We start from the raw sequence: 72,089 nt of genomic DNA on the forward strand, positions 1-72,089 counted from the left end.
ATGGGGCAAGCACAGAAGGAGTGTGGGAAAAGTAGCCAGTGCTGTCATCGTTATTTTTTCCCCGTTTGGCTGGGGTAGGGTGGGCGCCAGACCGGGTCCGGGATGTCCTCTGGCTGGCCTGTCCAGAGGCAGATGTTGTGGCCTCTGGACTAGGCACAGGGATAGGCACATTTGGATGAATGGCTGTTGTTGTGCCAGAGGTGGAGGATCCTGATGTTCCGGCAGGAAGGGAGGTCGGCTCCACCATGTTCTGGCGAATGAGCTGCTCCAGGGCATTGGCTATTCTGATGTTGGCCCTGGTATTTTCAGCCAGGGCCTGACCAATGGTCACGTTGGCTGCAGCATTTTGCTCCAGGGCTTCAGCCACCCGTAGCAGACTGGCGTCCATCCTCTGCAGAATCTCCGTATGGTAATCTGATTTAAAATTGAGTTCTGTGAGGAGTGCCACTGCCTGTGAGGGGGATTGCCCTGGACTGGCTTCTGCAGGGTCCTCAGCCGGATGTACTGGTTCCTCCCCTGCAGAGCCAGCAGAAATTCTGCGGCCAAGGCTCCCCTCTGGAGCAGACTCATCCGCCTGTGTCTCTGTGAGAAAAAAGAGAAAAGAGGAACATTAGAATCTACATATTGTCACAAAAACATTTCAGAGTTGGTTACATCACAACATTTACCTGGGACAACATGAGGAGCCGCAAAGTCTGGCATGTCTGTATCCATGTTGGACACGCCAAACACCTCCACATCCTGCACACACCCCTGTGCCAGCTCTTCCAAATCAGTCAGCTCCAATGACACAGGGGTGGGACCCCCATCTGTCCCCCTTGCATGCCTAGCCCTGTCAGCCAGTTTTTGCTTCAGCCGATATTTGAAGTCTTGCCATCTGTGGGTGAAAAAGTTGGCATTATTCCTGCATTATTTGGCCCTGTATCCACTTTTTCTTTAAATCTTTTTTTAACTTACCGGCGTTTGACATCCCGGGCTAGACAGACCACCTCACCCACCCTATTGACAGCACTGGCTATCTCCTCCCACATTCTCCACTTCTGGCTTACACCCATATTCCTGTCTGCCTGTGGCAGGATGTCCACACACTTCTGAATCAAAACCTCCATCTCCTTTCTTGTGAATTGTGGCTGCCTTTTCTTTTTGCCAGCTTTGGCCGGAATACTGGGCCCAGCAGCCTCTTCCATGTCATCCTCAACACTTATTTACATGAAATTAATTAAAATTTAGATGTCAATCTTTCACTATATTCTGGTTCTAAATAATCCTTGAATAGAAAAGAGAGAAATACTTACCGGCCGCCTCTTGGCCATTGTTTGGCTGGTCTGTAGCCATTTTGCTTGTAAAAACTTGAACTACACCAGACCGTTTGTGTTTTTCCGTGACGTATTTATACATGCGTCCTTATTATTCGACTGCATCATTGATTGTGCGTTCCTTTGATCCGTCCTTAATTTGAGCGGGAAACTAAACACTATTTATGGCTTTTTGTGACTCGAGTCGAGGTGGCGGGTGTTGTTTGTTGGAGGTTTCGTGGTTAGGAGTGTATTGTTGGAGGGAGTAGTGTTTGGAGGCAGTTTTTTGGAGTTGGTTCGAGGCGCTTTATTTTTCACAATTTCCGTTCGCATTTTTTTGTGTGGTTATTTTAGTGGTGGTTTATTTTTGGAGTAAGTTTTTTCCCGTCATCCTTGTTTAAATTATGGATCTACAAAATAGATGTTTTTTTTCTTAAAATATTATGTATGTTTTTTTGTAGGTTTTTTTTGGCTGGGCCCCAACAAAGTTTTTGGACTGTGACTTATTTATCGTGTATTGGTAAGTTTTGATTATAACTGGATTTTAAAATGTTCATGTATTGTTCTTCGCATATTTTGGACTTTTGGTGTTTTTGTGATCTTAAAAATTCGAAATATTTAGCGCACTATTGTTTCCTTCTTCCCCCTTGTAAAAATGTGAACTATTTAGCGCACTATTGTTTCCTTCTTCCCCCTTGTAAAAATGCGAAATATTTCGCGTTCAAATTTTTTGGGGGTATTTTTATTTGCAAATTTTGTAAGTCCTCTCAATGTAGGTTTACAATTTTTAGAAATGTGTGCTCCCCCTATATTTTTGCCCATTTTCTAAATTCTGAAGATTACAAAATGACCACCCAAAATTCTAAACTAATTTTTTTATGTTGAAATGTAGGTTGTTGCAATCATGACAATACCCCGGCATGTAAGCATCTTTGGATTTTAACGGAAAGATAAGTTTTTTTTTTTTAATTTTAATTTCAACATACATTAACTACATTACTTACCCTTTCAGGTTGATGTTGGTCGTATTATTTTGGCCATGCTGCCGGAAGCCGACCAACCTCAATCTCGTCCCAGGCGTAGGCATCGTAGGCGTTCAAGGCCCCAGATATATAGAACACGTGTCACCCTTTTTGGAATGCCAGATGATGAGGTGTTAAGGCGCTACCGTCTTCCGCCACAAATCATATACACTCTCTCATTAATAGAGAGTGATCTTGAGCGGCAAATTGACAGTCCTACAGCAATACCACCACTTACGCAATTAATGTCGGTGTTACATTTCTGTGCCTCAGGATCCTTTCGAACCATGGTGGGAATAGTTGCGGGAATCTCCCAATCCTCCTTTTCAAGGATCCTGAGGGCAGTGATGGAGGCCCTTTTCAAGCACCTCCATCATTTTATTAAAATGCCTTTGGATATGGCTTCCCTTAGTGTGGCAAAGGCCAATTTTTACCAAATAGCTGGCTTCCCACACATCATAGGGGTTGTGGATGGTACTCACATACCACTTCAGCCTCCAGCACGGCTGGAGGCAATTTTTAGGAACCGAAAACACTATCACTCACTGAATGTAATGGTGGTGTGATGCCTCCCTCCAGATCCTGTCCCTGAATGCAAAATTACCCGGGAGTGCACATGACTCATTCGTCATCCGGCAATCAGGGATTTGGCATAAATTAAACAACCTACAAGCTGGTGATGCGTGGCTTCTGGGTAAGTGGAGACCTTTATTAGATACCAATGCAAAGCTTGATACACAGTGATCCTGATTTTGTAACTTCTTTTTCACAGGAGGCAGTGGCTACCCTTGCAGGCCCTGGCTGCTCACTCCTTATTTGGCTCCCACACCAGGCCCACAAAGTGATTTTAATTCCGCACTTACAGCCACCAGGCAAGTGGTGGAGCGCTGTATCGGCCTTTTAAAAGGCCGATTCAGATGCCTCCACCGCTCTGGTGGCGAGCTCATGTATTTGCCGGATATGGTTTTGAAAATTGTGGTCCTGTGTGGGATATTTCACAACATCGCCATAAGGAGTGGTGTCCCAATGCAGCCAGAGGATGCCTTGCCTGAGGATGGCCCCCCCGAGGTTGGTCGGAGGTCAGTATGTGGGGGGGCCATACGCGATGATGTGGTGGCCAGATTGTTTAGGTAATTATTGTCCCAAATGAAGTTATTTGACACAATGTAGACATGTAATAATTTAATTATAAATTTCAACATTTTTTTTATCTTTTTGTGTTTTATTCCATAATATTTTTCAGAAAAACGACGACTACTACCTGATCCTAAAAATTGACTTCATGTGGACACATTGGATATAACTTCTGGAACAAATTTGTCGTCGCCTCATTTGTGGAATCATGTTGGCATGCTACTTCGTAAAACAGTTCTTGATTGTTGTTTTAATTTTATTTTTTGGGTGTAGGCTGTATTTTTGAGAGTGTTTTCACTGTGTGTATTGATTGTGAAAAATCACTTTGTGTTTCTTATTTGTGAATAATAAATTTTTTGTTAAGTTTAAACAAACATTTCATTTCTAAATTACATGCAAGTGTAACCTGGTTCAAAAAAGGAAAACTTGCTTACTGGCTAATCCTGTAATGAATAAAATTGTTCAGTATTTTACCATGCTTTGTGGCTAAAAACAAGCACCAAAAGGTATTATGGTGAATCAGTATTTTTTCTAATCTCGGCCTAAGCAGGTTTAATTTAATATTTACCTTACCCACCAAATAATTTTAACAACAAATGCTGGTAATTCTACAAACCTATTGGTATTGTTAGGTGTTTAATGTGCCATCTTACATAATTCAGCTTTCTACAATCTAAGTTACATTACTTTAAAAAACTTGCTGCAATAGTCGACTTATGTAAGGTTAAACAATCTAATATTTACAGAGAAGGAATGAGACTTTAAACCAAATTCTTTTATTTTATTTTTTAAAACATGTAAAATTCTGGGTAAAATTAAAAAATTAGTGGCGCAGGATACCCGACATCTGATCGAGGACCACCAGCAGGCCTATAACATGGCCCCTCAGCCTCTGCACACAAGCTGCTAACTTGGTCAGCCGCCTCTGGTCCTCTGTGGGTTAAAAAATTGTGGTGCTTAATAAAATGAAACCTTAATTTTTGTTTTCAAACAACTTCAAAAGCAAATTGGACTTTACAAAAAGTGACAATTTTATTAAAAATTACAAATCAAAACCAAAATTCTTTGCCAAAGTAAATTTAAAAAAATGACTCATAAAAATAAAATAAAAAAAATGGAGAAGTACGCCCAAAAACTACATTTGTTGGTACCATAAACAAGAGATACAAGTATTAGTGTTTGGACATGTGTGATATGTGTAAGGGGAAAACATCATAGACATTTTTAAACAAAGATATATATAACAAATATTAGAAATACCTAAAAATTGCAAAATGCACAGGCAAAGGATAACATCCCCCAAAATCCAAAAAAAAACAAAAAACCCATAGTTTAAATGGTAAATATACCGTTCACAATGACGCCTGGACCTGTAGCCCCACCATCATCCTCCTCGGAGGTAGGCCAATGCAGGTCGGATGTAGGAGGGGTTATTTCGGAAGGTGGTGAGGGGGTGTAAAAGAGAGGGGTGGATGGAGGGGAGGGTGATGAAAAGAGAGAGGGGGTTGAGGGGAGGGGGAATTTTGAGGGATGGGAATTATCCGAGAGGGAGGGGCGTCTGGGTCTGGCCAGGCTGGGGTGGAGGGTGAATTAGGGGAAGGTTGGGGAGAGGAGGATTGGCTGGGAGTTGGGGATAGGGGACGAGGCCAACGTCATCGCTGGCGATGATGGCGTAGTCTGCGCTCTGCCCCTAAATGATGGATAACAATTTAACTTTTGTTTAATTTTTTTCCTTTAGAAAATCCTAAGAAAAAAAAAAACGTGAAACGGAAAACATGCACACGCAGATATGTACTAAAGAAAGAAACAGGGCAATAATGAAAACATGCACACGCAGATATGTACTAAATAAAGAAACAGGCCAAGAATGAAAACATGCACACGCAGATATGTACTAAATAAAGAAACAGGGCAAGATTGAAAACATGCACACGCAGATAAGTACTAAATAAAGAAACAGGGCAAGAATGAAAACATGCACACGCAGATAGGGCCGCAAAAAAAATCAGGAAACAAACAAAAAATAGATTTACTTTCAGCTGTATGCTGTCTAAAACATGCCAGCAAGTGTGGCGTGCGGCGTTGCAGATCGGACCACCTGCGCTCGAGCTGGCCGATCTGTCGGCGTGAGCCAAAGGAGCGCAGGCGGCGGCGAACCTCCGCATAGGCGGAACGCTTCTCTCTATTGCTGATGGGGGGAGGCTGGCTGGTTATCCGCCGGTCCATAACCTCCGTAAGTTCCAGAAGCTCCCGCCTGGTGAACGCAGAGACTCTCATGATGGCAATGGTGTATTTTTAAAAAATCAGTTTTAATAAAGACCAGATAATAATTTTGATTGGCTAATGTAGTTGGAAAATTAACAGGAACCATTCTATTGGTTAGTGTATGAGTCATGTGTTCTACAGGCTAAAAAATCTAATGTGAGTTATGATAGGCTTAATGCAGTGACATGCGTTAGCTAATTTAAATAAAGAAATTAAACAAGTAAAATATGCGTAAGACAAAACACGGAAAACAATAGGATAATTGGATAAAACATGTATTTTGGATAAAGTAAACCATTGTTTAAACCGTACGTATTCTGCGAGAAAAAAAAAACACGGACAAGAGTAAAGTTTTTTGAAAATGAAAAAAAGATTTACAAACATGTGAAGAGCAATTAAGCTAATTGATATATTGATTGGCATGATACGATTGAAGTAGGTATGCAGAATGAACGAGCAGGTAATCGAAATCTGACAGGCCCACTTCCGGTTTGTACTTGTGCGAGCGTTCCCTGCAAGCAAAATTGGAGATGTACGGTCGCAATTTGGCTCGCTCGTTAGCTAGAGGAGGGGTTGGGAGACTATGGGGTGGAAGATTAGCTGCGTACGAAATTATGAACGAGCGCTTGAATTTCCATTTTTCGGCACGTACGCCGAACGTGCGAACGGCCACTTGCGTCTGGGTCTGAATCAGGGCCTATATGTGAACTGGATATATCTGGTGGCTCATTTCAATGAAGGGCTAGTAGCACTGAGGTCTATCTATATAGAGGGAGAGTGTGCACATATATCAGGTTTCTCTTTGTATTAACCTGGTTTATAGTACACATTCATTTTAGCATCGATTCTCCAGCTAATCAATTGTTTTTAAGTGGATTCTAATTTTTACAGGTGTTATTGGGGAAATAATATTGGAGCCTGATCAACTCCTTTTATTGTCCCTTTTTGGTGAATTTATGTTTGATATTATTGTTTTTATATTTTTTCATGTTTCATTTTACTTATTTTTATAACCAATAATCATTGAAGCGCATTGTCATATCGAGTTATTCATATTCTTATTGCTATTGTGTTTATTACAGTTCTTCAATGAAACTTTGAACACTCACGTGATTTGTGTTTTCCCTGTGTCTCTGCAACATTATTGGAGCGCAGTAAACTCTTTTTCCTATATATATTTTTTAGTGAGGTTGGCAATCACCTCCTTATTTACTGCTGCACTGATATTTAACATCTCAGTCTCTGACTGACTAGCGCTTAGGTTTTTTTGTGTGTGGGTGTGGCTAACGTCTATCCGCCTGTAACATTTGCTGATAGGCGGCAGATATTTGAGCCATATTCTGAACTGAGTGGGCATAAACATCCATCTGAGGAGGATGCATAGGGGGTACTGACATAGTAGGCTGTAATAGCTGTGCGTACCCCATGGTGGAAGGCAGCGTGGGGGCTGATAAGTGATCCAATAGCTGTGTCATAACCTGGGATAAGGAGGACACCCAAGGTGGTTCCTGGACATGGGCTAGTACAGTAAACTGGAGAGGTGGTACATAACAAATAGCACACAGACCATCCTGCATGAAATCCTGAGGGGACAAGCCCGCTGAACAGGATCTGCAAGTAACTACCACAGGGGCCTCAGGCAGCTGTGCAATGCGATCCTTGCAATCATGCAATGCAGCAGGGAGTGAATGACACCCCCTGCTGCATTTGCAATCACAGCACTGCGACAGAGGTCGCAGTGGTGGGATCACCATCACGACCATCGGTGGTTGATGGTCGTGATAGTTGACGGTGCTGGGCGGCCGGCCAGCTGAGTAAGCCTCAGCTTACTCAGGCTAGCCAGCTTGCGAGCCCAGCAGACTGCATAATTCCACACAGTCTCTGGGCAGACACGCCCCGTTTCCGGCCACCCCCGCATCACCTCTTAAATGCCTCTGGCTGTCGATCAGGCAGAGGCATTCTTGGGCTAACGTGCGTGTTAGCAGGACCCATTCTGCACACTCGCAAAATGGTTCCTGAGCATGCGCAGATTTCCGATAATCAGGAATCTGCATTCAGCAGTGCACTTGTGTGCACTGCTGAATTAGCCCAATAGTAATATCCAGCCAGCAGCACATAATCAGTGTATGGCAACTAATGCAGAGTGAAACCCTTAACAAAAACAAGTAAAGGGTTTAGAAAGAGCAGCTAGGATAGATATAACTGACTGTCAGAAAGTTTAAGACAGTATATCACAACAGCAGAGCTAGCACAAGTCACATACAATGCATATAAATATACTTATAGTAGAATCAACTACTCAAGTCTCAAAGGGCTGGTAGGATCTGTGTGCTGTAAAACTTGGCCCCAGGGAGAGGTATACAGGGAGACTGAAGCCAAATCCTCTGAGCAGGGGAGTAGCGTGTAGCCAGGGTGCCCGGAGCACATGCATGGTATGGTGCCCCCCTCAAGTGTTCCACGGAGGAGGCGGGTCCATATGGGATTAAAGTAAAGAGAAGAAAAAATAAAGATTAGAGGCAGCATCAAAGTGGGACATGGAGGGCTAAATACTGTATATTCCACATTCTTCCCCCTGTCTCTCCATCCTCCTACCCCAGCTTTCCAGCCTCCTTCAGTATCACTCCTGTAGTAGTACCCCTTATGCAGGGCCCCCTGTAGTAGTGCCCATATGCAATGCCCCCTGTAGCTGTGCCCATATGCAGTGTCCCCTGTATAGGTGCCCATATGCAGTGCCCCCAGTAGTTGTGCCCCCTAAAGTAGTGCCCCTGTAGTTCTGCCCCCTAAAAAAGTGCCCCTGTAGTTGTTCCCCTAAAAGTAGTGCCCCTGTAGTTGTACCCCAAAAATAGTGCCCCCCGTAGTTCTCTCCCTTAAAGTAGTGCCCCCTGTAGTTCTATCCCTTAAAGTAGTGTACCTCCCCTGTAGTTCTGTCCCTTAAAGTAGTGCACCCCCCCATAGTTCTGTCCCTTAAAGTAGTGAACCCCCTGTAGTTCTGTCCCTTAAAGTGGTGCACCCCCCAAAGTTCTGTCCCTTAAAGTAGTGCCCCTGTAGTTGTGCCCCTAAAGTACTGCTCCCTCCCGTAGTTCTGTCCCTTAAAGTAGTGCACCCCCCTGTAGTTCTGTCCCTTAAAGTAGTGCACCCCCCTGTAGTTCTGTCCCTTAAAGTAGTGCACCTCCTGTAGTTCTGTCCCTTAAAGTAGTGCACCCCCCCATAGTTCTGCTTCTTAAAGTAGTGCACTCCCCCATAGTTCTGTCCCTAAAAGTAGTGCACCCCCCCTAGTTCTGTCCCTTAAAGTAGTGCACCCCCATAGTTCTGCTTCTAAAGTAGTGCACTCCCCATAGTCCTGTCCCTTAAAGTAGTGCACCCCCCTAGTTCTATCCCTTAAAGTAGTGCATCCCCCTGTAGTTCTGTCCCTTAAAGTAGTGCTCCCCCCTGTAGTTCTGTCCCTTAAAGTAGTGCACCCCCCCGTAGTTCTGTCCCTTAAAGTAGTGCACCCCCCCCGTAGTTCTGTCCCTTAAAGTATTGCACTATCCCCGCAGTTATGTCCCTTAAAGTAGTGCACCCCTCCTAGTTCTGTCCCTTAATGTAGTGCACTCCCCCACGGTTCTGTCCATTAAAGTAGTGCCACTGTCCCTTAAAGTGGTGCACCCCCCCTAGTTCTGTCCCTTAAAGTAGTGCACCCCCCCATAGTTCTGTCCCTTAAAGTAGTGCACCCCCACTGTGGTTCTGGCCCTCAAAGTAGTGCACTCCCCCGTAGCTCTGTCCCTTAAAGTAGAGCCCCTGTAGTTCTGTCCCTTAAAGCAGTGCACCCCCCTAGTTCTGTCCCTTAAAGTAGTGCACCCCCCCATAGTTCTGTCCCTTAAAGTAGTGCCCCTGTAGTTCTGCCCCTTAAAGCAGTGCACCCCCATAGTTCTGTCCCTTAAAGTAGTGCACCCCCATAGTTCTGCTTCTAAAGTAGTGCACTCCCCATAGTCCTGTCCCTTAAAGTAGTGCACCCCCCTGTAGTTCTGTCCCTTAAAGTAGTGCTCCCCCCTGTAGTTCTGTCCCTTAAAGTAGTGCACCCCCCCGTAGTTCTGTCCCTTAAAGTAGTGCACCCCCCCGTAGTTCTGTCCCTTAAAGTATTGCACTATCCCTGCAGTTATGTCCCTTAAAGTAGTGCACCCCTCCTAGTTCTGTCCCTTAATGTAGTGCACTCCCCCACGGTTCTGTCCATTAAAGTAGTGCCACTGTCCCTTAAAGTGGTGCACCCCCCCTAGTTCTGTCCCTTAAAGTAGTGCACCCCCCCATAGTTCTGTCCCTTAAAGTAGTGCACCCCCACTGTGGTTCTGGCCCTCAAAGGAGTGCACTCCCCCGTAGCTCTGTCCCTTAAAATAGTGCCCCTGTAGTTCTGTCCCTTAAAGCAGTGCACCCCCTAGTTCTGTCCCTTAAAGTAGTGCACCCCCCCATAGTTCTGTCCCTTAAAGTAGTGCCCCTGTAGCTCTGCCCCTTAAAGCAGTGCACCCCCATAGTTCTGTCCCTTAAAGTAGTGCACCCCCCTGTAGCTCTGTCCCTTAAAGTAGTGCACCCCCCAGGTTTTCTGTCCCTTAAAGTAGTGCAACCCCCGTGGTTCTGTCCCTTAATGTAGTACACCCCCCCTTGTTCTGTCCCTTAAAGTAGTCCCCCTGTAGTTCTTTCCCTTAAAGTATTGCACCCCCCACAGTTCTGTCCATTAAAGTAATGCACCCCCCCGTAGTTCTGTTCCTTAAAGTAGTGCACACCCACACCCATAGTCCTGTCCCTTAAAGTAGTGCACCCCCCTGTAGTTCTGTCCCTTAAAGTAGTGCACCCCCCCTTGTACTTACCTTGTTCATTGCGGCCGTCATCCGGGCTGCCATTCCAGCTGCCGCGCTGACTGTATCTAACTTGATCCAACAGGCATGGCCGCGTAGGTTCCTCAGTGCTGCATCACTGGGAACGCTGGCCTCTGAAGCGATCAGAGGCTTCTTTAGCCTCTGATCACTTCAGAGGCCGGCGTGCTCAGTCATGCAGTAGTGGTGAAGCAATGGCCCCCTGCGGCTGTCAGCTTAGACAGCTGCTGGGTAGAAGCCAGTAGGCACAGCATGTGGTGCCTCTGGACACCTTCGGTGCCTGGAGCTTGCGCTCCACTGGAACCGCCCTCCCTACGTCCCTGTCTCTGAGACCTGCAGCTTCAGAAAAGCCCTGATTAATGGCTGCTGAGCGTCTCATATAGGGAGAAGGGTGAGGAGGAGAAGCAGCTCAGAGGCGGGAAACCTCTTGTGAGGGGGTAGATGAAGCAGTAGCGCAGGAGCCTATCAGGATGTCTCACTGCTTGCTCTGAAAAAAGAAAATAAACATACTCATAAAAATAAAGCTTAGGGCTGCCGAAGCAGTCCCGTCTAAAGGTGCGACCGGTCCTGTCAGCACCAACTGTAAAACTGTCTGCTTGCGGCTGGGGGCGGAGCATATGTGGAAGAGGACTGGTGTATCAAAGGTTTGACTGTTTGGTGCCCGGATCTCTCCAACCACACACACAACCCATGGTATCCCTGTGGTACCCCTATGGACCCTAAAGAAGAAAATATGCTAATGCTTTCCAAAATACATCCAAGCATAGGGATGCCCACTGCTGCCTTCTCATATCCATACGATGACGTGCAACAGCGTAAACATCTGTACCATCGATGCACAGCAGGCAGCCATGCTTCATCTGCGGCAGGTCTGACCTCTTGTTCTTTTCACAGTTCCTTGGTTGTTGTAGGTAACCAGACCTACATTGTGGGAGTAGCTATGTTAGGGGTGTATGTACTAAGCCTTGGAGAGAGATAAAGTGGACGGAGATAAAGTACCAACTAATCAGTGGCAGTTAGGAGTTGATTGACTGGTACTTTATCTCTGTCCACTTTATCTCTCTCCAAAGCTTAGTACTAGACCCCTCAGTCTGCTATTCTGTATTGAAATAGACCTAATCCATATATTTTACAAATACTCTAGCACCCACATTTTTAGCATATGCCAAATACAACAATATATTTATATAGTGGAACTGGTAATTTTGCTGATAAACACGAAGAGGGCGTACAACATTATGGTGTACCTGGGCACACCTTAGCTTAGATCCTATGTGCCCACACCTAAGTCAGTGGTCAATTATTACTGATTATTAATATAGTGCCACCACATTGTACTGCGATGTACAGATAATATTTAGCAATTAGTCCCTAGGAGCTTACTGCCGAGCATTAGTAGAATGTAAACCCCACTCCCCCTTCCGGGGAATAATCCAATGTATCCCATCCGGACTCACCACGAGGCCATCAGAGTGATGTACTTCTGGTGTGCCCCTGACGGACATCAAGATCACCAATATGAATGATAGCTATGGCCATCTGAGTGATGTGCTTCCGGTGTGCCTCCGATGGACACATAAGATCACCACTTGACCATCAGAGTGATGTACTTCTGGTGTGCCTCTGCTGACCATTATATGCATTCCAAGAGTGGAACGCATGCAGACAAAATTATGCTTTTACACAAGCAGCAGAGTAGTGGGCACTTCAGGACTTAGGTGTCGACCATTCAGATATATGAGGACGTAGATCAGAGGTGAGACCACTTCCCAACATGAGGCTAGTTTAGGTTTTAGACTCATTTATTTTGATTACAGACCCACCCCCCAGGGAAACAGAGAAGCGGTGGAGCCGCATAAGGCACATTATAAGAAGCCCCATGGGGGACTTCCACCTTACACCTTGACAAAGACCAAACCGGTCGAAATGCGTTGGTGGAGGGGGATGACTGTCAACCCATTGGACCTATAGAAGGACACATCCACAAGGAGAAGGAGATCACCGGGGCTTAACATTCTTCCCTTCATGCCTTCAAGTGTGCCTTTCTCAAAAGGTCTCAGGGTATGCAGAAACCCCATAATCATTTGGTGGTTTCATTTTTATTTATTTATATGTGGATTATGTTTTAATAAATGGTATTGATATTACACTATGAGAAACATCGGTTTATATTTTTGAGGTACTACAACTACCACTTGTAAAGTATCCTAGTGGGACAATATAAGAAAGAGGGAGCATCTACTGGATGATTAGTCGCAACATCTTGGAGTATCCTTTAAAGTTAAGAGGTTTCATCCCTTGGATTAACAAGGAGTGCTCTGAAACCCATAATTTTTATTTTTCCGATTGGATTTATGCACAGCGCGAGAGACGTCGACCGCTAGCTGGGACAGACACTGGAGAGGTAAAAAGGTAATTTTTAGGGTCCAGAGCATGACAGTAGTTTACTTGGACAACTTTTTAATTTTTTTCTCAAGATCTCAAGTCTCATCCGTCTCATGTATCTAAAGTTCTGAGTCTTCTGAGGGAGCATCATCTACATTGTAAATTGTAAAAATCTCCCTTCAGAAAACTAGCCTGCAGATGGACCTTGAGCAGATTCAAGCCATTTTAGACCGACCACAACCCCAAGATCTTAAAGCTGTCCAAAAGTTCTTGGGTTCTCCAACTATTATACTTTGGCTTGGCTGTGACCAAGAAACAAGCCAAGCCAAAGGAGTGGTCTACAGCAGCGGTGGCTGCTTTCAAACTCTGAAGAATACAGCCTTTTCTACAGCTCTAGTTTTTCAACCAGTCATCCATTCTTTTAGAGGTATGTCTCTTCCGAGGGAGTAGGAGCTGTGTTATCTTAAAATTCTGCTGATCGCAAACTCCATTCCTACAGGTTCTTTTAAAAAGAGTTCTCTCCAACTGAAAGAACCTACACTATAGGAGGGAGATAAAGAATTACTGCCAATACAACTGGCTTTGGGTCGATTGAAGTTATCTTTTTGAAGGGGCCAAGTTTCCGTTAACCATCTTCACAGGCCACAAAAACTTTCATAACCCTCGAGAGATATGCTGGTCACTTTTTTCTCCTGTTTTAATATCATTGCAATATTCCGACCAGGAGTTAAGAGCCACAGAGCCATCACCCTGTCTAGGGCTTTCCTTCCAGTAGGTTAAAATCGACTACACCTTAACCCATTGAAAATCCAGAACATTTTATACCATCTGGATCATAGTAGACCAGTTTTCCAAAATGGTTCACTTCGTTCCTCTGGCCGGCCTCCAGATAGCTCCTACTTTGACAACATTGTTCTAAGAGAGCTCTTTTGGCTTCATGGCTGCCCCAAGGAGTTTGTCTAAGTGGTATGGTTAAATTTGTAGCCAACTGAGGTGATGTGCATGATACATGGTGATTAGGTTCTGAAGGGAATGGAAACTGTCGAAGCCGGATGGTTGGCTGAGACCTAATTGTAAAATTAAAATCTGCACAACGCCATTTTGCGAATGGCTACACAACACCATTTTGCGTATGGCTACACAGCGTTATTTTGTGTTCCCCACACAGTATCAGTAATATACGGCGCTATGTTGTTATTTAGCTTAGTGCATTTGCTACGTAATAGAACACTGATAAAAGTCCTGACAAAAACAATACGTACATTTATTACTACATAATATGAACAACCCAGCAAAGCTCGTACCATGGTGTACTTCACAAACACGTAGACGCACAATGCATACTAGCGTCTTTTCTTAATATCCCCACACTGACACATTGCATACTTACACAAAAAGGTTCCCTAGCATTAAGGTTAATATTAAAGGTTTTATACATTATCAAGTCTATTGTGAAATACATATATTTGGTATATGAGGTTTAGTACATGATTAGCAGACCATGTTTGGTGCCATTCTAAACCACTGTTTATTTGCAGATTTCCGGTTCCATCGGCAAAGAAATCACAACATGTGTCTGCGAATTATGGATCATAGAGAGATAGGCATTGAATAGGCATTGAATGTACTTTGTAATGTAATGGTTATTAGCCAGTTTAGACTTGTTCTTCGGCGGGAAAATGCACACAAAGAGCTGTTGGAGGGCTGAACTATTACAATACAAACTGACCTATGAACTGTATCGTAACAGAAGAACCAGGAGGAAGAACCAATGGGATTATGCCAACTCGTACTATTGTATTGCCTATCTCTGCAAGGGTACATATGCAAGCACTCTAGATCTGGTAGTTAGTCATCTTTCTTTTTCTGTTGGCGGAGGTTTCATAGTTGATGCCGGGAAATCTGGATCCAGAGCGCATGCGTATGTATCGACTGTACCTTGTATTTTGTATAACCTTTGCGCTAATTGTGTTATAGATCAAGGCGTGTAACTATATGCTTTTATGTGAATATCTTTTTTATGCTTTGGAACCACAATCAAAATATGGAAAGCAATTATTTCTTATGTGTACGCAATGCTAAATAGCGACTTTAGGGTATAGAGGTTAATAGGAATTCATAAAAAAATATTTAAAAAGGGTGGCTTATCTCTAGATGGCAGCCTAGACCATGATAAATGAAGGGTTTTGGAGAAATCACACAAGAAATTTGTGATGAATAAAGGTCTGGAATCCCAGTTGAGCCAGTGGCTAGAAACAGCAGAGGAGTTAAGTGGGAGGCGGAAATGGATGAGTTTGAGACCAAAATTGAGACTATGCATTTGACAGATGCCACAGATGTGGTGAACAATTAGCAGCAAACTCAGGCCCCTAAGTGAGGTCTAACAGAGTATACTATTCAGATTGGAGTGTGGGACATGTAATCCCCCAGTAGACACTATTTGCCAAGAAAGCCCCTCACCCTGGTCACCACAATGCTCCCCTTGTAAGGGAGGGAATACAAGTTCCCCCAAACCAACAAAATACCTTCTAGAAATTGTAAACACATTAAAAAGGAAAGATAATTGACCTAGAACCAGAAGATGTAGATGCAATGGGGCTCTACATTTTTGGACAACTAAAAGTTGTAACCAGTGTCATTCAAAAAAGACCCGGCATTGGCTTTGTGAACACCAGTCTTGTGGGGTTGGTAGAGGCCACAGCACCCCCACCGTCCTACAGGGAACTGCGCAAACCCAGACTGTATCTGGTCTAGACTGTATCTGGACCCATGTAAGTGGTGCACAAGGTGCCCAGGAAGCAGACCAAAGACTTAACTCATGGTTTAATTCTTGGAGTAAGACAGAAATAATGGCAATAGTTAAGGATGTGCCAGACATCGAAAACCATCCTACATAAATTATACATACAGAAATCTGAGCAGGCTCAAAAAATTTATACTGCCTGTTGGGTAGATTTGGAAGAGGTCATAAGATCAGCAGCAGGGGACTCAGTAGCTGCAGCAGTTGATACACAGCTAACAGGGAACCCATTACGCCAAGAACCTGTTCCTGTCGACCAGAAGACCGCAGGCTCAGGAGAATTGTTTCTGGCTAAACTGGAAGTATATTGCACCAACCTGATAGCACAAGCCCCAGCAGCAATGGAACACCAACAAGGAAAGGGAGATACTGTGCAGGTTTATTATGATCTGATCCTTACGAGACATGAAGACCAAGGCTTTGGCCTGGACCTCCCTAGAGAGGCCAAGGTATATATAAATGTACAAAACCCTAAATACAGGGAAGAACTATATAAGAGTAGTCCAGAATCAGCATCCTTTGACCACGCAGTCCTCCTAACCATCTAAAGAGCCATTGAGCAAAATGGCAATGACAAGATGGAAATGAAAGCCAAGGTGGTGGCTCAGCTGGTATACGTGGTATAATCAGGACTCCCTAGGCAAAGAGGGGGTTATCAAAAGAGGGCGGGAGGAAGGCAGGGTCAATGGAGACCCACCTTAGATGAAACAAAAAGAAAGGGTATTTGCTTTTATTTCCATAAACAGGAACACATGAAGAGAGACTGCCCAGAGCTTAATGCACAGGAATTTCCACCCCCACAGGCAGAAGAATCCACTTCAAGTTAGAAAAGGGGCCTCCGGTTGCTTACCCTACCCATTAAAACTATTGATGGAGTAGGTCCCCAATATAATATACCCATTATCTTGTCAGATGGCTCAGCCATCTCATGCTTGGTAGACACCGAGCTGCCATATCAAATACTAATATCATCAGAAGTTGTCCCAGCCACAGGCCTGGATGGAGTGACCAGACCACTAAAGAAAACCAAACCAATTCACGTCTAATTCCCCAGTGGGAAGACTGTAGCAACACAATTGTTAGTATCAGAAACATGTCTAATGAACCTCCTAGGGGCAGACTTACTGTCAGTTTTGGAGGCTTCAGTGACATACAAAGATGTTCTGGTGATGCTATCCTTGGCTGTAGGCAGGGATAAACTAATTGCATATGACACCTACGCATTTTTAGAGACCTTGTGTGTGGCAAGCAGGTTGGGATAGATGAACTCCTATCCCAGATGCCTGACAGCCTGTGGACCACCAAAAATAGTGGATGTGGGATTGCTATCCGATATCCCAGTGGCTATTAAATTGAAGCCAAATGTTCAACCAGTAAAAATTAAACATTACCCCCCAAATCAGGAACAAACGTAGGCCATAGTTAAACAAGTAGGACGAGCTGGAGTCCTCAGGGACTGCAAATAACCCTGTTCCCGGTCAAAAAGAAACGCAAGCCAGGTGAACCAGTAAGTTATAGAATGGTTCACGACCTGAGAGAAGTAAACATGAGGATGATAATAGACAGTCCCATTGTACCCAATCCTCATACGCTTCTAGACCAGATACTAGTAACATCAAAATAATATTCTGTAATTGATTTAGCTAATGCCTTGTTCTCAGTACCACTTACTGAAGATAGTGAGCTAAGTTTGGCATTGACACACAGAGACAAACAGTACTGTTGGACTAAGTTGTCCTATGGAGGGGCCACCTCACCTTCACCGTTTTATGAAGCATTGTCATTAATCCTAAAAGAGTGGCATGCAATGTGTGGTAATACAGTCCTAATACAGTATGTAGATGACCTATTGATTTGTGTGGACAACCGATAGCAATGTGTTAAAGATACAGTGTCCCTATTATGGTTTTTGCCTAACTTCAAGGTATCCAAGGACAAGTTACAAGTGGCTATGACACAGGTGCAATTTTTGGGAAAAATCCAAACACATAATCACAGAAAGAGGAAGGGCAATTTACAAAGTACCATTCCCAGAAAACATGTTGAGAGCATTTTCAGGCCTAGTCACATATTGTAGGCAAAGGATTCCAACTGCATAAAGAAACTGCAGGCTTTACATGATGCCCTGAAAGGTTTAAATAAGGTCCAGTGCACCTCACAGAGGAACAAAAACAGACATTTTAACAGCTAAATAGAGATTCTTAATGCCCCAGCACTGGCACTGCCAAACTATAACAAGGAATGTAATCTATTTTGTCATGAGACTCAAGGACATGCACAGGGTGTACTTACACAAGAACATGGGGGCAAACAGAAGCCTCTAGGCTACTACTCCACTCAGCTAAATGCAGTGAACAGAGGCGCCCCATCATGTATACATGATGTGGCAGCCACAGCACTACTACGGGATAAGGTAACAGATATTGTCTTAGGACACCCACTTGTCATAAAAGTACTACATGCAGCTGCTAAAATACTGAACCAGGCAAAACCAGACACATTTCTGCTGAAAGACTTACAGGGGTATATTTACTAAAGTGAGAGTTTTCACAAGTGGAGATGTTGCCCATAGCATCCAATCAGATTCTAGCTAGTATCATCTAGAAGGTGCAAATTAAATATTAAGTAGTATCTGATTGGTTGCTATGGGCAACATCTCTACTTTTAAAAGCTCTAATTTTAGTAAAGATACCCCGCAAAGTTTGAAGTTGCTCTCTTGACACCATCCAACATTACACTTAAAAGGTGTACAGTTTTGAACCCAGCTACATTGTTGCTGCTGGGTCCAAAAGAGAGGAAAAGTGACAGAAGAGAAGGGAGTGGTATAGGAAATGGTGATGATGAGAAAAAGGAAGAAAAATACACAACTTTAAATTTTTCACATGACCATGACGGTCTGGAACTCATGTAGCTAAAGACAGCAGACATACCCAACATGTCAGATATACCAGATCAAAATGCTGACCATCTTTTTGCAATTGGTTAGAGATACTATGTAAATGAGGAACCCCACACAGGATATGCAGCTGCACAGACACAAAGGTAGTGATCCAGGAACCACTCCCACCAGGAGTTCAGCACAAGAAGCTGAGCTAAAAGCCCTAGCAGCAGCATGCATTTACACAGAAGGTCAGACAGTAAGGAGTTTAATTACTAAAGTGAGAGTTTTTAGAAGTGGAGATGTTGCCCATAGCAACCAATCAGATTCCAGCTATTATCTTTGAGAAGGTGCTAGTTAAACGTTAAATAGAATCTGATTGGTTTGCTATGGGCAACATCTCCACTTCTAAAAACTCTCACTTTAGTAAATATTAACCTAATATTTACACATATTCCAGATACGCATTCGGTATTGCATATAATTATGGAGCCATATAGAAGAGTAGGGACTTTCTAGGATCCTCAGACAAACCCAATAACATGCAGAACTAATTAGATCTTTCTTTGCTGCTTTTCAGTTGCCAGAAAAGGTAGCAGTGATCAAGGTATGCGCACACATTAGAGAGGATACCACAGAGGCAATAGGCAATGACATTGCAGAACTCTAAGGTAAGAATGCTGCAGTAAAACCTGTTTTTGTGGGTATAGTGCTTGCAGAGAACTCTCATGGGCCTTTTGACCTCACGCTCCTAAAGCAGCTACAGAAACAAGTTACAATACAGAGATAGAAAGCTGGCAAAAGCTGGGGGCGAGGTAGACTCACAATGGATGGATGCTAGAAAACAGGCACTGCCTACCACAGTACTTGCACCCAGCAATTACCCAAATACTGCATGGTAAAACACATCAATCCAGGGATGCAATGAACAGGACAGTAAAGAAGTACTGGGTGACACCTTGATCCACACAGGAAGCCCAGGCACTGGCTGCTGGTTGCACCATATTCACCCTTTACAACCCAGAAAAAAGGGTCAGAATCCCTCCTAAGAGTGCTTTGCAGACACTGTATCCATTCCAGAGGTTACAGATTGACTTTATACAGTTATCTAAGGTTTCAGGATATGAGTATGTCCTTGTGTGCGTGGACCTTTTCAGCGGCTGGCGTTAAGCTTGCCCCTGAAAATCAGCAAACACTAAGACAGTTGCAAAAAAACTAATGTCAGAAGTTGAAAAAATATAATGTCAGAAGTCTGTAGGTTTGTGGTACCAGAGGTCATAAAAAGTGAAGGACGCACACATTTTACAGGAGAAATTTTACAGCACATTTTGATGGACTTAGGTATCACCCAAGCATTCCATACCCCTTATCACCCACAAACCGATGGGAGGGTAGAATGTCTCAATGGGACCCTCGTGCTGAATCTTAAGGAGTCTATTTACTAAGAAGTTTTAGGAGACAGAGTGAAAAGTGATAAGAAAGTGATAAGGTGCCAGTCAATCAGCTCTCAACTGTCATTTTTCAAACACAGCCTGTGAGATGACAGTTGGGAGCTGATTGGCTGGCACCTTATCACTTTCTTATCACTTTTCACTCTGTCTCCTAACACTGCTTAGTAAATAGACCCCTAAGAAATGTACAGCAGATTCATGAAAAAACTGGGTAGAGTGTCTACCAATAGCATTGTTCACAATAAGAAACACACCTAGTAAAAAGCATAGATTAATACCATATGAGGTACTGTTTGGGAGCACAGCCAGAACAAGGTGTTATTTTCCATAGCAATTGCAACATCAGCATAGTGATTTGTTGCAATATGTTATAAACTTGCACAATAAACTTACCAAAATACACCACCAGGTGTTTGCCTCTATTCCAGATCCCAATTCCCTTGAAGATACCCACAAGTTGGTCCCAGGAGACTGGGTAGTGATAAAGAAACACATGAGGAAAGGACTGGATCCCAGATTCGAAGGTCCATACCAAGTCCTACTGGCCACAGCCACCTCTGTCAAGGTTGCAGGCTGTGACACCTGGATCCATGCTTCTCATTGCAAAAATAGGGGGAATACTAGTGTCCAAACTCATGAATAGATATAATCTCATAGGCCTCAAGCCAGACAAGGGCCGGTGGGGATGTATTGCATGTTCTTCATTATTATGTGTTTCAACCATACTACTGGTATGGTTACTATTTGTAGATCCGCAGATACCAATAACTTTTCTTAATCACACCAGTATCCTTAAGAGTGATTGCAGATCCATATAGACTGCACAGGTAGAGCCATGCAAAAACTTAACAGCCATGGCTAGGTGTATCTGTGAACATTGCAGCAGGACATCAGATGAGAAATGCACTACAGCATGTCAAACTCTGCCCTATGAGGAGACTAACCCACTTTTACATATACAGACCTCTATAGGTGCCAAATTAAGGGGTGAATTGAATAATTGCTGTGTCAGGTCTAGACTATTTTTTGAACCCGGGGTGGATGCAGGAGTAAATACAGGAACGGGTTTGCAGTATTGAAATGCAGCAGGTTTAATTGGATTATTAATATTCATAAAATGGTAGTAAATAAGTAACCGGCAGTATATAAACAAGTCTGAGTGATGTGAGGCAGAAACAAATGTCTTGGCAGAAATAACAAAATCCAAATAGTGAGGCTGAGAATCAATGACAGGCAGAGAAGCAGAAAGTCCAATGAAGGGTTAACTGAGGAACAGAAATCTGTATACTGGAGTGGGCTCTGAATCCGGAGAGCTGACAAAGTCACAACAGTGAGGTAAGTATCTGGGTATGGCAGGGTATATGCAGGTATCCAGGAACAGCCTGAGGTGGAAACAGAGCAGGTAATGAGTCAAAGCTGGAACTGCAAAACAAACGAGCTAAGGAGCACAGAGAACTCTCACACAGCTATGCTGTTTATACATTGCACTAGCAACTAGAGGATGTGCTGAACACCCTTAAGTACCATGGAAAGGTGCATGATTGGTTGCTGAGAGTTCACACCAGATGCTCTGACCTAATTGGCCCATTTAGGTCATATGCCCAAAACCAAGATGGTGGCGCCCAGCAATCCCCAGTGCTACAGCGCTGCCAGTCTCACCTGTCTCCATATGGCCTGTACCTTTAGGACAGGGGTGGGGAACCTTTTTTCTACCGAGGGCCATTTTGATATATATAATATTATTTGCAGGCCTGGTGCAGGTCACGCCCCCTCCGTGTGATGTCACAGTGGGACGGGGCAACAATCGCCGGTGATTACAGCAATGCCTGGAGCATCCTGAGGATGCTTCAGGGAGCTGTAAGGGCAGCAGTGTGACAGTCTGATGCATACTAATGATGCTCCAGGCAGCACTATTGCACAGATTCTGGCTGCAGGGTTCCATTATAGGCACCCTGCTATCCAGATGAGGCTAGCAGAAAAAAGCTCAGAGGGCCAGACCAAATGATGCCGGGGGCCTTATATGGCCCCTGGGCCTGAGGTTCCCCATCCCTGCTTTAGGACATCTACACGCATGTCACACCAACCTCCAGACACCAGCACCCCCACCGGTAGGACCGCGCCAAAGCACCCACACAGGCAGAGACCGCGACTCACCAGGTAAAACAGCTCTGGTCGTGACATGCTGGATCTGTACCTATGACCCACCTAGCCTAACAGTGTTCCCTTAGGTTACAGCCTATATCACTTTAAAGGAAATACATACAATAAAAATTTAATGAGCAAATGACACCTATTGGAAGCATCAGAACCAATCACATTTTATAGCAATCTCCCAATTATATGCCCTCCCCAAAGTTTGTTTTCATTTTATGAAAAAGACTGGCTTGCATATAACGTACCCCTCCAGGGAACAAGCACATGGAATTAATCAACTATAGTTAACTACACCCGATTCTCCCCTGAGTTTCTAACTACCCTGACTACACCCAATGTTACTAGGAGATCTTGCAGGGATTTCTGGAAACCCAGAGGATATAATGTCTCATATTCCACTAATAATAAAGGCAACACTGAGTGCATCCCTCAAATTACTGAGGGCATTTTTAATTTGGCTAACAGGATCTCTAGTGGGTTTGTATACATGGCACCAGCAGGGGTATATTTATTATGTGGTAAGAGGGCTTACATATGGCTGTTATGATATCCAATGCTTACTCCATGTGAAAAGTCTAGAACCAGCTAGCGAGATCTTCTGCCAATAACAACCACCCATTGTTCCCTTAGAACTGGGATACATTCACCGGTACTTTGGCGGCTGCCTGGACTTATAGCTCGAGGTGGTAGCAATTCACATGGAGGAGGAAAAGGTTTCAATGGTGAGAGCAACAGTAGGAATGGAGTATGGTTATAAGAGTAGAGACGGTGGTCTGGGGCCGGTGCTGAAGAGTTAGATAATTGATTTGGCTTTGAGAGCCGTTGTTGTGGCTTGGAGCCCGTGCTGAGGAGAGGCAAATATTTGAGCTGGCTTTGAGAGCCGATGGTGCGGTTTGGAGCCGATGCTGAACAGTTTGACAATTGATTTGGCTTTAATAGCCGATGTTGTGGCTTGGGAAGTGAACCAGATACAATGTCCTGATAATTACTACACAGATTTGAATACTGGTTTGTGTTCAAGTTAGTGTACAAATTAGCGTCCAAAGTCCTGACGGACAGTACATAGATTTGAGTGCAAGTTTGTGTACTGTTTGTGTACAAATTAGCATACAAAGTCCTGATGGACAATACATAGGTTTGAGTGCAAGTTTCTGTAATGGTGAGTGTACAAAGTAGCATCCACAGTTGTGATGGAATATACATAGGTTTGAGTACAAGTTTGTGTACAGGTTGGTACAAGTTAGCATCCAAAGTCCTGATGGACAATACAAAAATTAGAGTACCGGTTTGTGTACAAGTTGTACAAGCTTGCATATAAGTTAATGTACAAGTTTGCGTACAAATTAACGTCCACTGATCTGCCGAGAATGCCGTTTCGGCTTTGAGGGCCATCACTGCCGGTGCAGCTAGGAAGCCACAGGTGGGAAAAGGAAGACTGAAAACAATACAGGAGTTGATGGTGCACAGTACAGGAGTTATTAGGCTTGCTATATGCTGATTAAGAAAATACTCATGCTTGATTATTTTTCTCCTAAGGGAAAACCAGATAAACAGCCAAATGCTGTGATTGGACTAATGATGATTGGCAAATTGGAGCACAAGACTATGAACACACATTGTCAGAAGTGCAAGCCACCATGACACAATTGACTCAATGCTTGTTTATTATGTGGACTTAATAAGGAGGCTGACCCACTTGAATATGGTGCAATTCTATAAGCAAAAACCAAAAAAAAAGGAAAACCTGAAGTTGAATGGGGTATAAGGTCCTGGGATAGATTTAGGTGGGTATATGTGTAGTGGCATTTGGCAGGCTACGTGCTGTCAACCCCCCTTGCTAATTGGTGCAGCTACAGGTGCACATACGAATGCATGGTCAGGAAGAGGGTAAACTGGGGGTTATCCAGTAGGTGTGAATGGTCATTGTGCCCACCACCCATAAGTAAAGGTGAGTGAAGTAGTATCTGTGTAAAGGTAACCACCAGTAGTATAGCTTGTACTGTAGAGTATTAATTTGAACAAAAAAGGGGATTGTGAAAGAATATGTATTAAGTGTTCAAAACTATTGCAAAATAATGTTACATAGAATGGCATCCATATAAGGTAAAGTCAGCCAGAGGAAACTGTTCAAGATTAAGAAACTTCTAGGAACAATGTATAGGCCAATCAGCTTGCTGGCTAGTAGCATGCCGGACAACGCCCGACAGGAAAAGTAACTTGCATATGCGCAGTAATGTTTTTTGATTTTGCAACCAGAGTGCTATATAAACTCATGTAACCAAAATAAACATCAGAGTGCTTTGTTTTACACAAACTTGCCTGTTGTATCTCTCAATCACCGGCTGTATCTCTGAATGATGTACCTATTTGACTTACCACTTGCTGTGAACTGAGGTGACTGCTCCGACACCAGCGACACTCCCATAACATGCCCTTAAGACGAACCATCTCCATGCATCTGAATAGCCACCTCCCAGTCGAACCACAGGAACGTCCAGCACATTTGCAATACATTTCTGATGCCATGCATCGCAATTGCCCCTCTGTACGTACACACAGTGTAACTTATGCGCAATAAGAGTTTTATGCGTTTTTCACACAAGTGCAGTAGCAGAAAATCACTCAACTCCATGAACATTGGCAGATGACTCAGAATCAGCCCCGCCATGTAAAAATGCAACAGAGCACAACAGGCTTCTAAGAAGTGAGTGCTATTAGGCACCAAGGTTTTGCTCTATACTCATAAAAAATATAATTCGACAATCACCACTATTAATAAGGATACAGACAAAAAGACATAGAAGAATATAAACACTTAATTACTCAATTCCCAAAGCACTCGAGAAAATTGCTAGTATAATGCATGCTACATGCATAGTGCCCAGGTATTCCTGCTACAGCATGCAAACACATGGAGAAATGGCCGGCGGTTCAAATCCCGACAGCAGAAGCCCAACAAGGATGAAGATCCTGATCGTGTTGGTAAATATTCACTAACGTAATTCCCCCCTAACCCTCCTTTAGGGGTGCCTAACCCTAACTTCCCCACCAAGTGCCTAACCCTAATCCCCCATCTAAGTGCTTAAACCTAACCCCCCCTTCCCCACAGCCTAAACCTAAGTCCCCCAGGGGTGCCTAACCCTAACCCTCCCTTCCCCTAGCCTAACCCTAACCTCCCAAGGGGGTGCCTAACCCTAACTCCCCCCCCAGGAACCCTAAACCTAACCCTCCCCCCCGCGTGGCTGTTCGTGCCCGGCGCCCGGTTTACCTTCGATCGGTAAGCCGGGTGTTGGGCTCCTGGCGTAGGTCTAATGACAGGCGTCGGGATTTCAACGCCTGTCATTAGACCCCTGCCAGGGTTAGACAGTCGGGATTACGTCCGTCGGTTCCCGACTGCTACCCGGAGAAACAAACACATGAAGGAACAACAAAATATGACACAGTTTCCCAAATGTAGTCCCCAAGGCTCCCCAGTTCAGGATTTAGAGATGTCCATGGCTAAGCACAGGTGGTTAAATCAAATTGACTGAGTCACTAATTAAATTACCTGTGCTCAACAATGGATATCTCTAAAACATGAACTGTTGGGGAGCCTTGAGGACCGCATGAAGTATGAAGATGATCCAATAAGAATAAACACTGTACTATACAAATGATGGAAGTATCAATTACAGAGAATCAATAACAGATTCATAGTAATTAATATACACCCTCATAGCGGCTATCGCAACATGCTACAACCATCTTAGAAATAACTCATAGATCAGAGTGTATAAATCATCATATAGATATCACTAGATACCTCCATTAGTTTTACACGAGAGGTATTTTTTTAACTGTTTTATTGAAGCAAGCGCATCTGTATATGTTAAATAGTCAACAAAAGCATTGCATACAAAATTGAAAACAATGAAAGCAAATAGTAGAGTATGTCTAATGAGTTATAGAATGTAATAAAATCAAAGAAACATAGGATAATACAGAAAAACAAAACAAAAAGCATAAACAAACAATTATATGAGTTTTCAGTATAGCCTGAAATATGGATGCACTACTTCAAAATCTCCTAATTTTCTACTTTACCAAGTAAAAACAATGAGTATGGGTGCACCAACTGCAGCCCGTGTCTTTAGGACAAACGTGAAAGCAAGCTACCAATGCGGTTGTCCAGATATGATAACAAAATAACGCTCAGTTCCTCAGCTAGACGAGTGGCAAATACGTGAATATCAAATACAGCACTCATATTCAGCAAGACACAGAACTCCGGTGCTCAAGGAAAGTCAGTACTCTGTAGATAGATGAAGAGCCCTCAGATATGGGAAACAATCGCAGCGGAAAGGTGGAACTCACTGTGTCTTGACAGAAGAGGAGCCAGCTTCTAAGGGCTCACAAGTAGGCCAATGCAGGGAGAGAAGAGAGGACAAGAATCCCAGGCATATGGAGTACACACTGAGAGGGTCCAGTGTCGTCCTCAATCTTCTGGCCGAGAGTTGTGGAGGGCAGTGCAGAAAAGAGTGCAGGGACACTCCGCACTCCCAAATCACCTCCAGCCCAAGGGCAATGGCCTCCGCTAAAACTGGGCTCACATAGCTAGGGGGGCCAGCTCTCCAAAAGTGGTCACGAGGAGATCTTGCTCAGGATGGTCAGGCAGGAGATCGCTGGCAGTATGCCCATGAACTGAGGTTGAGCCACCGGCAAAGAGGGTCCCGTTAACCACCGCAGGGATGACAGGCAGCTACAGGAGGGGCTGTGCGTGCGGGTAGTCTAGCTCCTATGCCAATAGGTGAATGCAGAACAACAGGGGAAGCTATGAAGCATTCCCAAGCAATCACGCCCAATGATGGCTATGGGCCAGTAATAGGTGCCTGAAACTTCACAGGCTTGACTCCGGTGGATAGAAAATGGCTCCAGACTCGAGACCAGGACAAAAGTTACACCAAGGTGAGATTAACTGTAGGTAGTTGCTAGGAAGAAATCCTGGAATAAATCTACAGTTTAGTAACTGATTAACGCAGCAGGGTCTAGAGCCCATATGAAAAGCGGCCACGCTGGGTCCCCCACCCACCAAAAGTCCACAACAGGTATTTTAATTTAAACCAGTAATTCAACACATACACGGGGTGTAGTAGGTATTACCACCGGACGCATGTCCGGTGGTTCAAATCCCGACAGTGGCAGCCCGGCAAGGGTGAAAATCCCGATCGTCCATAAGGTAAGTATCGCTAACCTAATTCCCCCCCTAACCCTAACCATCCCTTAGGGGTGAATAACCCTAACCTCCCCCCCAAGTGCCTAACCCTAATCCCCCCTCTAAGTGCCTAACCCTGACCCTCCCTTCCCCTAGCCTAACCCTAAGTCCCCCCCGGAAGCCCTAAACCTAACCCTCCCCCCCCTTGCAGCTGTCCTTTGATCGAGATGCCAGGCGTCGGTCTTCCGGCGTCTGGTTAATGATAGGCATCTAGATTTAGACACCTGTCATTAGTACCACGCTGGGATTAGAACGTCTGGAAGCCGGCTGTCAGGATTTAGACCGTCGGCTTCCAAACGACATCCTCATACGCAGTGTCCCATCCACCGCCCAGCTCACACACAAGCAATTAGAATCGCACACAAGTAATGAGTCACCTATATATACCTGCCAGATCTATTCAATCCACTATTTCCCTGAAGAAGGTATACTTACTGAAACGCAATGGAAGATTCACCCATTACACTAAGATCTCAAGAAACCCCCTGCTAGTGAGGTGTTTCTATATATATTTTTTTTCAGACATTTAAATACTGTACCACTCTCTTGCCAGAAGCAGACCCAACAACTGGGGAGTACACCTGTATTGGGCCCCGAGGTTAAGGGGGGCCCCAAATTTGGATGGGCCATAAAACCAAAATACTTAAGAGCCACGGCATAAAGTGCTTAAATTCTAAGAATTAGAGACCCTGCCGGCCGGGGACTTGCTATCATAATACTAAGTAAAAACAAATAATCAAGTGCAAGCTCCAAGGTTACCCGTTCTCCCATCTGCAGCTGCACATGCGCCATAGAAATCAATGACACAGATGGGGCAGCATTACGTGCGACACTGAACCACACTGTCACTTCCTCAGTCAGTCCCTGATGCCTCGGGAACCTAAGAGGATTAGTTGGATGAGTTGAGCCAGGCTGGAGCAAGCACGATCAACCAAGCAGCAGCAAGCTACACTGTCATCTGCACAGCAGCACTTCAGACACCCTCCCCACCCCTGAGGCAGCCAGATCACAGCAGCGGACCCAGTATCAGGCCAGCAGTTCCTGTCTACCAGTACTGTCCAGTGAGACTGAGACTACTGCGTCGTGTCTACTGTCAGACTCTACAAAAAGAAGTACACACTGACTGTTGGTAGCCTGAATTATCATCAGACAGTCACACAGTGTGTGGTAAGTGTATCTTTAGTTTATATAATATCCATTAAAAACCTAGGTTCCGTTCTTTTCCCTTCTTTTTCAATGAAATGGATGTGTGGGTGCAGGGGTCAAGGGTGGTGGGGCAGAGGGTGGTGAGGGGGGTGGGGGCACCATAGACCTCAGGGTACTGGGCCCCAAAATTTCTGTTGCCGGCCCTGGCCACACCTAAATCAATACATTTTGTTTTTGTTATTGCTCAGCTTTAACTTGACGGATCAAGATGAAACAAAGTACAGGTTATTTCGAGGAGTTTCCACAACAAAATGTTGCAGTTTTAATAAAAATTGGTTGTCATTTTTGCACCTACTTGGAACAAACAGACAGACACAAGGGACCTCATTCAGAGGCGGTCGTTAGTTGCAAGCGGTCGCTCTGAATCAGGGCGGCCACTTGCATCCTGAACGGCCGCCTCCAGGTTGATGGTCACGATGGTGATCACAATCGCGACTATCGGGGCTTACGACCAGACCCTAACGTTGGGTCTGGGCACTCGTAAGCCCCAGGGAGCTTTCTGCTCTGATTGAGCAGGAAGCTCCCCACTGACATCACTGATGATGTCAGTGCGGCCGCCCACAAAACGGTAGGCGTTCGTAAAGGAACGCCTCCGTTTTGGAAACCACCACCCCGGCCCGCCTACCAAACGGGGGCAGCTGTCGATCAACATCGACAGCCGCCCCTTTGTTAGCGAGCTCCGGAGGGTCAGCTCATGCGCAGTGCAGCCGCTGCGGGTACGCAGGCCTAACCATCGAGTCGGTTACGAGTGCATCGGCGCTCGCGACCGACTCTGAATAAGGTCCAATGTTCTTATTATATTAATAAAGATTGTCTATACGGTATATATTGTGGAGAGAGCCTGATTCTGAGTTGCACACAATCGAGTAAATCGAACTGCGTATACACCATGGCCTACATAAGCATTCTGCAGTATGATCATGGGCACTAATATCACACCCAGATCGCATTGTGTGATAAATGATAAATGGATCCCTTTATCTCTGCTCACGTAGTTAGTCAATGTGTATAACAGTGTCCTGTGTCAGGACAATACTGAGTGCAAATTGCAAAATAACAACTATTTTAAGCTTAGTATTCGACTTCAGCCTTTCATGACTGCTCCCCACAGGCCCTAGATAATACTTATGCTTAGTATCAAGGTTGAACTATCTTAAATGCTGCACTTAGTGCTTTGTATCAGAGCTTTGTTTAGATCCTGTTGCTTTGTATCAGTGCTAAATGTATATCACAGACAATATTAGGGTTTAATCATATGTGGTCCGATGATCACCTCATGCTCTGTATAAGAGCTATGTTTTAGATGTTTGATACATTAGATCTCTTAATGCTCTGTATTATTGCCGTATTTGTGTTGTATTACTCTGTATCAGAGCTGCAATCCTCCAGCGTCCAATATCAAAGTGTAGTCGGGTGATCATACAATGCTCTGTATCAGAGCTAAATCAGCACACTTATTGCTCTGCATCTGAGCCATGACTAAATTCTATTGTTCTTTATCAGAGCCATGATCACTTAGCGCTCATCTCAATGATCATTCAATGTTCTGTATCAAAGTTATATTAACGATATTATATTTTATGAGATCACTTAGGGGCCTATGTCTTAATAATTGCAGAACTGCAGCGGTTTTTAATATTGTAACACTATTTTAATTTTTAATGAAAACATCCCCGCTATGTACAAAAGGGAACTTGCAAGGACACCCCTTAATACTCTATCAGAGATAGTCCACATATGTTCAAATACCCAATGTGGGAGATGTATTATAGCGCCAGAGATTGTGCCGCTATAATTCTTCCTGCTTCGCCTTGGTAAAAAGGCGAAACAGGAAGCAGTACCGCCGAGATGTATGAACATCTCATCTGCCGGAGTGGGGGAGTGGAAACCCCCCTCCGGAGATCCCTTCCAGAGCCCACAGTGCATCAGCCTAGTGCTAATGCGCTGTGTCTCACCTCCGCTGTTCACAGTGCTGTCCCTGCTGTGGTGGTAGGGCAACAACAGCTGCAGCTGTCAAAATCGATAACTGCAGCTGTTGGAACGGTCAGTGCCACTAACCGTTCATACATTTCCTAGCATATCGGCACGCTATCTTGTGGACAGCAGCACTGATAATGACGTGGCGGAATAGCCCAATTTTCACAATGTACATCATCTAGAATATAATACAATATAATAACTATCTTATAAAGTGCTGAAATACAACTATGAAAGTGAATGTTGTGATATCACAAAATGTCGTCTAACACTGCATATGGATAATATTAGTGAAAAGTGAATGTGAAAGGTATCCTAAAATTCTAGTGCAAATCTATACTGTATATAAAGTAGGTGTTATATTGTTAAAAACTTAAAATATTATTATGTGTGAAAAAATAACATTGTACAAAAAACCCTAAAAAAAATTGATAACACCAAATATCTATATAAAAGTGTTTAAATAAAGTGTTATGTGATAAAATAAAGTTGTTCTATATAAAAATAATTTTATATATATTATTTATATATGTGAGATCCTATTATCCAAATGTTGTTGTTGTTTTTTTTAAATGATTAATATAATTTAAATCAATCTATATATATGTGAACCACAAAAGTGTTCCAAAATTATTTACGAAAACCCCATTGTGTTCAAAAATAGTATTTATGTTGTAGCATTCAGTGCCAGATTAAGGTCCACATGGGCCTCGAGCTAATATTTATGAACTAGCTATTGTGTGTCGCTGTAGGTGGAGGGACAAGCACCACGGTCGTATGATGTGGGGGCATGACCAGTGTTGTGGGGATGTGGGCTGTGCAAGGGGCACTGTAGGGTGTGGCTAGCTGTGTGAAAATAGTGAATGATCAAACATTCTAGCCCCCCTCCCATCAGCCAGCCGCCGACATTATGTAATGTCTTACTTGCACTTGCATCCTTGACAACTTGCCCCAGATGCAGTTGCGGAACTTCCGGAGACAATGGAGTCATTTGCCGCCGGGCACCAGCCCTGAAGGGGGCACCTGGCTCCATTGTCATCCGGGCCGGCCACTGCTGAGGAGCTACATGGAGAAGGGGCTTACTTCAGGGGGCATTACTGGGGGGTGCTCACTACATTGGCTTACTACAGGGGGCATTACTGGGTGGGTGCTCACTGCAGGGGCTTACAACAGGGGGCATTACTGGGTGGTGCTCACTACAGGGGCTTACTACAGGGGGCATTACTGGGGGGGTGCTCACTACAGGGGCTTACTACAGGGGGCATTACTGGGGGGTGCTCACTACAGGGGCTTACTACAGTGGGCATTACTGGGGAGGTGCTCACTACAGGGGCTTACTACGGGGGGCATTACTGGGGGGGTGCTCACTACAGGGGCTTACTACAGGGGGCATTACTGGGGTGTGCTCACTACAGGGGCTTACTACAGGGGGCATTACTGGGGGTGTGCTCACTACAGGGGCTTACTACAGGGGGCATTACTGGGGTTGTGCTCACTACAGGGGCTTACTATAGGGGGCATTACTGGGGGTGTGCTCACTACATGGGCTTACTACAGGGGGCATTACTGTGGTGGTGCTCACTACAGGGGCTTACTACAGGGGGCTTACTACTGGGGGGTGCTCACTACAGGGGGCTTACTACTGGGGGCATTACAGGGGGCTTACTACTGGGGGCACTATTGGGAGCACTACAACTGGGGGCACTACAGGGGCATTTACTACTGGGGGCTCTTCAAGGGACATTACTACTGGGGCACTGCAGGGAGCATTACTACTGGGGGCACCACAAGGACATTACTACTGGGGCACTGCAGGGAGCATTACTACTGGGGGCACTACAAGGGCATTACAACTGTGGGCACTGCATAGGGGGACAACTACTGGAGGTACCGCAAAGGGGGACCATTACTGGGGGGCACTACATAGGCGGGCACTGCATAGGGGGACCTCTACAGAGGGCACTGCACAGGGGGGACCTCTACTGGGGGATCTGCATAGGGGAGCGGCGGCAGCTGGGGCTAGCATAGGTGCTGGGGGGTTGGTTAACTTTAATTGGGGGGGTGCACCAACATTTATCTTGCCTCCGGGCACCTGGGATGAAGTTACGCCACTGCCCAGATGTCAGCTGGTAATCTAAGTTCCGTTGGTGCTTGTTTAAATTTTGGCCTGTCTGGAAAAGATACTGTAGTTTATAAACACCCTTATTTAACCACTTAACTGGCTAATATTTTTTTCCAAAAATCTTCCCAAAATTGTAAAAAAAATTATCAAATCATGTCACTAATAATCATTTAAACCTGATTCAGTATAATTTCATTAATAAATATGCAGATTTGTTAATACAATTATACTGAATCAAGGTTAAGTAGCTGTTATTTTTGACTATTTAAAAAATACACGATTTTTGGAACATTGTTGGAATTTTTTTATACAGTTGAACACTATGAGGCATATGTCTTATTGTCATCTCCCTCCACATCTCTCTCTGCACTTCCAAAACTCTCTCACTGCCACCTTCCTAATATCTCCCTGATTGCCTCCTACATAGTTTTGTCATTACTCCTTTCATAGCTCTCTCATTGTTAGTTTTCTCCATATCTCATTAACCCCCATAGCTCACACTGCCCCCTCATATCTCACTGCTTACCACCTCCGCAGCTTATTGCCCCCACACCTTACCGCTCCCCCCTGCAGCTCACAGCCCCATTACACCTCACCACTCCCCACCACGCCTCACTGCTCCCCCCGCAGATCACTGCCGACCTACTAATGAGAATGCCCACACCACATATCACTGCCCCCCATAGTTCACACTGCCCCCTCACTCCACCCCCCTGCAGCTCACTGCCCCCTCACACCTCACTGCTCCCCATCTCTGCAGCTTACTCCCAAACACATCTCACTGCTCCCCCCTGCAGCTCACTGCCCCATTACACCTCACCACTCCCCACCACACCTCACTGCTCCCCCTGCAGCTCACTGCCCCCTACTGATCAGACTGTCCACATCACATATCAATGCCCCCCATAGCTCACACTGCCCCCTCACTCTTCCCTCCTGCAGCTCACTGCCTCTTCAAACCTCACTGCTCCCCCCCAGCAGCTCACTCATCATTACTTTCCATGCAGCTCACTGCTTCCCTACTGCTCACACTACACAGTCAGAGTTCACTGCTCCCCCCAGCTCTCTACCCACATCACACCTTATGCTCCCCCCACAGCTCAATTCCCCATCACACCTCACTGCCCATATCACACCTCACTGCCCATATCACACCTCATTGCCCACATCACACCTCACTGCTCCCCTTGCAAGCTATCATTCCCATCACAAGTCACTGCTGTTCCGACCCTACAGCTCACTGCTCCCCCAGCAGCTCACTGCCCCCACACATCTTACTGCTTCCCCTGCAGCCCACTGACCCCTCTCACTTCACTGCTCCCACTGCAGCTCACTGCCATAACACCTCAATGCCCACATCACACCTCATAGCTCCCTGCTGCATCTCACTGCCCCATGACACCTCACTGCTCTCCCCCTCTCGCAGCTCACTGCCTGCTCACACCTCACTGCTTACCCTGCAGATCGCTTCCCCCTTACACCTCAATACTCCCCCTGCAGACCACTGCCCCCTTACACCTCACTTGTCCTTCTGTAGCTCACTGCCCCCATGACATCTCACTGCTCTCCCCTTTTGTAGCTCACTGCCTCTTCACACCTCACTGCTCCCCCTGCAGATCACTTCCCCTTTACACCTCACTACTCCCCCTGCAGATCACTTACCCCTTACACCTCACTGATCCCCTACTGTTCTAAATGTACCCATCACAGCTCACACTGCCACCCTTACATCCACACTGCTCCCCTCATGCCTCTGAAAGCCTTTCATACTATCCATTTCATCCAGGTGGGGCCTTGCTGCTTCCGGGTACCAGGTCACCATTGCAGAAGCCTCCGGTCTCCCCTGCTGTGCTGAAGTGATTCTCTAGGAGTTTGTCAGTTCCTGACATTGGACCACTTATCGGTGCCTGTTGCCTTGTTCAAACTAGATTCTGGACTTTGGAACCTGTGGCGCGGATCCTCAGTTGTGTACTTCGGACTGCCATCCGCCATATTGGAGGCCCTCTGCTGGTGTCTGTTCATTATCTCTGCTGCTGCTTTGCGCACCATTCCCTATGATCCTCTTCTGATACGATTGTATCCTCTGTCCATATTATGGAAATACTCCTGCATGCCATTATTGTCTCTGAAAAGAAGTTGGTAGCTCAGCTGATGGAGTTGCATGCTGACATATCTCTGACATGTCAACCTATGTCGCAGGGGCGGGTTGAAACTGCTGAGACTGAGAGTACTGTTTCTATTCGTACGGCCTGTACCTCTCCTATTGTTTACCGGCTGATCCCTTTGGAGTCTCAGAGGATGCTATGCGCAGAAGATTCTGCTTATCTTGAAAGATGTTTTATTACAAGCTCATTTTCTTCTCAGTTTACTGTTGACCGGCCCTCCTATACATTTCCAGAGTACCGCTTATTACCTGGCCCCCTGAGAGCATTTATTGTAAAAAACTTGTATGAAGATCCTGATATTGCTCTTCTCCTTAGTAAGAATGTCGAGGCGCTTGGGTTTGATGGGTGGGGAGTGGCGGTTTACCAGAGTTTATGTGTAGGCACCTGGGGGACCCCGGCATGGACTATTTCACATATCCCAGAGTGCATTTGACTTATTGCCAGTATTTGTTCTGGCTTCATCTGTTTTGTTACCTTATTCTATTACAGTATATCTCCACATGGATCATTTTACAAACCCCTGGGGGCGACAGGGTTTACCTCTGCTGATACCTACTTGTCTTTAAGGTTAATTTGTTTTCTTATTTTTATTTTTTTATGTTTGCCCTTAGTTTATTTGGGTTTTATGTTTGATTAGGCTAGCTGCCTATTATTTTTGGCAATCTCTTTGTAGTTTGTTCAATCCTAGGCTGGATGCCCCATAGCCTTAAGGTTCATAGAAATAGTTGCCCCCAAGTTTTAATAGTGTAGTTTGGGGAAGTGGAGGGGGGTTGTTTGGGAATCCAGATATGCCGTGAGTTGGGGGTATGGTCATATAGGGTGGGGGATGGGGGGTATTTTTCGCTAAACTCTTTAGCTTATGTTTTGGATACAATGCCTAGTGTATATCCTCTTAGTTTATTTTACTATTTGTTTAATAGATGTCCACCTTATGTAGACAAGCTGCTATTGGGGCGGTCTCAGCTGGTATTGGGATATAGCCATGATACACTGATTTTCTCCTAGAACTAAGGGTCTGATTCAGAGATGAACGCAACTGCAAATTGCACACAGATCGAGCGATTGTTTGCCGTTGCGCATGCATCGCAGTGCGCGAATACAGCAGTGTGATCGCCGTGCGTTCACGCAGACCACGGAATCCCATTGCAGATTGATTGACTGGAAGTGACTGTTTGGGGGTGGAGACGGGGGGTGGTTAGTGAAACGCAGGCGTGTCTGGCCGTTTGAACGCTGTTACGTGGGCGTGCATAAATTAGCCACTACAATTGCATACGCTGCTCTGTGTGGCAGAAGAGCTCCCTGGCCTGTGGCAGGTCAGACCTGCCGCAAGGGTAAAATGGCCGCCGATGAACTTCGATGTTACCGATGTTTACGTAGGTATGCATAGTCGCACGCAGATGAGAAGGCAGTAGTGGGCGTCTTTATGCTTGGGTGATCTTTTGCTAACATTAGCATATTTTTGCAACTGTGTTGCATACGGAAATGCAGTTATGATCACATTAGCGTCCGTCTCTGAATTAGGCCCTAAGGGCCTGATTCAGAGCCGGACACTCTGACAAGAGCGCTCCCTCTGAATCAGGGCCCTCCTACCTAAAATTGGAGCGGCCTCCTGGCCGCTCGCATAGCTGTGGGTGACCACCCACAGCTCATGCGAGCGGCCAAAAAGATGGTCGCGATGGTCAAGACCATCGTGACCATCGTGCTTGCGACGAGACCCTGTGGTAGGGTCTCGCTGCCGCAAGCCCAGGAGTGCTTTTGGCTCTATAAGAGCCAAAAGCACTGCCACTGACATCACTAGTGATGTCAGTGGGGCCGGCCCCAGACGGTAGGCGTTCCCATGGGAACGCCTCTGTCTGGGCAGCAACGCCCCCGGCACGCCCACCAAAGGGAGCGTGCTGTCACTCACCATCGACAGCACGCCCCCTTTGGTGCGAGACCTATAGCGACGGCTTGGCCGCCGCTATTCGGGTCTCGCGTATGCGCACGACGGAGCTCCCTCCGTCGTGCACATGCGCACTAGGGCACCATCGACCCGCTTGCGAGCACTCAGCACTCGCGAGCGGGTCTGAATCAGGCCCTAAGTTCATACTTGTTGTGTTGTGTGGGACTGACTAACTGTACTTGTAAACTTGTACTATCTAAGGTGTTTGTGTTCTGTCTTTATTTAACTATTTATTTTACAGTGGAGGTACGGGTGCCGGCCACCTGCTGGCACTTGTAGTTCCAGTGCTCCAGGCGGCACTGCTGTATAGATTCTGGCTGTTGGGTGCCATTCTATACACCCTGCTAGCCAGATGAGGCTAGCAGAAAAAAGCTCAAAGGGCCAGACCAAATGATTCCGTGGGCCTTATACGACCCCCGGGCCTGAGGTTCCCCATCCCCGCACTAGACAATAACTTGGCTGATTCGAATGATAACAATATCGTTCATCATCCGCAATATTGTCCAGAGGGTATACCGTCAACTCCCGCTGGTTGTTGACGATATCTTTCATCGCCCGTACTTGCAGGGCAACCTGATGGTATTGTCAGGTTCTGCAGGTAGGGAGGGTGTCGTTAATGATATCGTTCAGTGTGGATGCTCAGTGTCATTAACAACATTGAGCCCGGCACTGCAGGGCAAACACTAGACGATATCGCTCATGGAGCATATCATCTAGTGGATACCCGTCTTTACTGACACAGTTACTGACACAGACAGTTACTGACACACACTAATTGACACAGACACCACTTACTAACAGACACACTTACCTGCAGACACCTCTTACTGACACAAACACACTGACAGACACCGCTTACTGACACAAACACTGACACACACATTTATTGACACAGACACCACTTGCTAACAGACACACTTACCTACAGACACCTCTAACTGACACAAACACACTATGGGGTCTATTTACTAAGCAGTGTTAGGAGACAGAGTGAAAAGTGATAAGAAAGTGATAAGGTGCCAGCCAATCAGCTCCCAACTGTCAATTTTCAAACACAGCCTGTGAGATGACAGTTGGGAGCTGATTGTCTGGCACCTTATCACTTACTGACACAGATATCGCTTACTGACACAGACACCACCTAGTGAAACAAGCACACTTACCTGCACAGACACCTCTTACTGACACAGACACCCCTTACTGACACGGACACCGCTTACTGACATATACAACTTACTGACACACGCTTACTGACACAAATACTTATTGACACAGATACAACTTATGATGCGTATCCACTAGAGAGACACACAACTTACTGACACAAACACACTTACTAACACATATACCACTTACTCACACAGATACCATTTACTGACCAATACCCCTTACTGACACACACACTTACTAACACCACTTACTGACACCACTTACTGACATACACACTTACTGACACAGACATTCATTTATTTTGCATTCACACAGCACAGGAAGAAACCATTTCCCCCCTCCTGGACTATAGCAGGTGGGTGCTGAAACATCTTACAACCCTCCCCCTCCTGGACTATAGCAGGTGGGTTCTGAAAAATCAACCTCCCCCCTAGGTACCCTTCCTGGACTATAGCAGGTTGGTGCTGAACTGCAGCACAGCCACGAACCAAGCACAGCTCACCTCTCCTTGTAGACAGCAGCCTCCTCCACTGATCTCTTTCCTCTGACTGTCCAAGTGATGGGACTCCTGGAGTAGGTCCCCGCACACAGCACCAGCAGCATTATTCCAGTGGCCGGCAGGTGCAGGGCCCCCAGTTGGCTGCATGGAACTGGCTGGAGCCGGGAAGCCACACTCTCCCACCATTCAATGCACTGCAGACTACAGTGCAGAATAGGTATGAGTACCGCTAAATCGATATACCCAAAATGTCGCTATTTAGCGCTACAAGTAAGAAATAATTGCTTTCCAATCCAATTGTGGTTCCAAAACACAAAATGTTATATTGCAATAAAAAAAGAAAGTTACATGCTTAGGTCTAACACAATTAGCGCAATAAGCAAGTAAATACAAAGGTACACCCCAATACATACGCATGTACACTGGCCCAGTATGCTGTATTTCAATCCTTAGTATGCGGTCACCTTCACCCAAGGATATAGAGAAAATGACTGACTACTGCCCCAGCTCCGTCGCTCCGGGTCTTGCAACAAAGGGGGCAATCTGTCGATGTTGAGTGACAGCTCACCCCCTTTGGTGGGCGGGCTGGGGGGGTAGCTGTGACCCACAGCTATACGAGCGTCCAGGAGGACGCTCCATTTTTATGGAGGGCGGCCCTCATTCAGAGCGTGCGCTCTGCTCAGAGCGTACGGCTCTGAATGAGGGCCAATGTCCGAGATAGCATCTCGAATGAACCATCGCGACCATCATCCTGGCCGCTCGCATTAGCTGTGGATGGCAACCTACAGCAATGTGAGCGGCCAGGAGGCCGCTCCATAAAAAAAAAAAAAGACGCCCTGATTCAGAGCGAGCGCTCTGTCAGAGCGTCCGGCTCTGAATCAGGGCCCATATACATACATTTCACAACATAATTATTCACTAATAAAACCTCTAATATCATGTTTAGGAAGGAACCTATGTATTGTATGTGTAAGTGTGAGAATTTTGTGTAGTTTTGCTAGTTTGCGTTGCGCTTATGTGTGAGTTCGTGGCACTTCAAAGGTGTGTGCGTATGTGTATGCATGTAAGTCTATGTGTGTGTGTTATGTAATTCAGTGTATTTGTGATGGATTAATATATATATTATCCATTTCTGACATACTTCAACAAGCTGCCCAAACTACAGTAAAAGGTGTCACAAGCAGCAAGGTTCACTTCCAAATAGGGGGAGAATCCCAGCTGTTTGGCATTGCCACCCTGTCTGGTAGCTTGTGACAGGCTTTTCTCCACTTAATTAGAATGTAGGTGTCAGTTCCTATGAACCAAAACATTACTGAACAAAAAGGTATACAATTGTTAACAATTTGCAGGTTTCTGACAATGATTCCTAACTTTGCATTTAGACTGTGTTACATTTTGAATTATTTGTTACAGGCATATTGTATTAGTATGCAGAGTTTCTCAAAACACTCACATACATACACATCAAAACCTGTCTTCCAACTAAACCTTGTAGTAATATAAACATATATTTGTGCGTATCGGAATTGCGCTGACACGTCCAAGCAATTCGTCATCAGACCATGGACGACTAAATCGTCAGATAACAATTGCAAGCAATCATATCCAATTATCTGACTTCGACATAGGGATGGCCATCGGAGAGGTGTCCATTGATGGGTCCATCGGTGGTTACCATCGATGGCACACAAACCATCTATGGTTTGCACCCCTCGATGGCAACCGCTGTGGTGTCAAACGGTGGGCCACGGGCCAATCAGAAACAGGGTGGGGTTTAGCCAGTGCCGGGGGGCAGGGTTAAGCTCCATCCCATGCAGGAAAGAAACAATTATCGGCTCCCGTTCGTCCATCGATAGCATTGATGCTAAAAGTATTCAACATCGGCTATAAACCAACGATGATTTCGAATCATCGATGGACAATGGCCATCCGTAGTGCAGAGTGCAGACACTGTAGGAGTGCCGGCACGGGTCCGCATGACATCATGAGGTCATGCGGTGAATGCTGTGTTCCTCTGGGAACAGTTTACAGAGACACAGGAACAGTGATTCCAACTACATGACCCACCGGGCCCTAGGCGGCCGCTTATGTTGCCTTGTGGCAAATCCGCCCCTGACTACAGTGGTAGGAGGTTCCAGTATAATAAGACTTTCAACCATGTGCTTTTTGGTATTTATGCACCCTGGGCCTGATTCAGACCCGGTCGCAAACGCTGAGCACTCGCAACCGGGTCGATGGTGGCCCAGAGCGCATGCGCACGACGGAGCCGGCTCCGTCATGCGCATGCGCGAGACCCGGATAGCGACGGCCACTCCGTCGCTCCGGGTCTTGCAACAAAGGGGGCAATCTGTCGATGTTGAGTGACAGCTCACCCCCTTTGGTGGGCGGGCTGGGGGGGTAGCTGCCCAAACGGAGGCGTTCCCATGAGAACGACTATCATTTGGGGGCGGCCCCACTGACATCACAAGTGATGTCAGTGGAGAGCTTCCGGCTCTGTTAGGGCCAAAAGCTCTCTGGGGCTTGCGGCCATGAGACCCTACCACAAGGGTCTCGTCGCAAGCCCGATGGTCGCGATTGGCTTGACCATCGTGACCATCATCATGGCCACTCACTGTAGCTGTGGGTGGTCACCCACAGCTATGCGAGCGGCCAGGAGGCCGTTCTAAAAAAAAAACAGCCCGGCCCTGATTCAGAGCGAGCGCTCTGTCAGAGCGACCGGGTCTGAATCAGGGCCCCTCTGCACACCCCTAGCTTCATTGCTGGTTTGTGAAGGTGTCTCCTGAGAACGTAGTTAAAAAATAACAGTTATATATAAACACTCCAGTTATTTCATTGGTATGCTGTCAGGAAGCCGACGGTTGAAATGACGGGTAAGTAGAACACTTAGCCCGGGGATGAGGTTGTTAGGTTTAGGGACCCCCAGGGGGAACTTAGGGTTAAGCACCCCCCCGGGGAAGGTTAGGGTTAGGCTAGTGAAAGGGGGGTTAGGGTTAGGCACTAGGAGGGAGGTTAGGGTTAGGCACCCCCCCGGGGAAGGTTAGGGTTAGGCTAGGGAAAGGGGGACTTAGGGTTAGGCACTAGGAGGGAGGATAGGGTTAGGCACCCCCCCCAGAACGGTTAGGTTTAGGGTGTGGGAAGGGGGGGTTAGGTTTTGGCACCCTTGGGGGAAGGTTAGGGTTAGGCATTAGGGGGGGGGAGGTTAGGGTTAGGCACCCCTAAAGGAGGGTTAGGGGGGAAAGGGTTAGGAATAGTTAAAATACTCATAGTAATTACAATAGTAAGAGCAAGGATACATCTGCACATTTGCATTTCCACAACTTTGGGGGCAATTTAATTCAGTGCAATTTGAATAGCGCCAGGAATGAGAGCCCAGAGCTATTCAATTGTCCCAATCACGCCATGCACTTAAGTCAGAAGTTGCAGGCTACCGCGCCTTAAGCAGGGTATTTAGTTGCGGTAACCTGCATTCTTTGGGGTATATTTACTAAAGTGAGAGTTTTTAGAAATGGAGATGTTGCCCACCAATCAGATTCTACTTAACATTTAACTAGCACCTTTTGGAGGATAATAGCTAGAATCTGATCGGTTGTTATGGGCAACATCTCCACTTCTAAAAACTCTCACTTTAGTAAATTTACCCCTTAGACTTAAGTGTGAGATGCTGTTAGCGCATGTGGTAGCCTGAAAACAGCATTGCAGCTCTAGTTTAGTTGGATTTCTGCTCTCACCTCAGGAGGGTGTGAGCAGAAATCCTTGAGTTGGTGTTAACAGCGCGGCCAATTGGATAGTCCTAGGAACTTAGGGCCTGATTCAGAGCCGATCGTAAGCGGCCACTCAATCGCTCCGAGCGATGTTCGCACAACTGCGCATGCACATGGCTTGTAATACGCATGCGCGAACCAGTCATTGCGGTCGGAAATTGTGTGCTCGCAAAATAGCGAATGCCTGCTAATTTGAGTGACAGGATGAGGCGTTTGTGGGTGGTAACAGGGGAAGGTGCTTGAAAACGGGGAGTGGAGATCCGAACGCAGGCGTGCCAAACGGTCAAAATGGGCGTTTTAAGGGTGTGCATAATTAACAAAGCAGCGTCATCGACCACGTCACTTGGTTGTCTTTTAGCCTGAACTGCTCGCATGATTGCGGTAGGAATATCCTACCACAAGCACTGTGAGCAGTTTATACGCCTTTCGATGTACTCGATTAATCTAATAAATAGTGGAGATGATGTAGGATGCGAGCGGCCAGGGGGTGTTTTCTTAAAAATAGCGAGCGCATGTTTCGTTCTCTCGTTCAGACATAGAGGCGTCTACAGACCACAAAGAGCGAGCGCTCTATTTAAATATCCGGCCCCTTTTTCTGAACGAGCGAGCGCAAATAGCGTCCGGCTCTGAATCAGGCCCTTATTCCCGATGTTATTCAACATTGCACTGAATTGAATCACCCATTTCAGTTATACTTACCTTAATAGGGAAGATGTACTAAGCTAGCTCTGGAAAGTGATACATTGGTAAACTACCAGCCACTCCCAACTGTCATATTACAGGCTGTGTCTGAAAAATGACTGTTAGGAGTTGATTGGTTGGCAGTTTATCACTCTCCAATTTATCACTTTCCAGAGCTTAGTACATCTCCTCCATATACCTTCTACACTGAAATCTAGTGAATACTGCATCTGGGGCAATGATGCAGCATCATCATCAATTTCCAAAACATGCACCTAGTTGGTGGTCGGCCAAAATTTACACCTAGCTAACGTATGTCAAGATCTATGTACAATGGCGTATCTAAAGGGGTGCAGGGTGTGCGGTGCACACAGGCCCCTGGGTCCGGGGGGGTCCACACCGAACACCCTGCACCCATATATAGTCCCTTAGAATGTAAGCTCTCATGAGCAGGGACCTCTTCCCTCATGTGCTTCTCTTTACATTTTCTTCTACTCTCTACTCCCCATTAGGGCACCTAACACGGGACTGCCAACTACCGGCAGCTTATTGTGAGTGCTTTAATCACTATTTCAGCAATGTATATAAGTCATGTCCTTGTCCTGCACTGTAATGTACTGTAAGTTACTTGTTTCTTGTTCACCTATTAGTTCTATGTACTATGTAAGGTGCTGCGGAACACTTGTGGCGCCATATAAATAAAGGATAATAATAATAATACTCTCCGCAATCACTAGAGTGGCCAGCGCTGCAGAGCCGCAAAAATCACTGAGAAAATGGCAGCAGCCATTTAACTAATGACTTGCGCATGCACAGCAGAGATGTCCACGGGAATAAGGCACAGGCGCCACTTTCCCGGAGACCTGCACATGCACAGTAGGGCACCAAGCCAGAATCTACTGCATTGCCAGAGAGGAGGGGGCACGCATTGAGACTGCACATGGTCCTTCTCCTCTCTTAAAAAACCCCTGGCAATGTTACTCAAAATAATATGCTCCACAAAAGAGGTGAGATTAACTTTCACCCGCGTGCCCTTACTGTCTTTGTTCTTGCACATTACCGACCATGATCTGTCTCTCCAAAGGACAGGGGCCACCAGTGCAAGATACGCACAACTCTGAATTTGGTTCAAGTTTAGTCGGCTGCATGTACAATATGACAAACTTCACGTCACACAAATGCCCTTTGTACACTTCTAAATCATGTCAATGATTACATGTTTATGTTTTACTAGGACTAAGGGGTGATTCAACTTGTAAACATGCAAATGTAGCAGGATGTTTATGACACCCCCTGCTGCATTTGTGATCCCACTACTGCGACCGAGGTTGCAGGCTGGGATAACCATCACGATCATCAGTCGTGATGGTGGACGTCACGGGGCCGCCAGCCAGCTGAGTAAGCCTCAGCTTACTCAGGCGCCGGCTTGCGAGGCCAGGAAACTGCGTCCGGGGCAGACACGCCCCGATTTCCAGGAACGCCTGCCACCCTCGCACCGCCCCTTAAGTGCCTCTGCCTGTCAATCAGTCAGAGCCATAGAAGGGCCTGCGTGCGATCACGCAGGACCCGTTCTGCACATTCACAAAAGGTGTTCTGCGTGCACGCAGATTCCAGATAATTGCGTGCAATGCTGAATTAAACCCTAAATCCATTAAAAATGGATGCTGAATACTCATCTGTATTCCTCTGTACAGTAATTCACCAAAAAGGTTAAATGACAATAACATTGTTAAATGACAGTAAGATTAATTAGTGCATAAGAATGTGCACCTTTATCACAGTATGTATCAAGAATGATTCATTTCTGGTAGCAAGGTGATGGGAGAGAAAAGCAGCCTGAATATGCAGTTATGTCAAACTCAAGGACATCTTTCACAGCATGAATGTCAACATACATTAAAATTTTGTATGCAACTTTAAATACCTCTCCTAGTCAGGGCATATAAAGTAGTGAATGGCTTCTTTACTTATACCTTAACTTTTCTTTTGACTACAGCTTACACTGCAACAACTATCTGAAACTGTATGTCCTGGCTGGTGTTACAGAATTTCCTGTCTCAAGCGTTGGTAGAGGATCAACAGCAGGTAAGCGTAGCAGGAACCGAGGATGCTGTATATAGCTCTTTCTCATGTAGGTTTGGGTAGCAGTGAAAACTGCATTTGACGATGAGTAGCAACAATGGATAGATTAAATGTAACTGAGAAGAACCAGATTGGGACTGACAGGAGTAATTTGCAGAACCGGACTGGGATGGACCGGCAGGAGTAACTTGCAGAACCAGACTGGGACCGGCAGGAGTAACTTGTAGAACCGGACTGGGCCGGCAGGAATAACTAGACCCGAACTGGGACCGGCAGGAGTAGTTTGCAGAACCGGACTGGGATGGACCGGCAGGAGTAACTTGCAGAACCAGACTGGGACCGGCAGGAGTAACTTGTAGAACCGGACTGGGCCGGCAGGAATAACTAGACCCGAACTGGGACCGGCAGGAGTAGTTTGCAGAACCGGACTGAGATGGACCGGCAGGAGTAACTTGCAGAACCAGACTGGGACCGGCAGGAGTAACTTGCAGAACCAGACTGGGACAGGCAGGAGTAACTTACAGGACCGGACTGGGAGTGGCAGGAGTAATTTGCAGAATTGGACTGGGGATGGCAGGAGTAACTTGCAGAACCGTAAAGGGACCGACAGAGGTAGCTTGCAAAACCAGGCTAGGACCATAGGAGCCTAGAACAGTTTAGCACACACACTGTGAGACTGTATCAGAGTAACCTGTCACACTGCAGGAAGTAATTATTGTTCAGGCACCAGCTTCTAGCACCCAGCCCCCTTTTATCCCTCCTGCTGTTGCAGGATTGGTGGAGCGCCGATCTGGGCTTGTGACTGGCAAAGCTGGGTCTGCTGACCCATTCCAACATGGCGGCGCCCATGAGGAAGATGGAATGGAAGAAGAAATGGAATACTGGAGAATTCAAATGTGCATTTGGAGAGCTTGCCATATAGATTATTGGCCCGTAAACATTGCAGAACTTTCTGAACTTGCTTGTGGTGATTCTCTAAATTCTGTGAGAATATTAAGATGTCGTCCAGGTAAATGACTACATACTGATACAGAACATCTCAGAAAACTTAATTCATGAAGTGTTGAAAAACCACAGGAGCATTGCACAAGCCGAAGGGCATTACCAGAAATTCATAATGTCCGACCCAGGTGTGAAAGGCGGTCTTCGATTCGTTCCCATATTTTATTCGAATAGGATTATAAGCCCCTCTCCAGTGGCGCATTTAGAGAGGAGGGGGCCTGTGTTTACTCTCTGTCCGGGGCCCTCTCCTCTCTCTCCAGTGGCAGCGGCGCACTGACAGGTTCAGTAGTCTCCGGGCACTAGTCTGTGCCCGTAGTCTACTAAGCATGAGCAGGACACCTGGAAAATTACACGTCAGCCATTTTCCTGGTGATTTCCCTACTGCGCATGTGCAAGACACCGGCAAAATGGCCACTGCGGCCATTTTCAAGGCATTCTGTGTAGCGCCTCTCCAGCTGATGTAGGACTTCAGATAGGTAAGTATTAGATAGTATGGGTGCAGGGTGTGTGGTGTGGGCCCCCCTGGACAGGGGCCTATGCGTGCTGCACACCTTGCCCCTCTCAAATCCAATTTAGTGAATATCCTGGCTCCTCGCACACGGTCGAAAAAATTCAGTGAACATAGACAAGTGATGTTGGTTCGGTTCAGTGTGATATCATTCAAACTGCAGTAGTCAATGTAGGGTCATAACCCTCCATTTTTTTCTTTACAAAAATGAAAGCAGCTCCCGCTGGAGATGTGGAAGGCCGAATTAACCCTTTTTTCAGATTGTCCTGTATGTACTCTGACATAGCTTGGGTCTAGGGGACTGAAAGGGGGTGGATGTGACCTTTGGAAGGAACCTTTCCCGGAATCAAATCTATTGTGCAATCCCATGGTCGATGGGGTGGTAGTCGGTCAGCAGCTTGCTCAGATAATACATCAACATTGTCTTGATATGCTTCAGGTAAAGCGGAATAGGAGACATCACAAAGAGAATACTCAGTGGAAATTTTGTTGGCAGGTAGGACTCCAGGCCTTTATTTGTGAGGAAATCCAATTTCAGGAGAAAGCCAGGAGTGACCAATCTGCATGGGCTCATCATTTGTGGGACACTATGGATGAGTTGCAGGAGTCACACGAAACAAAATGCTATCTCCCCTGCTTTTCTCAAGACCACGCTCTCGTAAGTGGAGATCAATTTTAACACATAAATAGATCACATTTTCCATTTGAGTCTGGTAAAGCTCATGTAGTCAACTCATCTTTTCACCTCTCCGATAGGCCATTTAGGAAATCTGCTTTAGGGCATCATTTTTCCATTGTAATTTTGAAGCTATGGTCTGAAAATGAACAATATATTGTCCAACTGAATGTGAGCCCTGCTTTAAGTCGGAAAAAGTCGGTGGAAGCGACAACTATTCGGCCTGGCTTGTCAAAGATCCTCTTAAAGGAGGCAACAAATCCTGTATAGTTGGACACAATGGGGTCTGAGCACTCCCACAGTACAGACACCCACTCTAAGGTGGAACCTTCCAGTAAAGAGATTATGTAGGCCACTTTAGATCTTGGAGTTGGGAAGTTCTGGGGAAGTACCGCACATTGGTTGAGGAATCCCCGACAGTTCCTGGGGTTGATGTCATAGCTATTTGGAGTGGGTAATTGTAGACGAGACCGCAGGGGGTGCAGGAGCGGATGGGACAACTGAAGAACTGGTTGAAGTACTGGAAGTCGACAACACTGACTGAATTTTATCAAAATGGACAGAGAGTTCTTGTAGGTACTGTATAACCTGGCCATGTGCTGCCTCCTGTGTATCCAAGCGGGCAGCCAGATTGTGTAAGGTATTATCTCTAGCATTTTTTGCTTGATCCGAATCTGTTTGTAGGCCTGAACAAACTGTCATAGCTGGTGTTACAGAGTTACCTGTCTCAGAAGTTGGTAGAGGATCAACAGCAGGTAAGTGTAGCAGGAACCAAGGAGGCTGTATATTGCTCTTTCTCATGTAGGTTTGGGTAGCAGTGAAAACTGCCTTTGGTGATGAGTAGAAGCAATGGATAGATTATATGTAACTGAGAAGAACCGGACTGGAACCAGTAGGAGTGACTTGCAGAACCAGACAAGGACAGGCGGGAGTAACTTGCAGAACCGGACTTGCACCCAGCCTCCTTTTATCCCTCCTGCTGTTGCAGGAATGGTGGAGCGCCGATCTCGGTCTGTGACTGGCTGAGTTGGGTCAGCTGACCCAATCCAACGGCACCCATGGGGAAGATGGCGGGAATGCTGCAGACACGAACGCGGCCGGGAATCCGTCCTCGGTAACTTTTTATTGTCATATGACCACCATATTTCTCATCTTTTTTTTGTTGTGTAAATGTTAAATACAAACAAAAGCTGAAATACAAGTTACCAAATATAACTAAGCTATTTGTAGTATTCATGTGCATTAAATAGAAGTAAATATTGTTAGATCTTAAATGAGCTCAGTGTTTCTCTGCTATCTCAACGTGGATGTCCCAAGGTGACCTAACATGCCCGAAGCAAAGTTTATTATTGACTCTCATCTGAGAGTCACCACCTCCCATCAAGTTTCTCTCTCACCAATAATAACACCACTAATTCCTCATTCTCCCAAATCTGCAGCCTTGGTGTCACACTTGTCTCTACAAGCTGCTTTAATCTTCACATTGATTCTCTTTCCCAGTTCTATCGTCTCCTTCTTTGACATATTTCCTGAATACATCCTTTTCTTATCCAAAGTGGTACAAAAGCTCTCATCATATCCTGCCTTGACTACTGCAATATCCCCTTACCTGATATTCCCCCAACCATCTATACCTGTTGCAATCCACTTTAATTAACTGCTGTTCCTATTTTGAGACTCCATATCTACTGCACCACACTACAAATCCATATACTAGATCCCAATATTCTTCAATATCCAATTCAAATTAGTCACTATTACTTACAAAGCCTTCAACTTCACCACTTCATACATCAGAAATCTTACCTCAAAATACTTTCACCTCTAACCCTTTTATGTGTATCTTTCTCCTGCACCTTGCCTCATCTCTGGTAAGCACCTCTCCCTCCAACCTTCAAGGCTTCTTCCTTGTCACTACCCACTTATTGAATTCCTTACCATGCCCAATCAAACTTTCCCACGGTATTCAAATCTTTAAATGCTCTCTGACAAGCCATATATGTTATTAGAGCTTACCCTACTCTCACTTATACTACCCAAACTATTCACTCTGACATCTGTCCTATTAGCAAAATATCGATAGGTGTAAGCACACTGACTGTCAATCACCCTTCATACAAATTCTCACTGCGTCCGCCGACAGCAACCAATCCCAAAGCATGCACAACTACGCAAACATGGACAGGCCCTAGGTGTCATCTTTGGTCTGGATGGATCGCTGTCACTGTACAAAACTGGCTACACTTACCAGATTTCGAGCATCAGGAGATTTGGTCCTGCCACATCTTAACTTTACTTTTTTGCAGCAAAGCTGGCCCTTCTACAAGACTGGGTGAGGTAGGGAGGCAGCCATGGGTTTTCCCCATTGTCCACCAAGCCATTAAAATCAAAATCCTAGCTGAAAGACTCCTAGGGGCTTCTGGGTTGGATCTTGCCATCCTTCTTGAGGGATACGGCTAAACATCCAAAACTTAAGTCATTACATTACTTGGGGTTGGTGGGGAATGATCACTTTAGAACATTTATATGATGTGGGCGCTCTTAATTCCCTCACACAATTATGCTTGGAATTTGCTATTTAGAAGGGTCTGTTCTATCATTAATTGCAGCTTCGACATGCCCTCAATGTTCAGTTCCCAAATAGCCCCCTGTAGTTCATGAATCCAATATATAGAGAAATTTCTGTGCAGCCTGGATCCCAGGAAATTAGTCTCCTTAATTTGACAAAAATAAGATAGTGGAGTATATCCAATGGCAGATCTAGACTTTACTTTTAGGGGGGTGGGGGGCGGTTTAAGAATAATACTAACTCTCCCCTGGATTCCCCTGACAATAATATGCTCCACAAGCAGGCTCCTCCAGTCCCATATGTCCAGCAGAAACTTTAGTAAATATACCCCATAGTGGCAAATCTACTGTGTCTTCCTTACATGCTAATCCAGAACTTCAATTAGGTTCTGAAAGCCTTTATGGTAATTGTGCTTTTTTCTTCCATTTAGGATTTTAGTTTACACAAATTTGTCTAATATGTTGTATGTGCCTATCTGTTATTAAAAAGAGATTATGCTATGTTTTGCTTTTTCTCCTTCTTTTGAGAGTCACATCCTCATCTCTGGAGTATTGGTGGCATGGTTGAGGAGATTTAAAGTGACTGAAAGTCTGGCTTTTTATGAACAGAGGATATACACTCATTGGAGGATAAGACATTTATATTTATAAAGAAGGATTGCTAATAGCATATTTCATTGACTTTTATAGCATTGTCATATCATGAGAGCGCCGGCAGATATCAATAACTTAATTTGTGTTTAGAATAGTCTCCATAATTTACTTATATCTCTTAAGTCCTGTACATTCCAATGCCCTGTCTCATCTCAAAAGCAGTTGAGAAAGTGCTATGGGTTCTTTGGAGGATGAGGAATGGGAATTGGCTTTGGGTAGCCCCTAGCGACATTAAAATGTCAGTTAATTTTCAAAAGATGCAGCTATTTATACTGCATAGGACACACCGATGTTTCCTTGCTCATCTAGCCTCAATACGCTATGCAGCACGATATGCCTGGTGTGAGTGAGCCGTTAGGTCCCATGCAACTCTGCTAGCGTCCAGCGTCTATTTTTGCTGAAAATGTGATTAGGACGCACCAGGAGACTGTGCTGATTAATCTGATATGTACAGTCAGGTGCATAAATATTGGGACATTGACAGAATTTTCATATTTTGGCCTCTATTCACCACCACAATGGCTTTGAAATGAAACAAACAAGATGTGCTTTAACTGCAGACTTTCAGATTTAATTTGAGGGTAATTACATCCAAATCAGGTGAACGGTGTAGGAATTACAACGGTTTCTCCCACTTTTTAAGGGGCCAAAAGTAATGGGACTATCAACTCAAAAGCTATTTCATGGACAGGTGTGGGCTATTCCCTCTTTATTTCATTATCAATTAAGCAGGTAAAAGGTCTTGAGTTGATTCTAGGTGTGACATTTGCATTTGGAATCAGTTGCTGTTGACTCTCAATATGAGATCCAAAGAACTGTCACTATCAGTGAAGCAAGCCATCATTAGGCTGAAAAATTAAAACAAACCCATCAGAGAGATAGCAAAAACATTAGGTGTGGCCTAATGTTTTTGCGTTCTTTCCTAAAGAAAGAACGCACCGTAGAGGCTCAGCAACACCAAAAGACCAGGAATACCACGGAAAACAACTGTGGTGGATGACAGAAGAATTATTTCCCTGGTGAAGATAAACCCCTTCACAACAGTTGGCCAAATCAAGAACACTCTCCAGGAGGTAGGTGTATATGTGTCAAAGTCAACAATCAAGAGAAGACTTCACAAGAGTGAATATAGAGGGTTCACCACAAGATGTAAACCATTGGTGAGCCACAAAAACAGGAAGACCAGATTAGAGTTTGCCAAACAACATCTAAAAAAGCCATTACAGTTCTGGAACAACATCCTATGGACAGATGAGACAAAGATCAACTTGTACCAGAGTGATGGGAAAAGAAGAGTATGGAGAAGGAAAGGAACTGCTCATGATCCAAAATACTACATCAGTGAAGCATGGTGGTGGTAGTGTCATGGCGTGGGCATGTATGGCTGCCAATGGAACTGGTTCCCTTGTATTTATTGATGATATGACTGCTGACAAAAGCAGCAGAATGAATTCTGAAGTGTTACGGGCAATATTATATGCTCATATTCAGTCAAATGCTTCAGAGCTCATTGGACGGCGCTTCACAGTGCAGATGGACAATGACCCGAAGCATACTGCAAAAGCAACCAAAGAGTTTTTTAAGGCTAAAAAGTGGAATGTTATGCAATGGCCAAGTCAATCCCCTGACCTGAATCCGATTGAGCATGCATTTCACTTGAAAATGCCCCAAGAACAAGCAGGAACTGAAGACATTTGCAGTAGAGGCCTGGCAGAGCATCACCAGGGATGAAACCCGGCGTCTGGTGATGTCTATGCATTCCAGACTTCAGGCTGCAATTGCCTGCAAAGGATTTGCAACAAAGTATTAAAAAGTGAAAGTTAGATTTAGGATTGTTTAGTTTGTCCCATTACTTTTGGCCCCTTAAAAAGTGGGAGGCACATATAGAAACCGTTATAATTCCTACACCGTTCACCTGATTTGGGTGTAATTACCCTCAAATTAAATCTGAAAGTCTGCAGTTAAAGCACATCTTGTTTGTTTCATTTCAAAGCCATTGTGGTGGTGAATAGAGGCCAAAATATGAAAATTCTGTCAATGTCCCAATATTTATGCACCTGACTGTATATCCGTGTGCAATGAAGTGTGCTGAGAGGGGCTGTTAGGCACAACTGCAGCAAAGACAAGTGAGGACACATCTGTATCTTACACAGGACCGTATATGCAAATTCAGGGGAGGGGCTCTTCTATCTGCCCTAAGTGCTGCAAGACAGAAGGTAACTTTAGTATTTAATATGGTCATGTCCAGTGATGGCTCCAGGGGTGAGGCTGCAGCGCAGTCCAAAATTCAAATAGGGGAGCCACGCCTACTGTCTTTTTTAAATGCTCCCAAACATAGTTGGCTGGGACTCACTGACAGTTGGTGTAATAGGAGTGTAGAAAATGGTTGCTGAATCCCATGTTGTGTGATTTTATAAATGTTTCAGGCATTAGATAATGGTCAGACATTAGAAGGTGGTCAGACCTTGCATAAGGTGTTTTTAACAGAAAGAACCTTAGCAAAGGTCACTGTTAAGTTCTGTGACCAGACATACTAATCCTGAGTCATCATGTGTTACCTTCAATTTATCTGAGTACATACACCATAAATAGTCTGAGATTTTCAACATTCATAATTGAGGCAACAGTGCCCCCTACTGTCTATTAATATTTATGTATATGTCCAAACATGACTTTTATACTTGATAAATGCTTATGTAAGGGTTTTTATCTTAGAGAACAGCCTATATAAAACTAAATTTTTCAGTATACAATCAGCCTAAGCCTATGCCTAAGCCTATTGCTCGATGTACGAGATCCCAGCTTCAAGGTGTTGGAGAGGCTCCTGGGAATTAAACCATTGATGTTCTGAGTAGATGATTTGACAAGCAAGTTAAGTGTTTACTATACTTTACTCTTTTTCTTTTACTTTGTAATAAATGTCTTTTTAACTGATATTTGTTGTGTGGCTTGAATAACATCTTTGTATCCAAAGAATCTTATCTCGTTCCACTGAGAACAGTTGGTGTGGCTCCCCTATTTGAATTTTGGATTGCGCTGCAGCCCCACCCCTGGAGCCTCCACTGGCCATGTCCCAGAATTAGTGCTTTTTTTAGATAGAGTGACTGGTCTGGTGTCCCTGGCAGGTGTGTCTCTTTCTCTTTTGGACTCTAGAGTGTGTCTTCTGGGTATCCTTGATAAGGATCTAGTAGATATATACACTAGAAAATACATGCTTAATGCTCTGATGTTGGCAAAGGTTTATATTGCAAAAACCAATATGGCCCCTCAGTGCAAAACCTGCAGCCAATTAATACTGGTTGTTTTTTTTTACTTTATGCTGCCCGTATTTGAACTGAGATATACAGCCATTAGGGTGAAGATATAATAGGGATAGTAGGAATTAGACCTGAAGACTTGCATATATATATATATATATATATATATATTAACAAAACTGGATCAGAACCTCTATATACCTCTGCCTATACCTTCTAAAATCCTTCCTATAAACCTCTAAGAATAACGCTAATTTGTGTATGCAGTCTGACCGAAAATAAAGACAGGAGTGGAATCTGTGGTTCCAAAGTATTATTCAGGTAAAAGTACAGTCAGTTTCACGCAATTGATGCATACACAATTTAGGCGTAAAAGGAAATAATACAGACCCAAGTACAGTATACATACGCTGCGCCTCCGGACCCAGAGATAGGCCTCAGAATAGAGACCCTCAGTTCATACAGCATTCAGCATGGACTAAAACAAACAGTATGCGGGCACACATATTTATCCCCCTCAGACTAAAACAGGACAATGGGGAAGTTTCTTGCTGATGTCATTGGTTCCCAGAGGAGAAGCATATGTTACAGCACATTTAACAGGCTGGTTCAAATAGACTCTCCCTGCCTCTAACAGCAGGGGAATCTTTCTAGTAATGCCTTCTGTACATTCTAACAGTTAAACATTTTGTTGCTTATAGGTTCTGCGATCCATAACTCGGGTTTGCATGATGCGATCTCTTCACCGATAATACCGGAATGCTGTAAAAAGCGTACGCATCAGAACAAGACCAAACACAACTTGCTTATCATATATAATACCTTAGTTATCAAAAACCTTTATTTCTCAGCATTTAAACTAACTTAACCTACTTAAATCATACATTTTGATGCTTATTGAACCTTATGAGTGAATATGAAATGTGTGGGTATTCAGGGTTTGATATAAGGAGACGCTAGTTAACTTGGGGCAGAAGCGTGCGCATAAAGCTACTTTACAGCGGTTTCATTCAAAGTCTTATGCATTCGCTAATATGCGACTAGTTAATAGCGCTCTTGTGGGTATTGTTGTGTGTATGAGAAATGATGAAAGAAGCGATCGCATAGTGCTAACATAAATATCGCCACATATACTATACTGTGAGTTCACCTAAAATGGCGCTTAGGCGGCCATTCGCAAAATGGCGTCTTGCGATCTCATTTCTAAAATGGAGTCTTGGGCCATTCGCAAGATGGCGTTGCTGCGATAAAATTTTAAACTGAACTTGTCTCAGCCAATTATTCAGCTTCGACAGTCCACCCTTTGATAGCAAACAACATGCTATCACAATCTGCTATTTAAATTTATTTTAGGCTTACATTTACATATTATTTAGTGTTATTATGGGATGGCACAAGGTGGTTCTTAATCCATCAATAATGTGACTCTGGGTGGGGACATAAAACTACTATTATACGCACACTGCGGATCTTGGAAGATCATATGACATGTGTGGGAATACACCAGTCTTATAACAGCAGTCTTGAAGGGGAATTTGAGACTTTACATTGTCTGAGGTGTTCTATAAATAACATTTCAATAATATCTTCTATGCATGTCTAAATATTATACATTTAAATGATGGTACTTCCTAGCTCAGGGTTGTCATGTAGTTCTGTATCTACCTCGGTATACATATTAACATTTCTGACCATCATCATAGTTTCATTCTTTCATTTCACTCTGTTTTTACATTTTCCACACTTCAACACAATAGGAACACACCAGATGCATATGCCAATTACTATGATGACAATCAGTATAAGGATCAAGAATTTGCCTATGCTGGCGATCACTTCCTGGACTTATTCCCCTAGACCTGAGAACCATTTCACTGGGTTCAGCCATGACACCCATCCTTCTATCTTTTCCCCTGCTTCAGCCACTGATGCGTTATGGTTCTTACGAAATTCCCACTTTAGCTGCAGAATCTCATCCATCTTCTGGTCTATCACCTCCTTAGGGTCGCTGGTATCATTGGTGACATAAGTGCAACATTTTACTCCAAATTGGGTTGCTAACGTTACGCAATACCCTCCAGTAACAGCAGTTAAATAATTCAACACTAGCCTGTGTTGCACTAGTTCTTTCTTGTACGCTTGCAATTCTCTCCCTGTGTACCTGAATGTGTCATCGTACATCTCGGTGATATTATCTATTAATTTAGCAAGTTCCTGGATATATCTAAAATTGAATGAACCCCTAGCAATCGTAGTGGGATCCAGGGCGACTAAAACTTGGAAGCCAGTTGTCTCACTGATTAACTGAGCGGCTTTATGCATATCACCAGGTATCATATTTCTCTTGCCTCTGTGTTCATATTGTGTGTGAAGATATGGTGGCGGTGTGTTTTTATGTATTCCCAGCATTTCAACATGTGTGAGGGTCATAACTTCTGGGACTACTCTTCCCAGGTAACACAAACCTTCAGAACTCGGGGAGAGCCATTTGTACGCTTTTCTTCCACATATAAAATATACATTATTGGGGAGAACATAAGGAATGGTATGCATCATTATCATTAAACACATTTCTCTTGCAAACAATCCTATCTCAGGCTCTTCCATCTGGTATATGCAAGTTTCTGGTTGTATTATTTTAGCACAATAACCATCTGGTACTTTACCAATCATTTCTTTGGTGGAACTCAATGCATACCGGTACCTAAAATGTTTCCCACTTGATTTAATTGAGCGTAACAGATCATAGTTTATGGACTCATTATCAGCTCTTTGTGAGAAGGTCATCGTCTGATTATTCCCCATCACTTCTCAACCTCCGGGTTTATTGGGGTTGGTTATGTTTAAACACAAAAGTGATCTATCTACTTAGAATTGATAGAGTTTGAAATGAGGTGGTTTGGATGAGAGGAATTTTCCATCCAAAGTTTTCCCGTTTTGCAGTTCTAAAATTTCCGTGACATTCAGCGGAAATGGCACCAACCCTACATTATGCTGTCCCTGTGGCACATGTGAATACACCCAGCAATCAGTTTGACTTAACACTTTGCCTACCATGCTGTGATAATCCTCTAAAGGATACCCTCCCCAGTACGGGTTATATTTAGGTTGGCCCCGTTGGATACAGTTCTCATCAACTAGGGATCCACAAAACTCACAAATACAGGAATCTTCAGACGATAAACCTCCAAACCTTCCCCGAGTATCCGGAATGACAGCTCTCTTAACAATAACAGTACTAAGATTGGTCAGACACTCCCCTGATTGGCATTGCACTCCTCCTGATTCCACTCCATCAGCACTGCCATCAGCTCTCGTTTCCTCAATCGGTCCCCCTTCACAGACACTGGATATTCCCAAACTGACCAGGATGGTGAACACTCTAAAAGAGAATATGAGAATGAACACAGCAGGCCCGTCCATTTTAACAACAAGTCCTGCAAAATTTCTCTCGGTTCAGGTATCTCACTACGACCTTTTCAATCCTCCCAGAACAAGCTCGCGAGCGACAGGTCCACACTATCAGCCTTGTCTCCACCTTGTTTCTCCACCGGTTAATTGACCTTTTTGCAGTGAGTGGAATGGACCCAGGTATCTCTCTCGGCCACCTTCAAATATGTAGTACTCGTCAGCAGCACCTGGTATGGACCTTCCCACCGATCAGTCAAACAACCTGAATGCAAGAAATTTCTGATCATTACATATTCTCCTGGTTCAACATCATGACAGTTAGTTTCAGGCATATCATTGGACAACAATTTCAGTTTCTGCTGCTGCTGCTTTAACTGCCTACTCATTGATATAAGATACTTTACAGTTACCTCGTTGTTACCCTTCAAGTCTTCCTGGGGACTTATAATCAAATGAGGTTGCCTGCCGAATAGTATTTCAAATGGGGACAGATTCAGAGGAAGTCTAGGAGTGGTCCTTATGCTATGTAGGACCAAAGGTAACGCTTCTGGCCATCCTAGTCCAGTTTCTGCCATAATTTTACTTAATTTATTTTTAATAGTCCCGTTCATTCTCTCCACCTTGGCACTGGCTTGCGGTTGGTAGGGGGTATGAAGTCGGCTATTAATACCCATCAGCCTACACATATTTTGGAACACATCACCTGTGAAACGAGTACCCCTGTCACTCTCGATGATCTTAGGGATAGAAAGTTACATCCACATTCTCTAAAGGTGTGTCATGTATGTCAGGTCTAGCAGTAAAGGTCTGATTCAGATATAGCATACAATTGTGAGTATCATCATGTCTGCCAAACTCACCTCCCGCCAGCAACTCCTCTCCTTCCACCCTTTGTACATCATGTTGTACATACAGTATGGTAGGTATGTTGCTGGATTCAGCGTACTGCAACGTTTGACAGTAATATTTGCAGGAGCGATTAGAGCTAGTTCCCATTTGGTGAACCTAGCCGAGGAGATGTGTCTGGTTTGAGCTGAGTTCAACAGAGCAGATACAGCATGGGGAGTGTAGACAATCATATCATGGCCCAATACTACGTCTTCACTTTTACTCACCAATAAAGCGGTAGCTGCTACACTTCTCAAACAGGTGGGGAGTGATCTTGCTACCGTGTCCAATTGGGCACTGTAGTATGCTATGGGCCTACTGGCATCACCATGTTTTTGTGTAAGGACACCTGCAGCACAACCATCGGCTTCCGTACAATATAAATCAAAAGGTTTTTCATAATCGGGTATTCCCAATGCAGGAGCTTTTGTCAGACTATCCTTAAGATTAAGAAAAGCCTGTTCTGATTCCTCAGTGTGTATGACGCGATCGGTCTTTGAGGAAGAGACTAGTTCCTGTAAAGGCAAGGCCAAAATAGAAAAACCTGGGATCCACATTCGGCAGTATCCACACATTCCCAAGAAGGTACGAATTTGCTGTTGATTCTGCGGCAGTGTCATGTTTTGTATGGCCTGGATTCTATCATTTGTAAGATGTCGTAACCCCTGGGTTAGGCAGCATCCCAAATATTTTACTCTGGATTGGCACGGTTGTAACTTGTCCTTAGCCACTTTGTGTCCTGTATGCGAGAGATGAAGTAACAAAAGTTTAGTATCATTCAAACATGACATAAACGAGTCAGAACATAGCAATAAATCATCCACATATTGAATTAGAACTGATCCATTGGCAGGTTGAAAAGCTTGTAAACAGTCATGCAATGCCTGGGAGAAAATACTGGGGCTGTCTATGAAACCTTGGGGCAATCATGTCCATGTATATTGCACACCTCTGTATGTGAATGTGAATAGGTATTGACAGTCAGGGTGGAGAGGCACAGAGAAGAAAGCAGAACAGAGGTCAATGACAGTGAAATGGGTTGCATTTGGTGGGATCTGCATCAGGATGATAGCTGGATTTGACACAACAGGGAATTGGTTCTCTACTACCTTATTAACACCTCTAAGGTCTTGCACCAGCCTATAACCCCTCCCACCACTCTTCTTACTGGAAAGATGGGACTGTTGGCTACACTAGCTGTACGAACTAAAATTCCCTGTTGGAATAATCGCTCAATTATTGGAAACACCCCTAGTTCTACTTCCTGTTTTAGTGGGTACTGGGGAATTTTTGGAGCTTGCCTACCGCCTTTTAAGTTTACCATTACTGGGCTTACATTTGCCATTAATCCAGTGTCCTGTCCATCTTTTGTCCAAAGGGAATCTGGCATTTGGGACAACATTTCATCTACTTGTGATGGATTTTCTTTTAAAACGGTAGAGTGATACATTATCCTTTGAGGAGTGTCTAACATATCCCGCACCTCGTATACCATTCTCTCTGGGATATCTAAATATACACCATCAGGGGTGCAATATATATCACATCCCATTTTACATAACAAGTCTCTGCCCAGCAGGTTAGTAGGAGCTGCGGCAGCCAGTAGAAAAGAATGTCTGGTATGCAACGGCCCAATACTAACCTCTGTGGACTTTGTTAAAGGATAACGTTCCACTTTACCTGTCACACCCATTGTTGGTATTGTCTCGTTGGTCACCTGTAAATTAACGGGAGATTTCATCACTGACTTGGTCGCCCCTGTGTCTACAAGAGAAGGATATTCAGTACCAGCTACATCAACCATCAAGACCGGTTCTTCCCTAGTACTTCCCGTTAACCTGACTATCTGTAGACCACAGGTATGACCTGACCCCTAGCGTTGGCTACCATTCTCCAATAAAGCATTTACGGCTACAATTGAAGCTGGTGTTTGCTGAACATTTGCTGGTCTCTGTGCATATCCCTTATGAGGGTATCCAGGTTTCCCTTGATGTGGGGTCCATACTCTTTTTACTGTACAGTTTCTACTTAAGTGTCCTGTTTGTTTACAATTAAAACATTTGGCTAATTCCTTTTTTGGATCAGGGAAATCATTTATGATGGAATTTAGTTCTGCTCTTGTCCATGGACAATGCATTACTACTTCCCTCATGGGCACTACACCGTTTGCATCCGCATTTCCATTCGGAACAGTTATTGTCCGAATGGGATGCAGACCGGCAGCGTTGCTACCTCTGACCTGGTTACCTGGCTGGGGGTTTAATCTGCTTCTGCTACGTATGGTATTAACAATTTCCTCAATGGGTGCAGAGTGTGTTAACACTTCCCTTGCTGTTACCGATGGAGATGGTGGCACCACCCGTGATTGTGGTGATGCAGCATCTATCATTTGCACAGCATGGGAAATGGCAGACATTACAATAGGCTCATCATCTACATCATAAACATTTTCTTTATGGTTACTTAAGAGGGGGTACAAATTGCTTGTTACATTTTTATGGGTATTTTTGGTAACTGTACTTGCACCTCCATCCACATAAGGTGGGGGAGGTGAGCGTGAACTGCTGGCAATACTCTCCACAACGCTACCGTACCGCACGTGCGCGCCAATTTGCGGCTCGCCCGTATTGCAACTCAGCGTCATGGATGTATTTTCTGGCAATGCGTTCGCAATGCTAGTTTGCGTCGTTTGCACATTTTTAAGCCACGCATCCCCTTCATGCTGCCATAGTTTTAAACATTCAAAATACTTAATCTTTTTCTCTCGGGATCGCACCATACTGATGTGATCCTGGACATTGTCTAACACATTTTTGTCAAAATTACCAATTCTGGGAAACGGTCTAACACTCTTCCTCATCATATTAAACCATAAATCACAATACCTTATTGCATAAGTACCATACTTAGTATGCATAATACGATGGGCCGATCCAATCGGAGACTCCATTAGCAGCACATCATTGGATAACATCTCTACTGTTTGCTTGGCTCCCATTCTGAGACAACTCCTATGCTTTTCAATAAAAATTTAAACTGGTGAAAGACAATCAAGATACTTTCACTTACCTGTGGATGATTTAAGTCGGCGGCGCCCACACACCTGGATAAGATTTAGTAAGGCAACTTCCACACCTAGATAAGATTTGAAACAGGCAACTTCCACACCCGGATAAGTTTTAGTAAGGCAACTTCCAAACCTATGAGAGTTTATATGTCGGCTACTCTCATGCACCTCTATACAACATAGACAACATGTACACCTGCTACTGTGTATAGAACGGTAAAGCTGCTTACCGAGCGACTAGGCTAACCCTTGCACCTAGCCCTTAAGGATCATATGATACCCTTAACTTTGTTCAACAAGTATTCACTGTTACACACTTTTTTCCTGCATAGAAAAATACACGTTTAACCCAGATATTGCTATTGTGCGACCATCCGCATACACATTAATGCGACTACCACACAACCGTATAATGACTTTTTAACTGCGTACGCAAAAATGCGTTTTAGCCGCGTACTCAATACTGCGGCACCCCTCTAAACGCAAGGTTCTATCAACAGAGGAAAACAAACTTTTTCCTCTCTTGTCCCTGGATTCTAGTCAGCTTCCTTAATTCACATGGAGATGGATAGCGATCTTTCAGCACAAAGCAGTTGCAGGCAAACCCTGCATGTGGCCACTCCACCCTTTGCTGAAATATCGATGACCGTATGTACCGTGTGAGCAGGTAAGTGACTTCTTTACAAGCCTCCAACTAACGAAACTGGATCAGAACCTCTATATACCCCTGCCTATACCTTCTAAAATCCTTCCTATAAACCTCTAAGAATAACGCTAATTTGCGTACGCAGTCTGACCGCAAATAAAGACAGGAGTGGAATCTGTGGTTCCAAAGCACAAGTATTATTCAGGTAAAAGTACAGTCAGCTACACGCAATTGATACATACACAATTTAGGCGTAAAAGGAAATAATACAGACCCAAGTACAGTATACATACGCTGCGCCTCCGGACCCAGAGATAAGCCTCAGAATAGAGACCCTCAGTTCATACAGCATTCAGCATGGACTAAAAAAAACAGTATCCGGGCACACATATTTATCCCCCTCAGACTAAAACAGGACAATGGGGAAGTTTCTTGCTGATGTCATTGGTTCCCAGAGGAGAAGCATATGTTACAGCACATTTAACAGGCTGGTTCAAATAGACTCTCCCTGCCTCTAACAGCAGGGGAATCTTTCTAGTAACGCCTTCTGTACATTCCAACAGTTAAACATTTTGTTGCTTGTAGGTTCTGCGATCCATAACTTGGGTTTGCATGATGCGATCTCTTCACCGATAATACCGGAATGCTGTAAAAAGCATACGCATCAGAACAAGACCAAACACAACTTGCTTATCGTATATAATACCTTAGTTATCAAAAACCTTTATTTCTCAGCATTTAAACTAACTTAACCTACTTAAATCATACATTTTGATGCTTATTGAACCTTATGAGTGAATATGAAATGTGTGGGTATTCAGGGTTTGATATAAGGACGCTAGTTAACTTGGGGCAGATGCATGCGCATAAAGCTACTTTTACAGCGGTTTCATTCAAAGTCTTATGCATTCGCTAATATGCGACTAGTTAATAGCGCTCTTGTGGGTATTGTTGTGTGTATGAGAAATGATGAAAGAAGCGATCGCATAGTGCTAACATAAATATCGCCATATGTACTATACTGTGAGTTAATCTAAAACGGCGCTTAGGCGGCCATTCGCAAAATGGCGGCTTGCGATCTCATTTCTAAAATGGAGTCTTGCGGCCATTCGCAAGATGGCGTTGCTGCAATTAAATTTTAAACTGAACTTGTCTCAGCCAATTATTCAGCTTCGACAATATATATATATATATATATATATATATATATATTTTGTGGATGTGCCTGAGACTTTCTGGATTGAAATATATTGCCATTGAAAAACACTGCTTGCTAAGAGTGTGTACTATTCTTGCATCTCTGTGGAACTACAGTATATTACAGTATATGTCCCATATTGTCTGTGGCTTAATGGGAATGCAGCTGTGGGACTTTTTATGTGACTGTCCTTTTGGCTGGAGCTTACTCAGACTGGCAGGTGCTGCTGCCTTCGCGACTGATGGTCGCAATGGTGATCTGAGGCTGCGTCTACAAACACTGCACTCAGATCTGTGTGACTGTTCAATACCATCTGACCATGAATCAGGCCCATTGCATATTATAGAGTCTGAGTGATATTTGTCATTATACAGTGAAGTGGCAAATGTCATAAGATAGCAGTATGTAAAGGTAATGGGGTAGGTGGGTTCACTGTGATGTCTTGGAATGCCCAGACCTGCACCAGTGTAATCTGACATCTCGTGAGTCAGTTTGAACATCGGCTATTATGCTCATGGCAAGGCGACGTGAATTATCTCAGTTCGAATGGGGCATGATAGTGGGTGCCCGATGGATGAGACATTCCATTTCCAAAGTTGTGCGAACATTCAACATTCCTCGATCTACGGTGTCACATGTGTACCGGGACCTCATGGAAGGCATTACCACTCACCGTGGACAGCGCAGTGGATGACCATGGGTCCTTAATGAGCGTGACCAGCGCTGTCTGGACAGAATTGTTCATGGTAACAGACAAGCAACACTGGTTCAAATCACATCCACATTCAATGCAGGAGGTACCAGAACCATATCCAGCAGGTCAGTGAAGCATTCTTTAGCTTCCATGGGATATATGAGCAGAAGACACATCAGAGTGCTACCCTAAAACTACAACAACGGACACAGTGCCTCATATGGGCTTGGGCCATAGCTAATTGGACCCTGGAGGACTGGCAATATGTAGCGTGGTCCAGTGAGTCACAGTTCCACTTTTTTAACTAATGGTAGGGTTCAGGTGTGGTGAAGACCTGATGAGGCCATGGACCGCAGTTGTCAACAAGTCAACGTGCAGGCTGGTTGTAGTTCCATAATGCTGGTATGCCAGAAAACGCCATTGACCAATAACCACTATGTTGTATTGCTTGATGACCTTTTGCAGCCTATCATGGACTTCATGTACCTCCACAATGAAGGAATGGCCCCAAGTTGTCCAGTATTGGTTCAAGGAGCAGTCTGGAGAGTTCAAACAAATGGTGTGGACACCATGTTTGCCTGACATGAACTCAATTGAGCATTTATGGGGCATGGTGTCAAGGTCCATTCGCACCCAAGATCCAGCACCTTCAAATATCAGAGAGCTGTGGGAAGCTATCCAGATGGCATGGTTCAGCATCTCTCTAGAGGTCTTTCATCCTCTTGTGGAATTGATGTCACGTTGAGTTGCTGCACCTCGCCAGGCTAGAGGGGGACCTACAGGATAGTAGGCATCTGTCCCATGACTTTTTGTGGTTCAGTGTACAGTTCCTTTCACAGCCCAAATGTACTGTTCCTTTCACAGCTTAAGTTAGGTATTGAGCACATTGCATATTCATAAGTGTCTAAGTAAAGTAAATATATCTGCTAATTTATTGAAGTGTTAGTAGAGCAAATTAATTTACTGTCCATGTGTGCCATATATCCTTTGTTGCATTTTCAAAACCCTATTATCTGCTGCAAGCCCACTTATGTTTATAATTTCTCTTGTTTATGCAAAATATATTTTTGAAAATAAAAATCCAAAAAGCATAAGTCATCCTGTCCTTTGAAATAAATGTGCCATGGTGGCTTCTGCAGCAACCTTGTGTGATCTGTTGCAATTGCAGTGGTTGGCTAGAGTAGTGGTGGGGCAGGGGGTTCCCCAAATCTCCCCTTAGTGTTTGTGATTCCGGACATTACCCCCAGCAAGCCATGTGTCAAGATTTGTGTGGAGGCACTGAAAACAAGCTAGAAGGTGAGAACGCATCAATCCACATTCAGTTACACACCATTAACTGTCATGTCTGCGTAAATAGGTGTTACACATGCAAATGCCAAAGTGCCTTTGAGTCCCTGTGAATTAGATAAAAAAATTGGTAACTATGATATTATACTTGAAGCAATGGTAATAAACATTCATGACTTTGGCTTTAAATTTGCCCTATTTTTTTTTTTGTTTGCCTTGGGTACATTTTCCCTACATTCACACCTTCACATTAATTCTGTTCAAGGCCAGAGACTTGTCATAATCATAAGACTCTTCACATGAATGTGCACGCACTCTCCTACATGGAGATATGAGAACTGTTTCTTTATGCAAAGGCAAAAGCAGATCCAGAGGTGATAATGAATATGTCAGTTACTCGCTGCAGATGTTATCACTTCAGTAAAGATGACTGCAAGGCAGCATAAGCTATGATTAGAACAAAAGATGTGGTTTGGGCTTGGATGCACACATTTCACATTTGAGTGAGGAGCATGTGTATAATTGGATTGCCTGGCTGTAACACAATAGGATCACAATCAAATGATATTATATATTACATACCTTATATCATAGTGCTGCAGGAAGAAGGGATTTATCAATATGTCACTGCCTACTTGGTAGTAATTTTTATTTGTAAATAAATGATGTGACTGTACATACATGTTTCACTACCCCGCAAATGCTTTGATTACTGTAACTACAGTACTTAGATAATCACACGTGGGACTAGCAGTGTGTGGGAGCAGTACATTTCTGACCACCTAATCCATCAATCAGAGATGATTGTAAATAAAGGCAGCTTCATTGTTTTCCTGGGATTTGATGGTCTATGACAGTACTTAATAAGACTGAAATGAAAGTGTTTTAGAGAGGCAGCTCTGTTAGGCACATTGGTAATGTTTTGCCAAAGCAGAGAAGGAAAGCAAATGATGTACCTTTCCTGGCTCAGTGTCTAATTAATCCTATTTGTTCATGGTACCTATCATCAGTTTCTTGATACATTGTAGTTAATAACAAAAATGCTGTAGAGAAACATCTGGAAAATAATTTATGTAAAACTTGTACTCTACTGTACACCTTTATAATAGTAAATGTTACCATATACAATCTACTGTATTGTGTATCACTTGTGTATCACTGCTCCCAAGTACCCCCGTGGCATGTCATTTTATTCCAAATAATATATATATATATATATATATATTGTGACACAGTTAGGTTAGGGGGTCCCTCTCCTGGGTAGAGGACTCCTTCCTTTCACACACAGCAGCTGGGAAACAGTACGCCAGACTGGATGCAAGTACAAGCTGGTCGGCGCCAGTCTTTATTGTGCAATGTCAGAAATAACACAAAGAAAACATAAACGTAAATCCTAGCCCTGTCGGGGCACTAACTTCACAGGTAGTTCCCTCACTACCACAACCTGGCAGGGCCTAATGCCCTCACCAGCAACAAAAGCACAGCACAACACTTACAGTTAGGTTTTCAAGTGTCTCTGAGCAAACTCCCTGTCTGCTCTCCCAGGTGAGACAATCAGCCCTCAACACACTAGGCTTATATTGGCCACTCTCAGGTGGGAACCCAATCAAGCCTGTTACCAGGCTGTGAGAACCAAAACCTGGAGTGGCCGTGGGTGGAGCCCTCCCTCTCCTCTCACCCACAACCCCCAGGTCCCAAACCGATTTTTCAAAAAGCCGAAACTCAAGCCTGCTACACTGCAGACTTTCTCCTGGGGGTTTAAAACACATAATGACAGGAATCTGGGACAAATGCACCTGCCTCAAACCACTTTACCAGTGATCCTATCACATATCCCCCCCCTTTGTTTCGACCTATGGGGCGGAACAACTGAAGCCCCCAAACAATGAACGCGTCTGCTTTAAACAACAGGCCCCCTGGCCTGTGTTCCACCGAAAATTGAAAAGTTTGTAACGCCCACTTTATGGCCAACGCCTCCTTCTCCACTGTGGCACCGGGTAGGCATCGAATTTTGAAACACTGTTTAACTTTCGGAAGTCATTGCAAAAACGCACACTCCCGTCGGGCTCTGGAATCAACACAATGGGACTTGACCACTCACTATGTGATACTTCAATAACCCCCAACTCCAGCATATTTTTAATTTCTTTCGACACCGATGCTCTTGGTGCTTCTGGTAACCTATAGGGCTTTAGATTAACTTTAACCCCTGGGTCAGTGATGATGTCATGTTTAACGACCGAGGTTTTCCCAGGTACGTCAGAGAACAGCACCCTATTTCTAACCAGAAACTCCTTGACCTCTCGTTGTTGAATTGCCGACAGGGTTTTTGCCACTGTCACTTCGGGAACTAAGGGCCCTGGACTTACTGGAGCAAAGCTGCGTAACCGAGCATTGCGGTTGTATACCCTCTGCTGTGCCTGTTGAGCCTGTTCCAGGTGCTCTCTCACTATCGGCACTACCGCAGCAATTCTCTCCTGCATTTGAGAAACATACTCAATCACCGTTTTGTAAGGACTAGACTGCCCCTCCCATGTCTCTTTGGCAATGTCTAGTAACCCCCTTGGGTGTCTCCCATACAACAAGTCGAAGGGTGAAAACCCGGTGGAGGACTGGGGAACTTATCTTATGGCCAACAATAAATACGGCAATAAGTAGTCCCAATCCCTACCATCCTTGTCGACTACTTTCCTAAGCATGTGTTTTAACGTCTTGTTAAACCTCTCGACCAGCCCATCGGTTTGGGGGTGATAAACCGAAGTTCTTAACTGTTCGATTTTGAACAGGCGGCATAACTCTTTCATGACTTTGGACATAAACGGTGTACCCTGGTCAGTTAGTATCTCCTTAGGTATACCCAGCCTGCTAAAGACATGAACTAGCTCTCTGGCAATGGTCTTGGTTGACGTATTGCGCAACGGGATCGCTTCCGGGTACCTGGTAGCGTAATCCATTATGACCAGAATATACTGGTGTCCCCTGGCAGACTTCATTAAGGGTCCAACCAAATCCATCGCTATTCTTTCAAACGGCACCTCTATGATAGGCAATGGAACTAGTGGACCCTTAAAATGTGGCCTGGGAGCATCATACTGACACTCAGGGCAGGATGCGCAAAAGTCAGATACCTCTTTATGAAGCCCGGGCCAGAAAAACCTCTGCATTATTCGCTCAGTGGTTTTCTCTACCCCTAGATGGCCTGCCGTTATATGACCATGGGCCAGATCCAACACTGTTCTTCTGTAGGCTTTGGGAACTATTAGTTGTTCCACAACATCTTCCCCCTTCTTAGTCACCTGATATAACAAATCCTGACACATTGCCATGTGGGGATAGGACAAAGGACTATCAGGGTCTACGGGTTTACCATCAACTACTTTTACATTCTCCCTGGCTTTTACCAAAGTAGGGTCATTCAACTGCTCCACGGCAAAGACCTCTCTTCTGACCTCTAAATCAGGCAGATGATCACCTGGCCCAACAACACTTCCCACCTCAATGGGAGGCACATCAGTTGGCGGGCCACCGTCACGTTCCGCATTCTCTAGTTCGCCAACCATAGTAGAAAAAGGGAATAACTCTGACTCAGAAGAAACTCCCTCCTCCACTACATCGACAACCTTCTCAAATGGATCGGGGTTGTTCACCTCTGGAACAAAACGGCTTTCCCACAACTTCCAGAAGTGAGCAAAGTCTCCCCCCAATATTGCATCGTACACCAGACCATGCACCAAACCCACAGAAACTATAGCAGAGCCACATGGTGTCTCGATGTTCACCTCGGCCGTAACATAATATCGAGTATCCCCATGTATGCAGGTCACACCAACAGTTTTTCCTGTATGCCTCAAGGGGTTCACCAGCTCAGCTTTTATAAGTGTCACCAAGCTACCAGAGTCTAACAGTGCCTCTACTCGGTTGCCATCTACAGTGAGTACACACATGTGCTTATCAGTCTCAGCCTGCCGGTCAGCCGTACAGGCTATCTGTGCAAAGAAAGACCCCCTGTGGTAGACATGAGCAGTATCACATTGCATAGGTTCAGTTGTAAGTGCACAATCAGTGGCAATATGGCCGAAGCCACCACATCGGAAACACTGAGTCATATTAATGTCTAGTCGTTTACGGGGCAAGAACCTTCCCGGCCTGGCAGGCCTGTCTCCAGGTTCTACACCCTCAGTCTTAGGTACATTCCACCGCCCAGCACCCTTCTCCCCTGGAACAGTCTTACCAGTGTCTCTGGGAGTTCGCCGGTGCGCCATCGGGGCTCAGTGGGGCATACTCATCAGCTCCTCAGCCGCCACGTACCTCTCCACCAGCTCAACCAACTGGTCCGCGGACTTAGGGTCTGCATGGCTCACCCACTTGCGCAGAGTCACAGGTAATGATCGCAGGTACCATTCCATCACGACCCTTTCCACGATCTGTGGTCCCGTCAGCGTCTCGGGCTGTAGCCATTTTGAGGACAGATGGACGAGGTCATGCATCTGTGAACGTGGAGGCTTGTCCTTATGGAACTCCCAGCAGTGGACCCGTTGGGCACGAACAAAGGTGGTGACTCCCAAGCGAGTTAGGATCTCCTGTTTTAGTTTTTTATAGTCCTTGGCATCAGCCAGGCATAAGTCAAAATATGCTTTTTGTGGCTCCCCAGACAAAAAAGGTGCCACCAGACTTGCCCACTGCTCCTTGGGCCAACTCTCCCTCTCGGCCGTTCTTTCAAATGTGGCGAGATAGGCCTCCACATCATCGCCTGAAGTCATCTTTTGGAGGAAGTGACTGACTCGTACGGAGTGAGTGGTGGTGGGAGGACCAGTATTAACATCTCTGGGCCGGGCGACCAGGTGCTGTACCACCTCTCTTATGGCCTTGCTGTTTTCCGCTAAGGCCTGGCGGGTTTCCTCGATGGCGACCTGTTGTTGCCTCTGGGCTGTCTCCAAGGCCAACAGTTGCACCCTGGTGGATTCCTGCTGGGCCCAGGTAGCTTCCTGCTGAAGTTTGTTTGTCTCCTGCTGAGCTGCTGTAGCTTGGAGCAAGGCTTTAATAATGTGCTACATTTTGACCTGGGTTGTAGGTTGGAAGCTGAACTTTGCCTCTCTGAGCATTGGCTGACGCCTCCTCTATGGGACTCCAAGGACACAGTGTTATTTCCACACTCACCAATTGGGTGTCTGTCCCTTTAATTTTTAAACGGAAAGTTTTCCTCTCGCTGCAACTTCAGTGTGTGTGGTTGCCCGCATTCTCCACCATATTGTGACACAGTTAGGTTAGGGGGTCCCTCTCCTGGGTAGAGGACTCCTTCCTTTCACACACAGCAGCTGGGAAACAGTACGCCAGACTGGATGCAAGTACAAGCTGGTCGGCGCCAGTCTTTATTGTGCAATGTCAGAAATAACACAAAGAAAACATAAACGTAAATCCTAGCCCTGTCGGGGCACTAACTTCACAGGTAGTTCCCTCACTACCACAACCTGGCAGGGCCTAATGCTCTCACCAGCAACAAAAGCACAGCACAACACTTACAGTTACAGTTAGGTTTTCAAGTGTCTCTGAGCAAACTCCCTGTCTGCTCTCCCAGGTGAGACAATCAGCCCTCAACACACTAGGCTTATATTGGCCACTCTCAGGTGGGAACCCAATCAAGCCTGTTACCAGGCTGCGAGAACCAAAACCTAGAGTGGCCGTGGGTGGAGCCCTCCCTCTCCTCTCACCCACAACCCCCAGGTCCCAAACCGGTTTTTCAAAAAGCCGAAACTCAAGCCTGCTACACTGCAGACTTTCTCCTGGGGGTTTAAAACACATAATGACAGGAATCTGGGACAAATGCACCTGCCACAGACCACTTTACCAGTGATCCTATCACAATATATATATATATATATATATATATACTATATACATATGTGACACATTTTGTTATGGTAAAACTCTAGTGCCTCCACCCCAGCTTTTGTCTACTGGTAATTGTAGATGGGAGGAATGCTGGGGAGACCTATCTCCTGCTATCATTTATCAAATGGGTTATTATATGTTTTGGGGGTAGATATAGGTGATTATTAATTGGATTTGCTTAATATTATTTTTTTTTAATCTTATAGGTTTTGGCTACAATATTCCAACTCTTTTCCTGGATGCATTTATATGTAAGTAATTTAATAAACAACCAGTCACAGTTTGTAATTTTATGCTTTACACAGAGTGAATACAGAGAATTACTTCCAATATTACAATTTTTACCGAGTACTCTTATGATATCCTATAGTTTCATTAGTTAGTTCGTTACATCACAAAATATATATAAATAACCGTAGTACCCTCAACACATTACACATTTATGAACATTACACTTTCACTAATATAAATTATATGGTAACTATAGACTACCTTGAACTATATCAAGTAGTCCGACAAAAAGTTAAGGTAATCCTAGTCCGGAATTGTTAGTTCAACTCAATTTCTCAAGTAACTGAAATGTCTGTGACTGGAAAGGTGAATGGATACATACAAGTCCACCAAAATACAAGCAGTTGTTAGTAGTAGTAACAATTGTGTCCAGCGGTATATCCTTTCCTGTTCCCTGCTGCCTGTATTATATTCTCTGCTCAAAGTGATAATAAATTACTTCACAAGTACTGTTACACTGTTTCAATACTCTGCTCTCCAGTGACCAATATATCCACTATTGATCCATATACGGGCTCTTGTGATCCTTGTCCTCTATATTGACAATGGAAATCCTAATATAGGCTGGACAACAGCCATCCCCCAACCTCTGATTAAATTCCTACTGGTGGTATACCGCATACACTAGTCTTTGGCACTCTCCTTTGGAAAGGGCACTTATGTCTATAGGAACTCCTCCTATTAGCACATGAACCGAGTGAGGAGTATTGTATAAACTCCAGTGGTTCAGACCATCAATCTCCTTTCCTTTGTCCCCTCTGTAATACTGTGATGGGAAGTGCTGTATTGAGCCTGTATACCGTCTCCCTGACTGCTCTTGAGTGCAGTGTATGTCTGTCACCATGAAGAACCGCCTACATTACCGGCTCCTCTGTCTCACCATCACCCGTCCAGGCGCAGCTTTGTCTCCGCTCCCACGCAATGGTTAACCTGGGGTACTCTGCTTTACATTCCCCGGTCCAAGTGGTG

Source organism: Taudactylus pleione, unplaced genomic scaffold (genome assembly GCF_031769625.1).
Source record: "Taudactylus pleione unplaced genomic scaffold, aTauple2 ptg000019l, whole genome shotgun sequence".
Lineage (NCBI taxonomy): Eukaryota > Metazoa > Chordata > Amphibia > Anura > Myobatrachidae > Taudactylus > Taudactylus pleione.